Source organism: Candoia aspera, chromosome 1, assembly GCF_035149785.1.
Source record: "Candoia aspera isolate rCanAsp1 chromosome 1, rCanAsp1.hap2, whole genome shotgun sequence".
NCBI classification, from domain to species: domain Eukaryota; kingdom Metazoa; phylum Chordata; class Lepidosauria; order Squamata; family Boidae; genus Candoia; species Candoia aspera.
In genome coordinates, this window is record NC_086153.1 from 105,505,685 (window position 1) to 105,577,773 (window position 72,089).

Sequence of the window (72,089 nt, forward strand, 5' to 3'; positions counted from 1 at the left end):
TCTCAAAGATAGTTATGTTTGTTGTATTGATCAACTGCTCTTTCAATAATTTGTAATTTTTTCCCATTCTTTTGTAAGATGGATCCTTTCTTATACATCTCATTAACAAAGAGTTTGGCCATCATTGCCTTTGGTTTCAGCCTTATGCCAGTGGGACAGTGATGCGTTCACTGTATCAGTCCTCTCCATTTTTTTTTATTTGGTTTTGCTGTTTAGTCTCTTAATGTGTATTTTTCTAAAAAAGAAAACTTTTTTTAAAGCTCTTCTGTCTGACATATTAAACTGAAATGAAATGATGGCAAGATTTAGGCATGAAGTCCACCATTGGTTTAAAAAAACCTTAAATAGCAGGCCTGGCAAATCTGAGTTCAAAAGTATTTGCCAGAGTACACCCCTTAAAAATCCATTGCAAAGGCCACTTTTATTATATGTTACAACTGACATAAATGTTTGGATAGCCTAGTATTCAATGTTGCCTTTCATGTAAAAAGGGTTCACCAACAAACTACTTTTAAAAAAACACACATATACACAAATTGTTGAAGGCCACCTCATGACACATTACAACAGAACAATGTTTGGTTACCCAACTTTTCATAGTATGGAACAAACAAACCCTAGAGATTCTTTTGCTTCACCCTGCCATCTCTCCTTATTAAACTGCGGTTTTCCCAGCCTTGATCTAGGAACAACAGTGGAATGGGCAGCATCAAATTGCAACAGGGGGAACAGCTGTCAAGTTCAATCGGGCTCCAGTTTAACATGAAACAGTATCTTCTCCCAAACTTGCAAAATGATCTCCATTGATTGATTTTGTTGTTGGGTTAAATCTCTCCATGATTCCATTTCTTTAGCTGATGTTTGCTCTCCGTTAGTTAAAAAGGTCTTTAGAAATTAATCACCTGGATTCTTTTTGCTGCCCCAAGTCAGTTCTATATGTCACTGGATTTATACATATCTGAAAGCAGTCTTGTAATTGGCACATTCCCAATTGTTTTTTTGAAAAATACTTCTTCTATCGTTGAGGGGCTAATTGAACGTAAAGCTGGCAAGAGCAACAGTAGTTTCCCAAAACGACAGGGCTGTGTGGGATACCTAGAAATCAAACATGGAAGTTAATGCTACTAACAAGAAATAACATTGATAACCGCATTAAAGCTATTAGACCCTTTTTCTTGATAAAGGGAGGCAAACTGCCAACTCTCTAGCTTTTTTGTGCTTTTGAACAGAAAGGAGATAACGCCCCTTGAGTACTTATTTCCACATCCAGGGTCAGCATGTAGGCCTATATATCAGAGCAGCCTTTAACCAAAAAGATTAATTGTTCTGCGTTGGAGGAGAGGAGTATTGTGACGCTCCTGAGATTATATTGGGATGAAGGGTAGCATTTAATAAATGTATCAATTTCCCTCCTCCCCGGCAACATAAATATAAATTCTTATTTAGAGTCCTGTGGAAGCCATCCAAACACCAAAAGAATTAAAATATCAAACTAAAGCAAAATCTCTTTCACCCAGTCAAAGCCAGTCAGCTGAGGCAGCTCGCTTGGAAGTGCTAAGAAGCATCCTAATGGCAAAATTGATGCAACCTGCTTTCACGGGCCCCGTCTTCATTTCGATCCCCCTTTTCTTCCGCGCAGGCTCCTCAGCCTGTACAACCAGGATGCATTGATTTCTTACGGATGCAGCAAATTCACAGGCAAGAAAACAAACCCCTTGGACCAGGGTATCCTCACCTCGTATGAATGTAGCTGTTCAGGGTGAGCTGAGCTTCATCTTGAAGAGCTGCAATGGCGGCAGAATTTCTGAAACTTCTGAGTTCAGAACCGCTGTGTGTAGGTACTGCAAGCAGAGAGACCACTCAAAGAGGCAACCTACTCTTCATGTATTACCAGGACAATCAAGTCAATCTTGGCAACATCACTGCACTTCATTAGCTAGCAATTTCATAATAGCACTAAACTAATGGAGCCAGCTATCTAGGTCTGAGGACACTGGCAGGACAACTCACCTGGAAAACTCGGGGAAACAGCATTTAAGAAACAATGCCATTTATTTTCACTTAACTTTAGAAAAATGCTACCGCTGGTTTGCACAATTCCAGCCTTGAAACACCGGCCAAACAGACTATACTTGCTACTACAAGATGCTGAAGCTCTGACTTCAGTGGAGCTTGAGCGGTTTCTGATTTATCTGAGTGCTTCTGCTGCCCATGTATGCTGTGTGAAGAAAGGCAGCCTTGGTCAGCTACAGGGTTATCGCTGGGATGTAAAGAAATACGACTTTTCAATACATCGCAGATTGCAAGTCCGTTTCTAATTCCCTTTATTGCTCACTGTACCCCTTGACAGGATTACTTTTAATGCAAAGGTAATAAAAATTGACATAAGGTAAATATATAGAGGAGCTGATATTAATATGCTAAATTCACCAACAGCTGTAATTACTTCCTTAAAAGAGCAATCGGATTGAAACTAAACTGAACTGAACTAAACTAAACTAGTATCAAGGATGGGCACATTTGTCACATTGGAATCTCTTTGCTGCCTCAGTTGGGAAAAGTTCTATTTACCTTCACAGCATGATCATTCAAGATGTTCTACAATCTAATATTGGAGGTAGGAAACCAAGCTACTGGGCATAGTGGTGTGATACATGCTAGCACAGCCTATTGCAGCAAAATTCAACTTAAACACACAATGGTTTGAGTTAATTACACAATACTACTTACACAATATTATACAATAATACCATTCTGGCTTACTTGGGACTACCTGTAATCGTTCTATACATTCTTCTTACCTGCTTTGAAAGTGACAATGCATTTGAGGCAGGCAAATTCTGTGGCATCTAACCGAAGCTGTCTAAATCTAGCCACCACCTCCTGTAATGCCTGTATTTCTGAGATAATCTTATTCAGCTTTTGAGAATCTGTGTTGTCGCCATTCATGCCTGGAAAAACGAGTGCAATGAATACACTAATAAGTCATTTGAAGTACTTGATAGATTGATTTTTTTTAAAGTATCAATAGCTATGCCATTGTTACTTTCTCAGATCTGCGCCAACAGAAAACTGACGATACTGTCGGAAAGTTAGTATGAAATCTTTTCTTGGATGATAACAAACACAGTAATTTGCATTTAAATGACAATGCAAGCAGTCATGAATGCAACAAAACAACATTATTTGCATTTAAATATAGATTTATAAATGACAGGTATACTCTATTGTTTGGAATGGATTTGGTATTCTTTACATGTTGTCTTGTTTTCAATAATGTATTTTTATGGTAATTTCTATAACAAAGTCATTAAATTGTGCAATTCTTACCCGATACAGCCAGTAGAGTGTTAGCATCAACTGGAATGGCCCATTGTGCTATTCCCAGAACAAACAGTTCCCTCCAAGCATCTTCCAAAAGCATCAGCTGTCATACAATAGAGGTACGATATAACATGGTGTATAATTTATAGATTGGTAAACAATTTCAATATGTAAATTTCTGCTGTTTGAAAAATGGCTTTAAAGTGCCCATACTTACTCTTTCCCCATCCCACCCCTGCTTGGATTATCCTAGTTATCCTTTTATCATTTTGATGAAGAGTCTCTTAGCATCCAGAAATATTAGCAGATCCCCAGATTATGTAACTGTGTTGGTTGGGATGATGCTCTGAAGATAAGCTTCCTATGGAGGTACTGTGTTAAATAGCACACATAAGGACTTTACCCTTATAAAACTGGCACGTGGCTCCACTCTTTATCTAAAGTTGCAGTTACCCATCCATGCTCTTTCTTTCCCAGCCCTTAATAATACATTAGAGCCAAATGCAACAGAGCATGATTTGTATTCTTCAAACTGAGTTAACTTCAGTCAATTATCTCTGCTTTTGCAAACCAGCTTTCTTGTGAAATCAACCAAATTGGGTAAGCAAATTACTACTATACAAATATTGTTGGCATAAATAGGGAACCCCTTCTCTTTGGGCAGTAGCATCCTCACTCAGTACAGGACAGGTTGCTCCTGGGTGTTGGATTATAACAGCTTTCTCCAATCCAAATTGGAGAAAGCTAATGGTAATTATAAATCCAATTACATCCCCCACAATACCCAGCCTGCCCACTGGTTGTACTCACTGGAAATAATGGGAGTTGTAGCTCAACACATCCCAAAAACATAATTTATGGAAAGGTTGGAAAAGAGGGAGAAGTATTTGTGTGTGTGTGTATCTATCTATATATAAATAAATATCAGGGTCAATGTATCCCAATGCTGCTCCTCCCCACTGAATAATATGTTGCCTTGGAAACTACTATACATAATCATGTCATTTAGCCACCAGATCATTGAAAAGCTGGATAACATATTTTTTTAAAAAATAAACCATCTGATAGGATGCCACCCAAACTCCCTTTTGGGTTAGGAAGAGTAGAAAAACTGAACATTTCTAGCTATGTTCTCATGACACACCTATGAGTAACTGAACAATGTTTTCCTGAATTAACCCAATTTTCTGAGTTCGCACAACACACTACATTAACTACACGGGTTAGGTTTGTACGGCCTCTTAGACTAAAATGTGGTTGGCTTGTTTGCAGTTCAATATACCAGCCAGGTACAGCCTCTTAGTCTTTGATGGGCCGCTTTATCTAGATATGCTTTCCTTTCGCACTGCTTTTCACAGCAATTGCCTCCCATGAAGTCAACAGGACTAACAGTCCTCCTAATATTTGGGACACAAAACTTGTGGATGTTCTGAAGTCAACAGAATAGATCTTCTTCCCAGCTCCAGCCCCTCAGTCCTCTATCCCTCTCTCATGGAAGATCTCCTTGAACAGATTTACTTGAAAGGGCAAAAAAGACTGGAGTTGAAAAGAAGCAACCTTTCTGATGGTTTGCTGGTTATCCCTTAACTCCTGCAGTTGCTGTTCTCTGATTATAGTAATGGTGGGTGGGCCATTATCTACCCCAGGTCTCCTTTTTTAGGGCTTTCAGAACTCTCATTTAACTCCACCACTGAATTTTAGTCTCACATCTTTTTGGAGAAGCAAACATAAAAAAAAAAAACCCAAGCCACCAAATCCTGTCTTGGTTCATGTGTATAATGTGGTCTCACTCACTTTGCATCTTCACTTTCATTGCAGTTGTTGCTCTTCACAAAAAACATTAAAGTGTGGCCCTCAACACCTAAAAGATGGGACATAACTGTCTTGGGGGGCTCAGAGATGGATGGCTGCCATTGTGTTGTTATTTATTCGTTCAGTCGCTTCCGACTCTTCGTGACTTCATGGACCAGCTCACACCAGAGCTTCCTGTCGGTCATCGCCACCCCCAGCTCCCCCAGGGACGAGTCCGTCACCTCTAGAATATCATCTATCCAACTTGCTCTTGGTCGGCCCCTCTTCCTTTTGCCTTCCACTCTCCCTAGCATCAGCATCTTCTCCAGGGTGTCCTGGAGTACCTGGCTTTTAATTTGCTGCAATATTGCTACTCAAGAAGGGATTTGTCCCCCTCCAACTCATGCCAAGAAGCTGTAGTGATCACCCTGAAAATATTTCCCTTTCTACATATACTTCTAGCATTTATAAGGTCGTTGTCGTAAACACAGCTGTGCAGCTATAACTCCTGTTAAACTCAATGGACTTGCATTTGGGTGTAGGTTCATAAGCTTGGGCTTCAAATAGCCCAACAGTAACACCACAAGAGTAACTCCATCACTCTTTCTGTCTCCCTCATTATTGACTATAATTATTGAAACAAGAATCTTCATTTAAGAGAAGTGGGAGAAAAATAGAAGAAAAAAATGTTCCAACTGCAGTCTTTAATTCTCAAATTGGAGTAAGCTGAAACTTTGCATCTCACAGTCTGGTCTCAAAACCTAGAGGGGATAATGGTGCAGTTAATGAATCCTTGGGCTTTAAAAGGGTGGATTAATTTCACGTAACAACTCATGAAACCCGCCTTTAATTTTGAGTGCTAGATATGCAGCCAGTTCATTTAAAATGACAGGATAATCTGATTCCTGACATGGATAATAGGCCTATTTCAAAGAGATCTGTTCAGTGATAAGTTTAATCTGCAGTAAACCATTCCTAGGGTCCATGGGACTCTCGTTTCTCTGAAATTCCCCCCTTTCCCTAACATGCACACGCAAATATGTAGGTATTTCTCAGTTGAAAAATTACATTGGAAAAAAGTTCTGGTGCTTTCTAACTGTTTGGATTTCAACAACCATCTTTAAAGCTGGGAGATTTTGGAAAGTCTCATCTGGAGGGGACCAGATTGGAGAAAGGTTAATAATAGGGCTAGCATATTTGTGCTACAACAATCTGAACAGCCACCAGATGGCAGCAAAGTGATACATAAAACTCTTACCTCTGTGCTGCCATCTACTGATTGTTCTGATATTTGCAGCCCAGGTTTGATAGCCTAATAATAAGGAAGCAAATAAAATCATATGCACATGCTAGGCCTTTCAATAGTATGCTGGGAGCTTCACTACAAAGAATAAATGGGGCCAGGAAAAAAATTGAAATAGAATACAATTTATTAAAGTGCAGTTCATATGATTATTTCCATTAGCTTAGTAATTTCCCCCTTTTTTGCATTAAAGAATACACACTGAAGATATAGGGATGGTCTAGGGGCTGTGGACCTGAATCTTCAGTTTAGGCATCCCACATCAAACAGAAATCATCTATGTAAATGGCAGTGGGCTAGTTATAGAAGGAGGCCTACAGAAGGGTGGGGAAGCTAATTTAATAAGGTGCCTGTACTATACCCTTAAGAAAGCAGAAAGATACTAGCACTTGCTGATTAAAGCTCACAATGCTTATTATTCATAGTATATGTAAATGGATATCATTTAAACCAGGTTAATTTCAATGTGACAATTAAAAAAAGAGAGAGAAACACATTTCACATGTCTTGTAGAAACCAGGTTTAATTTAACCAAACCCATTAGACCTGATCCACAGAAAGCTGGTCTTGCCTACATTTTTGTTGCAATCAATGGGAGAAGGGAGAGAGAAAGAACCCTGGTCAATAAGACCTAAGTGCCACTTGACACTGGTTCAGGTGCACAGGTGTCCAAATACAATTCATTTTAGGAAGGTCCCCTACCAAACTCTTGACCCAATCAAAATGGCATAAGCTGGGATCATACAACATCTTAAGCTAAAAGTGGTTGGCTACTTTGTGAGTCATTGCACTGTAGGGGGGAAAACTAGGCTGGGAGGAAAAGAGGAACAGGATATGCAGACAGGCTGTTCTGCTCTCCAACTAAGAGAAATTGTGTTCTGGGGAAGGGAGGAAGTTCCCAAGAAAGCACTGCCAAGGATTGCTGCTCTTCTGCCCATTATCCACTGCCTGAGGCTGCTGCCCTGGTCTCAGTCTGTCTGAGGGTAGGACTGTCCCTGGGGTGGGCTTTTTCTGTAATGGCTCTTTAATAACTTCCCTTCCTTTCATCCTTCCTAAAAACCTGCTTGCCAGAATTCACCTCTAAAGCCTTTCAAAAAGATACACAATACATGTATTTATTGTTCTCTGTATCCTTAAAAATAAAAATAAAAGTTGACTGGTGGGAGCTGATTATTAGAAGTCTCACCTTGCAATGGGAAATCAAGCATAGAAATCTTGGCTTTAAAGGAGAGTATACAATTTAAAGATAAAACCAAATAAACCCGAACGATTTTCTGTTACAAGACAAGTCTATGGCAAGCAGCTCTACTCAACCACCCTCACGGTGCACTACCCAGAGAGCCGGCTCTCTGCAAAAGGAATCTCATTGCACCATGCCAAGTATTTCAAGCAGGTAATCCAGGCTCTCTACTATGGAAAAAAGTAACTGATCTCAAGCAAGTTTTTCCTGCTAGGTTCCACGGAGTAAAGGGAAACCCCACCCAAATGCATTCAGCTACCCACTTCTGACTCGATGCTGCTCTTCCCAGCTTGCTGGCTGTACATCGGCATCATTTGCAAGCGCTCCATGCAGAAAAGAACTGGTCACCTTTTCCCTGCCACATTCATATACACAAACCCCGATTCCCTGCTTGCCCCCACACTCCAACATACAAGTGCAGTGAGTTCCTCCCTCTCTCTTTGATTTAACACCCACCCCTTCAATGCTTATGAAGTCTGTAAAGACACACCATTTTTGCTAGGCTTTTAGCTGTCCCATGATTTTATCATTTCTTTTGTTGTTAATTTTTAAAAAATTGGTTGGCTGCCTTGAATATTTGCCAGAGGAGAAAGGTGAGGAATAAATTACATAAATCTCTTCTTCCTTTGGATAGTATAGCACCATTGATCACATGAAGTAAATGAATCCACCTTGAAAAATGAGTTTAAGAAAAGCAACCACCCCCACCCCTTCCTCACCCTGTGGAAGGTTTACCTGATCTTGTAAGGAGAGAGTAGCAAAGGCGGGGACACTCTTTGCCCACTTGATGCTCATGAAGAGAAGCCGGGCTGCAGACTCACAAACGGATTCCGTCGCCACTTCATAGAGGTACATGGGAGTACCGCTGACTTCGTGTGGATACTAGTAATAATTTTTTTTTAGAGTTTGATGGTTGGCAAAGAATTGCCCATTTAAACAAATACATTTCTTAGTTTATTTAAACTATTTCTCAGAGAGGTAAAATCTAAACAGGACAGAAGGAAAATGCAAAGGGGAGATTTGGTAACCAGCTACAAGCTTATATTTCTATCTTTTCTCCCAACGCATTCTCTGTCTACATAGGAACATACATTAGGTACTGGCTGAGGGGGCTGTACAGTTTGTACCTCGGACAGTAATTTTTTCCCTGGGAAAAAGACAGGCTAGAACTTGATGCTATCTTACATTTCTTGCAGAGATGCACATGCACATTCACCTACATATAGAGGTGCATATAGATACATGTACACAGACACAGATAGAAACCAGATATACATAAATATGTTTACTGTTATATGAACACTGTTCACTGTTAAAAATAACTTTTTCTCTTGTCTTTTTTCCCTGGTTTGCAAAAATGTTTCTGGAGTGCACTTGTTCTCTAATTGTTACATTTGAGTTTTTAATTTTTGATTCTGCTGACTGAATAGTACAACCTGAGAGAGAGAGAGAGAGAGAGAGAGAGAGATGGATTCATTCATTCATTCATTCATTCATTCATTCACTCATTCCCTGGAGAAATGTGAGGTCAAGCTGGACCTGACAGTCTTCAAGTCCTTAAGTCTTCAATCTCTTTGGGTCCATGGGCAGATGTGGCATTTTGAGAACATGACATGAGCACTCACAAAAACATGTACATACCCTAAATATGCCACAACAGGTGGGTTTACCTGGCCATCCTTAGAAAATCTGAAAAAACTAAGTAGGTTTAGACTTAGATGGGAGTTGACCATGAAATCCAAGAGCTGTAAGTTTGACTGGGAAGTTTAAAAAGTCGCAGAAGTAATAACAAACTATTTCCAGCCTATTGCCAAGAAAACAACACGAATGCATCTGTGTAGTCCCCAGAAGCCAAGCTTAGGTTGAGGGAGCTGACTTTATACAGAAATAGATAATCTTTAGAAGTGAAGCCATTTAGTGGCTTGCTAGAACCACTGAAATAGAGCAGAACTTAGAACACAGCTGAGAAGCTGGCACAGAAAAAGAATATTATCTTAAAATAGCTTTAATGAGCACGCCAGAGAAACACAGGCTATTGATCTTACACATTCAGCCCTCCCAAGCATAAAGAATCACACGCTTAGACATAGTAGGTTTAACAATAAGTAAAATAATTCCTACTGACTTTATTCTTTGGTCCAGTTACATCCATGTTTGGTGAAAAAGATGAAGTTTCTTGGTCTCTTCTGTTCTTTCTAAATATTTAGTTTGCCCTAAACCCCCAGCCCTATTTGCTGCCAAGGGCTGCGTGGAAGAAAGGGGCAGAATCCTTCATCAAGGCTCGAGTACATGGCCCTGATGAATGGAGAGCAGAGGAGCATGCTTGCTTCTCCCTGGGTGGAAGAAGGAGGAAGAGAGAGAGAGGAAGTGGGAGTGGCAACAAACAGTTTCCTCGGAGTTGCATTGTGGGACAACTCAATTTACATGCTAATGCACATGCTAATGAGGCATGCTGGATTTTCCAGGACTTCCAACAAGAAGCTGTGTTTTCTCATTTATTTTTTCATGTTTGAGAAGAGTTAAGGAGCAAAATGGGCAGGCCCGCAACTAGGGTCTGTGTCACCTGGGGCAAGCATGGATTCTGCGCCCATTTTGGCACCCCCCAGTGCTCATTTTGGTGCCCCCCCAGCACGGCGCCCAGGGGACATGCCCTGCTTGGCCCCCCCAGTTGTGGCCCTGAAAATGGGTAACGTAAGTCTCTAAGAGTTATATAGTAGTACCCATTTTCTACCTTAAAAGGCCACCCAAAAGCCCAAAATGTAAAAAAAAAGGGGAGCAAAACTTTTGGCCCTGCCCATTCTAGTGTTATGACTTCCCCAGCTATACCCCTTCATCTCGGAGGCCCAGTTTTTCTAACTTAGAAAAAGTTAAGCCACCAGAAAGTTGTCTACCCTTGCATTAAATGATAGATATATACCTATAAATAATAGATATGCATAGGATAATGGCAAGTTTATTAGGATTAGTTACAATTGTATTGGAGGTCCATAGTCCTGTTTCTGTTCCATTCTGCTACTGCTCCAGCTCTTGCTGGATGGAACCAAACATGTCATAAGAGGTGCAGAGGCAACTCATCTAAGCACCATCCTAAAGTGATCCCTAAGTCACCACTTGGGACCACTTGCACCAGCACAGTGCTAAGCACCTAAGAGGTCTGTTCTTCTTAGCAAACTGCCAACACGCAGAATAATTGGCTAGCCATTATTAACTTGTCCACATATAGCAAGCAGTATACATCACCAAGTTAATCATCACAGTCATGTCTAATATTTAGTACTCAAAATAAATTATTTACTAGCCATTCAAGCTGCAAGAGTAACCAACACAAGGCATGGTGGAATGAATGTCTGAGTGCTCTTCATGTGCTATGGACCCCAGGCTCTTACACAGTAACCTTTCTTTGACAGTTAGGGGACTTCTGATTGGTTGGTTGGTTGGTTGTTTTGGGTATATTGTTTTGGAACACTGTGAGCTGCCCAGAGTTGTTTGGAATTGGGCAACATCAAATTGAATAAATAAATAAACTTCTGTCATTTATTTATTCAGGTGAGTCTTGGCACTACAACCCAGACAAAAGAAACCACCACTGCACAGAGACAAAATATGCAGTTGGAGAAGACCTTCAGTCTTTGTCAAGTCTGTAGTGCCTAATTTCTTTGTCTGAAGCCTGTTGGGACAATGTTGCATTTCCTGTAATATATAAGAAGAAAGGAGCAAACCTTTGGAGTCGGTTGAGCTAAGCCAACTAGATTCTGCCTTTCCGAGGTTGTAGAAACTGTGGCTAGTTCTAGATTATGAGGTTCCAGCTGTGTGACTGCAGTGAAGAAAGCTGGAGCAGGTAGAGCTGCAGAGGAGAAGTGTGGTGTGGTTCCGTTATCTTGTTTGTGCCCTCTGAAATACAGAGCTACTTGCTTCCTGATGGTAGATGTTCTTGGTCCCCTTTCATGTTGAACAGCTGTAAATTAAAAAAAAAAGATTAGGAAAGGAACTCCCAAGGAGAGAACACCACCTCCACCAACACAAACTGGACAGTATATAAACAGAGAGCAAGGCCCACTCCCTTTTCTCACTGAAGATGTTGCCTAGTCTGGCAATGAAACATCTGCAAGAAAACAACAAGGCTCAGAGAGCACCAAGGACTCCACAGATTAGGAAAAGCCAGAACCATTTGATTGGATTAATTTGCTGTGGTATACATGTTTAATCATGTGTGTGAAAAACAAGTTTAAAACTGCCTATCATGAGATGTTCAGAAAAAATCTATTTCTCGGGACTGAAAGCATTAGCGACAGAATTTTAACCCATAATAAGGGGGACATTAATTTAGTTAGCGAGGGGACCTAAAGAAAAACAGGAAGGAATGTTTATTAATCTCAGGGGAAGAAAGGGACAGACAGAAGAGAGATTAAGAGATAGGGGTCTCTGCGTCACAAAGATCTTGCTTCAGACTGGGGGGCAATGAGCTGTATTTTACATATTGGTATTAACTAAGTAGCTAAATCTCCAACGATAACTGCCCATGATTATGTCTGGGGAATAACTCAAATATTCAGTGGGTAGAATACAGAATATTCAGACAACTCTGGCTGCTTATGGGCCTAAATAATTCACAAGTTAAGCAATCTCAGGGACTCTCAAGAGAAATGGAAAATAGACAATAATTAGAAAATAGTAAAAGAAACATTTGATTTATTATACACCTGATAGGAGCAGCAGGGAATCTCCTATTTGAATTAATTGGCCAGCACATTAAAAGGTAACATGATTAGAGATATATGATATAATGGGTTGTAGGAGATTCTCACAAATAAGGGAAAGTTTTGAAGTACCATGCTGATGGGAAAAAAAGTATTTTTAATATGCATTGCTGTGACAATAAAACTACCATATAGAACTTCAATCAATCAGTCAGTCAATCAGATACTGCTTTCAGTGATACTCTTCAGGTGTTAATGTTTGCGATTTCTATTCATTTTTATGTATTGGATTAGTTCCCTATTTGTAAATGGCACATAATAAGAATTAGGGGGTTAGGATTGAATTTTTCATGAACCTGGGGGCCTGCATATTGCAAGCTGGCCAAAACACAAGCCAGCTTTTAGCCACAATTGCCTGGAACAGCATTTCCTAAATTACCTTGGAGCATACCAGTGTCCCCAAATTAGTTGGAGGTGTTTTGCAACTATTTTCAAATAAATTGCTTCTTCCTTCAATGAATCTTTGAGAAAAGTGGATTTTTAGCACTCATCATAATCGGAACCAAATATTGAAACAGGCTGAATCTTAAGCCAGTTCTAAGTCTTTAACAAATCCCACTGATGAACTATGACATCATTTACATGTCATAAAATAAAATAAAATAAAATACATTATTACAACATTACTTATTTCAATATTCCTTTCCCAATTTTTAAAAAAGAGTCATTGGTATTCCTCATAAAAATCCATCCTTGGTGCTCAATGATCTTAAAATATTTAAGAAATTCTATCCTGGACAACCAGGAACCATGGAGATGATACATATAGGAATAAAGACATGAGTGCAAAAATATAGTGCACTGAAATATTTCCACTGCTAGGTGACCGCTGTCATATTTCCCCTGCTCTGCCTGCATTTCTAAGATTTTGCAACTTAATCTCCTTTCAGGAGGAATATGTTCTTAACTTGGGTGGGGAGACTTCAAGCTTGCAGAATCTACTCTGTTTTTGGAGCTTTTATTAAAACTTTGATATTCACCCAGCAAGGCTTGCTGCAAAATAATCTATTCGAAATTAAAGAATTCTAAGCCCAGCGATTCATTTTGGGAACAAAAATGCAATGATGCTCCTGGTAGCTCCACAAATGGTGAGTCAACCACCACACACACACACACACACACACACTTGTAATTACAACAGTACCATGCTGAGTGGAGGGAGGAAATTATGTTGTTGGTACAGTTGTTAAACAGTTAGACATGTTTAATAAACTGTCAAACACCTGGGAATCAGAAGTCCCTACCAAGTTACTGAAAATTCATTTTGCAATAGATCTTGCAGTAAACCCACAGCTATTTTCTGTTTATCCTTGCTCTACTTCGCCGGAATCTGTCCAAATGCAAACAGTCTGAGGCAAGAAATACAGGATTTGTGGGGACAGCATAAAAATGAATGAGAATTAGATTCTTTGAAGGTGGTGGGATAGAACTGAAGTTCCTGAAGCTGTGACAGAGGATAGGATAGGAAAAAGACCTAAAGAGAAGGCACAGAGGGCACAGGAGGAGAGCACTCATTCCTTATATGGGAACTAGTAAAATTGTGTGTGGCACTAACAGCAATGATGGGGCTGCTGCTCTATTTATATGCTCAATCTGTGCTTCAAGAGCCTTGGAGAGTCATACAGAAATCAAACTCTTATAAACAAGGATAAATAAACCATATTTGTTTCCTACTGATTACTTAGAATTCTGGGTAACTGTTGTGGGAGACCCTCAATAGGTTTTTTGGGGGTGGGATGGGATGAGGTGGGGAGGGGAGGTGCAAGACTGATATCTGTCTGATAGCATTCAGACAATGGCAATGGGCAAGTCAGGAAATTCCTTTTTTCCCCATCTCTTCATATATGAACTTGCTAAATTAGCTTGATGATCCTCACATTGAGTTCTTGTGGAATCCTATGATTGAAAATATATCCCACTGAGTTCAGTGTGTGCATATTAGGATTTCAGTCTAAATAGGCAATCTAATATGTAAGCACTGGGTTTGAATGGAGACCACTGTGGAAAGCTACTATTAAGTCAAATGCCTCAAAATTAGGAAACGAAATCCTGTTGCTTGGAAAAAGACACAGAGACAAAGATGTAGGAATGCTAAGAGCAGAGCCATTATCTGGGCAATAATTTGGGGTGCAAGAGAGAATTTGAAAGGATGCAAAAGTACCATCTTTATTCATGTTGACTTCCAAGCATTTCTTCAGCCGACAGGCCCTGCATTGGTTCCTATGCGTCTTGTCCACGGGGCAGCCTCCCTAAAACAAAGATATTTAAGTGAAAGGGAGGGACAAAAGTGAATCTCAACAATTAACTTATAGAATAGAAAGATGTTTGATAATATGTCTAGATACACACAAATATATGTATTATCCAGAATAGATCTTTGTTATTTCAAGTAAACCTCATTTTAGATTTCTCCAGAAAAAGGAAAGCAGTGCTTTCCACAAATGGAAATAAACTAAGATAAAAGGGAACCACACACACTTTATTCCCCAATCCAGATTTGAGACTACAATTCCCATTATCAACAAACAGCTCGACCAATTTCTGTTGATAGATACAGCTAGTATATCAGGAGGTAAGTGGTTGGGGAAGCTCTATGGATCAGCTTTTCCCAACCTGTTGCACCTCAGAAACATCAGAATGTAACTTCTGTCTTTCGTAGCGATGCTTTTTTTTTTTTTTTAGTTGTATGGCATAGCAGTTTGGTGTTCATGGTGCTTTTTCTTGCTGGGAAATCCTTGTGAGGTCCAGCAGCCAGATATGTGGACTATTTAGCTGTGACAAGTCATGTTGCCTGGGGTGCACCATTAGGAGGCTAGTCTACATTGCACCAAGTTGGACTGAGAGAGTGACTGGCCCAAGGTCACCCAGTTAGCTTTCATGGCTAAGGCAGGACTAGAACTCACAGATTCCTGGTTTCTAGCCAAGCACCTTGACCACTGTTGACAGGGCACCAGGACAATGAGCTGCCTTCAGCACCCAAGACAGCTCCCTTCCAACTCACCTACCTGTCCCACAGCTGAAAATCTCCCTTTCATCAAAGGGCAGGCTGTGGTGCTCTGCTCTCCATACTCAACCCATCAGACTGATATTGGACATCTTCATATTACAACCTACTCAAAAGTTCTCATCTCATCTCTGTCTTCCTCCCAGCCTCTTATGTCTCCACAAGGCTTATTCCTTGTTTTTTTTAAGGGTGCATCAGGCTGCTGGCACAGACTTGTTTTTGGTTTGTGTGGAGGCCTGCTCATTCTTCCTGGGCTCAGTGGGTGCCTCACTACTGCTCCATCCAGTCAATATCCCATCAGTTACTAGCAAGGAGTCTACACTCTGTCAGGTGGAAATGTACCCAAGCAGAATCCAATTTGGTGAAGCAATCACCTACTGAATTTATTGAGCTAGGAGTCCATAGATCTTCACTGGCTGGCAGAGAGGGACTCTGAGGAGAAATACAGGACAGATCTAACTCTATAGTGGACAGTGGGACACTGATCATAGGCCTCATGCATTCTGTGATGGAACCAGGAAGAGGAAAAGCTGAGATTATGTTGAGAGGGTTGTATTAAAATTCAAATTTAAGGTAACAGAAACCAATCCCATGATATATAGTAGTGTGCAAAAGTCTTAGGCCACCACCAGCTTTGTAGTTTTAGCAAAGTTTTAATGACCATCCATAATTATTTTTCGGTCTCTCTATTAAGATACAAACAGAAAATACAGGAAATATGTACACAAAATTTAAACAAACACAATTTTCAGAACAAAATGGCTTCTTCAGGCAAAAGTCCATATTTAGTGTGACCGCCCTTGGCTCTAAGCACACCTTGAACTCTTTTGGAGAGATTGTCCTGAAGTTTTCTGAAGTAATCTTCTGGTATATTATACCAGGCTTCTTTCACACTTCCCAGAGTTCTTCTTCAGATGTAGGTTGTTTTTTATTTTTTTATCTGTCCAGGTGATCCCATACTGCCTCTATAACATTCAGGTCTGGACTCTGTGGAGGCCAGTTCATGACTGTCAGTGTCTTATCAGCTGTTTTTCTCACTAAATATGATCCTGCTGAAAAATGAAACCATTCCCAACCAGGTGCTTTCCAGAAGGAATGGCATGATGAATTAAAACCTGTCTGTACTTTTCAGCATTCATGATCCCATCAATACAGACAATATCGCCAACACCACTGGCAGAAATGCAGCCCCAAACCAGGACAGACCCTCCACCATGTTTCACTGAAGGCCGCAAGCACTCATTCGTCCATCTCTCTCCAACTCTTCTTCTCACATGTTGTCAATGATTGGACCCAAAACGTTCAAACATGGATTCATCACTCCATAATACTCTTTTCCACTGATCTTAATTCCAATCTTTGTGAGCTTTAGCATTTCTTAGGCTTTTCACCCTGTTCCCCTTCCACAAAAGTGGTTTCTTGGCTGCTACTCTTCCATGAACACCATTCCTGATCAAGCTTCTTCAGACTGTAGAAGGGTCAACGTGGCATCCTGATGCAGCTGCCAGATGCTGAGCCAGGTCCCTGCCGGACTTCCTCCAGTCTCTCAAAGAAGAAACTATGAGGAACTTCTCATCAGACTTTGAAAGTTTTCTTGGCCTTCCAGTCCTTTCTTTGTCCTTGACGTCTCCTGATTCTTCAAATTTCTTTATAACAGCTTGAATACCACATCTTGAGTATCCAGTTTGTTGATTGATTTCCCTTTGAGAGTGGCCTTGCTGATGCAAGAGTATGATTTTATGTCTGTCCAATTCTGGGACTTTGGCATTTTGACTGTAACGATGTGATTGAAAGTTGGTCTTCTTAGCAAGCTTCCAATGAATTACACTCATACAACATGTGTACCTACTGTACGTAATGCTCAAGCGTGTCTTGCACAAACCTGGTATACAAGACCTTTTCCACAGCAGTCATTTTGGCATGAAATAGTAGGACACATATAAGTGTTAGCAATGATAGTAAGTAGGGTTCCTTTCCATTTAGGTTTACAGGAGCCAGGTGCCTGCTGTTGCTCTAGTGTAAGGCAAGGTCACATTTAATACTTGCCACTTTAGCCCAAGGAAGCTGTTTTCTCTGATTTTTTTTGTTTTTGAATACTGCATACAAATTCCCTGTATTTTCTGGTTGTATTCTAATAAAGAGACTGAGAAATAATTACATATTGTCATTATACCATTGCTAAAACAACAAATCTAATGGCCTAAGACTTTTGCACAGTACTGGTGTACATGCATGTAGCCGCCCAGAGTCCCTCTTTTGGGGGAGATGGGCTGCGACGAAATTTGAGTAATAAACAAATAAATATGCGTATAGTTTTGTGTCTTTTTCCCTTCTAGTCTATTCAATCGTAATTCGAGGACAACTTTTGGAAACTTCCTGGGAAGCGTGTCAAAGCCGCTTCGTCGCCGAGAGCAGCTCCGAGGCTCCCTGACCTGGACGGAAACTCCGTTGCGCCGCGCGGGCCTGGCTTCGACCTAGTTTGGCTGGTGACACAGAGACTTGCGCCTGGAGAGTTGAATCGTGAGGCGGCCGAGAAATCCTCCCTCCGCTGCCCTCGAAATAAGCCTCCATGAGATCAACTGGACGCGAGTCCGAGCAGAGCTGGAGCGGTGGGCCTCGCTCCCATTGAACGGCGATGGAGCGCGGAGACTCTCGGGCTCTGGTGCTCGGCAATCCCTTCCGGCAGCCACTAGCAGCGGGGCAACAGGAGCATAAGGGCGAAAGGGGAGCCCGCAGGAGCTGGCTGCAAAACCCTCCCTCCTTTCCCGGAAGAGAGAACGGGAATGGAGACGGCCCTGTCCCTCGGGCTAAGCCCGAAACACTGTTGTCCTGGATTCCGTTTTGCTTGCTGGATGAACCCGGTCGTTAGGGTCTCCCAGCAGGTTTATGGCTTAGCCAAATCGTGCTTCAAGAAATCAGAGCTTGGAACAAGGTGAATCCTGTCCGACAGGAGAGCCAATTTCGGGCAATTCCTCCTTCAACAAGGCAGCCCCGGCTGCTTCCCTTCCTGCCCCCCTCCTACGGCGGTAAGATAACCGAGCAATTGTAAGACACGTCTATTTTGGGGTGAGTCCTACTGCTTCAAGAGTTGCTCTCTTTCAAACGGCGGGCCCAGGAGCCTGCATTCCGAAGAAAGCCCGTTAAAGTCGGGAGTTGCGAAGGGAATTCCGCCGAGTTGCACGTCCTGCTAACTGAGCGGGGCGGGACAAAAGGCTGCCGCCTTCCTGCGCCTGCAAGGATGCTCACTTTGCCCTCGACGGCCGGGCGGCAAGGTCTCGCTCGCCGCGCTCTGAAGAACAAGCGAGGCGGACCTGGCGTCCTGCGCCTGCGCACCATCCCCCGCGACTTAGACGCTCGCGGTCCTGGGCTCGAAGAGAAGGGCGAGGTCACCTGGCAACTTGCCTGTTGTAGCACGCGCTTGAGGGCGTGGCTAGCACCGGCTGCCGCCGCCTGCAACCTGGGGCACTCTAGTGATGGGGGACAGATCCCATAATCTTCGCTGGTGGCAGATGGGAACTGTCGTCCACCAACATGTAGGAGGAGCACCCGATTAGAGAAGGTTGGTCTTTAGCAGGAATGGGGAAATTGGCCTCCCCTGACTCCAGACAGCGCTGGTTGGGGCTGATGAGAACTGGACTTCAGCAACAGCTGGGAGGGGAGACAAATTTGTACTTTTGGTCTAGAGCAGTATTTCTTAAAGTATGGTCCTAGGACCCCTGGGGATCCCCCAAGACCCTCTCAGGGATCCACAAAATTAAAATTATTTGCCAACCTATGTTGAAAAATAATACAATATTAAAATCCCGTCAAACAATCATAAGAAGCTGTAGCAGCAGTGAATGCATCAATTTTAATTTTTAATATGGTAAATATTGATAAATATAACCCATACAAATAAAGCTCTTTTGGGGTTCTCCATAATTTTTAAAAGTGGGAAGGGGTCCTGAGGAAAAAAATGTCAAGAAACACTGGTCTAGAGGATGGTAGCCTTAGGGACCTAGCATTCTTAGAGACCTATCTGACTACAGAAGCAATTCACTCTTACCAAGGTTTCTTTTTATATAAGCACCAAACACATTGAAGTATTAATGAACTAGAAAAGAATATATGACTCTAAGTCAATTTATCAGGTAATAATTGGAGCAAAAGAGGGATGAACCAGCAGAAACGGAAATTATCCTTGGCCCCACATGGAGGCAGCAGTAATGGAACACTCAATATTTTATAAGTACCTTGATTTGGTAAAACTCAAATATATAGATGGTTCTGGATATTTACCACTCCCAACCCTCAACTCCCATTTTTCTGTGATTCCCTAAAAAACTTTCTGCTTTATTCAGACTATTTAACTTCCCTCAAGGAAAGAGTGGAAAGCTCCAAATTAGGTTTAGGTTTTATTTTATTTTTATTTTTTTAGTTACTACATTCTCAAACATTCTGGTTCCAAGTGAGGTGGCCACACACACACACGCACACACACAACCTGCCAAAGTTTCATGATAGTGAACTAAGCAGCAATATGACTGGGAGGCAGAGGGAGGAGAAAGAGAAATGCAATCTGAAAGGAGAAAAAGTGGTTTCAGAGCAAGTCTCTAGGTGCAACAGAATTTGATGGTGGAGATTCTTCAGTCCACAGTAGGTCAGGTCCTACTTTAGAATGCAGGTAGAGATATTTGCCCACTTTAGGAAAAGGTAAGTATAGATACCGAAGGTAACAATTGTGTTGTATTATATTTCTATTGCAGGGATTTGTCTTTTTTAATTTGAGGAAAATTTAAAAATATAATACTGCATCTGCCATTTAAAGTGTAACCAAGTACATTGCTATGTACTTAAAAGATTCTAAGTATTGGTTTATAAGTCACCTCAGGAAAGAATTAGGTATATCACATTTTGCAAACAAGTTCAAAACTGAGGCATGCTAATCTACATGCATTTAGAAATAATAACTAGAATGTCTTTAAATTTCACAGAAGGTAAGCCAATTTCAATTCAAATAATCTCAATAAATTCTTCACTTAATTTTCACCTCACTCCCCAGATCATCTTAAATCAGTAGTTCATTTTCAGTTAATTTACTGCCGCTTAATTCTCTTTGAATCAATTTAACTTTCATTTAATTACCCTCATTTGTCATAACCCAATCAGCTCTGGATTTCAGCAAGAGACATGTGTTTTGTTGGATGACAGAAAAATTAGAAAGTTCTCTAACTTTTTGGAAAGAATGTGTATATGAGAGAAAGACAAAGAAAGATTATTTGGAGGAGGAGGAGGAGGAGGAGAATAGCCCTACTATTTTTTCTCTTTTATGGGTCCATTGGTAAACCACAGGATATAGAACAGTATTTTCTAAAAATAGGCGGGAAAAAATCCCTACTTCTTTGATCTTTGCAGCTATCTAGATGCTGCTTGTCTGGCCTAGTTATTTATTTCAAATGCTTATTAAAAATCTGGATTTTCCACCATTGAAGAAAATGTCTCTTCGTGAATCAGTTTCCAATACGCCAAGTCTCAATGTGTCTTTCCAATATTATTCCAAATAAAATAACCTCCTACCCATGGCTCAAAATGTGAAAAAAAAAGGCAAGCCTGTGTTTTACATGCTTTTGCATGTGATTTGTAAGTTGGCCCCACAGAAATGGTGCTCGAATGCAAAAAGGTTCCATTGGACTATAGCTACACAAAATAACCTGTGCAGGTAAGAAAATTTGGAAAGTGGGCTCAAGTGAAGGATGTGGCATTGGAGGCATTAACATGGATGAGGAGGACTACTCAGCTATAAGATGTTCTTGCAGTTTTAATAGCCATGTTCAGAAAAGAATTGTGGCAGAAACTATTCAACATGGAGGGAGATGCGAAAAGTTGGAAGTTGCAGCATTCCATTTTCACACCACTATGAAAAGTGTGAAGTATAACATGTAACTTTATTTGCATAGGAGATTGGGAGAGGAAGGAAGGAAGGAAGGAAGAGTGTGTGTGTGCATGTGCGTGTGTTGTATGTGTTAATAAAATGAAAAGGGAAAGGAGAAATAGGATAGTATGAGTAAGGAGGATACCGGGTGAGGGAAAAAAAGTCATGAGAAGAGGATTATTAAGGCAAGCTTTCCCAGAACTCATGCTAAGAAAATCATGATGACAATTGCTCTTCCCAACTGTTGGACTCCATACAACTGATTCAGAAGTTCACTGCTTTTAAAATGGAGATTCAGTTATTTTGGGACAGGAAAATAAGGAGAGAAAACACATACAGGGGAACTAGGATGCAGGTTTTGCAGCATAACTGACTAGGAGAATGTGAAGAAAAACTAGCATTTGGTGTTACAAAAAGGGAAGTCCAAGAAAGGAAGGAAGATACACAGAAAAAGTTGACTGGGATACACAGGGACAAAGAAGGTACTATGTTATTTCCAGCCACCTAGTGCTGCACTGTGCTCCCTCACATCACCGTAACAGCTGCTACCCTCCACACCGACTAGTCATCTTTACTCTGGTCCTTGTTAGAAGAGAATGACATCCTCCAGCCTCTTTGAGTACCTCTGCAAGACCGCTGAGGTGCTCCACCCAGGGTTCCATGGCCCAGAACAAAGAGCAGCCTTCCCTTAATTGTTCACCTGCCTAGCAATGGTACATTGTAGGAACTTGTGGAGGTGGGATGAGACTGAAATGCAGTGCATACCAGAAAAGGGAGAGAAAGAGAGAAGCAGATAATGCATTGGTCTGAAGGTGATGTACCATTGATATCTGTTAATATTCCCTTTGTACCTTGTCTACCATCTGCCAAGAGAAAAGGCTGAGATGTTACCATGTGTGTCTGGGCTTTGGGTATTTTGTTTATTGCACACCTTATTCCTGGCCCCTGGGAGAATATCGCCCACCCCTGAGATATTTAAACACCTAGAGCAATTTCATAGTTCCCATGCCCATGAGCTGAATACTACTTTCTAAAACTTTTCATTCAATGGTAAACACTTTTTTCATTAATGAAGTGCCCAAGTAGATTCTATCTACAGTAGGCCACATAAGCCAGTTTGTGCTAAAAGTCATACTTGCCTTCCTGGTTTGGTATACTGGGCTAGGATGAAAAGCTGCAGTGTATTAAGTTAGATTAGAGTGAATATGTTTATTCCTTATGCATGTAATAAATGTCCCCTGTCTGTAATCAAGTACAGTGAACTTGGGGTGGGGTACCCTGAGAGCTGAACACAGTGGTTGGAAGACTCAGCTTCTGCACTTTAGCTCTGAATCACTGAGGGGTATTTTATTCTTGGCAACAGCCCAATGTTGGCCACAATTTCTGAGTTTCCTCAATGTCACCGTGAAAGTAACTCACGTTTCATGTTTATTCAGGAGGTGACTATTTCTACTGAAATTATTGTGATTTCCATCTCCCTGACAACTGCCTATAAACAAATATCTCACAGGTCATTAATAATTCCTCTGCAACTGTCATGTTCCTAATATTTTGATGCACTCTTAAAGAATTGGTAGACTGGGTTCAAGGAAAGGGGATAATTTTTTAAGAGAGAATGAGTCAATCAGTGGGGGATATTTACTCAGGACCACTTAGGTAGGTCAGTGAAGTCATATGCCCTGGTGCCCTTAATTACTTTGGAAGTATGTCTGAATCCTACATAGCCATCTTCACCAACCTGGCTGCACTGTGGCTCCTCAAAATTCCAACAAAGGCTTTGTAGGCTGGGAATTTCAGCCTTGTCTATACATCTGAAGGGTGCTTGGCTGGGGAAGACTGTGCTACAACTTTACCTTGGAGTAAGCAACAACAAATTAAGCCAAATCTGCTTCTCAATCAAAATGCATGGCATTGATTGAGAAGTCAATGCCAACTACATCAGAGTTTCCTTGCTGCTCATTGTGCACAGAACTGCAGCCTTAAAATGGCCTAATTTTTATCGGATCTTAAGCTAAAGCTTCAGGAGGATTCTATCCCACTCCTACCAACTCCACAGTTTATTTTAGAAGGACAGGAGAGGTGTTGATCATTTTGTTTTTCTATCTGCTTTGAAATCTTCAGACCGTGAAACCAGGCAGCTTATTTTAGTATAAATACCTTAAATATGTTGAGGTGAAATACGGATTCAAACATATTATTGGATGTACCACAAACCCTGGTGTGTTAATAGAAATTCAATTTTCACCTAGGTACGCATACTTTCAAAAAATTAAGAGAACAAGCTCCCCAAGTGACAGGAATTTCCACTACAATATACAACTACTTTGCCCAAACAACAGGGACTGATTGCAGGGAGGGGTGACAAGAGGTTGTGCTGTAACCAATACCTGGTTTCCAGATTTGCAGACGTAAGTCCTATTCCTTCTGATGCTTCGTTTGAAAAACCCTGAGCATCCGTCGCAGGCATAAACTCCGTAGTGCTTGCCAGAGCTTCGGTCACCACACACTTTACATGGGATGTCTAAAATCCGGCCTGAAAATGGTGGGAGAGACAGAGAGAAAAAGGTGAGTCACTCAGTCTCTCAGAAGCAACGGGCACCAGAGCTGGAGTCATGATAGCAACAGAATTTTAGAGTGGAATAGATCATTTGGCTAATGCTTCAACCTTTTGCTAATCGAACAAATCCATTGCTCATACTTCCTGTAATCCCTTCTAGTGGCTGTTGATTTCTACCATAATAGCTACAGCTCAAGGGTGTCCATATATTTGGGGGGGCTACAGCAGAGATTTCAGCTAAAGGAAAGAAATAACAGTTACTATTACATTGCTGTCCTGAGCATTGATGCAGATTGATCTCATGTGTGTTTGCTCTGAAATACATAATATTTCTTTAGGGCTGGCTTCTATTTCAATTTGCTGTTAAAAAGTGAACAGGAAATTGCCCCACTTAATGCAAAGAACTTATTGCTGAGTTAAAGCAATAGGCTTAAGGCAGATTTCCTTAATCTTCTGCCTCCAGCTGTGTCAGGCTTCCTACCTGTCATTCATATACAAGGAGTGGATGATCAATATTATAATCAACAGGCTGGGAGAGCATCAGATTGGGGAGATGGTTAACACTGATAAAAATGTGAAGACTCTTTCAAGGTGAGTTTGACTGGAGGTGTCTTCATGGTCATGTACTTTTCTTGGTGGCAATGCAGAAGAGGTTTGCCATTGCCACCATTTGGTGATTCCCCCCCCCCGCCCCGAGCTTCCCAGTCTGAATACTAGACCTGAGATTCCCCAGTGGTCTTCCATCCAAATACTAACCAGGCCCAATCCTCCTTAACTTTCATAGCTAAACAAAATCAGCCAGGTGCTAACATCTGCTGAGACACTACATTGATACCCTGAGTTAATTTCCAATCAATTAAGGAGGTGTACATATTTTCCCTTCCCCCTTTCTTTTTCATCTTCTCAACATCATTAGATAGGCTAGGGACATAAAGACAGCGATTTGTCCAAGATCATCAGAAAGCTTCTTGGTGAGTGGAGATTTGAAGGTGCATTTCTCCAAAACTATTTCCACACCCCAACAACTGCATCTAAACTTGTCTGTGCAGCCCAATTTAACTAATCAATCACCAATGATTTGAGTGGGATTTATTTTTAAGTAGAGTTCCTGAGGAATATGGCCTTCAGCTGTAATTGGAAAACATTTCTACCAACCTAAAAAGGATTTATTTTTAATGAAAACGAAAATATTAAATATACACTACAAAGCAATCCCTTGTACAGTATTCCTAAACACATGATGTGATGTCTGGTTAAACATCATGGTGCTTTATTTCTGTTAGGAAAAGCTGAGATAATACCTGTGCTTTGTTTCTGAGCAAATATGAACAGCCCTTTCAGCAGTGTCAAGAGTCTACACATCATCTATTCTTTTCTTCTTGACCAGAGCAAGGCTGGCAGTGCAGAAGTAACTGCTGCATCCATGACAGATTGCAGTGGGGTTCTGCTTAAAGACACCTGGCAGAGTGGCAAGGGCTCCCTTGAACAAGGCTGGTCCTACCCTTAGCCAGCAGATGTTTCTTCCCCTGAAAGGACTGCAATTATTCATTACACTTGCACCTTGCCTGCCAGAGAAGCGGAGAGCTAAGGTGTGAGATTTCCTACCTCAAGTGCCAAACTAATTTGCCATTAATACATCCTCTGTTGGTGTGTGCAATGCATGGTTTGTTTGTACAACTTGCTTACCCATAGTAAACCCTGAACTAACTGCATGAGATGGCTTTTCACCACACCTTAGACGAAAATGTGTTTCGCTAGGTTGAGTTCAGTGTATTCTGTCAGTGCAGCACTATTTTTTCTACTTTGCAGCACATGGCATAATCCACACTGACCCTTCAGGTGCCTGGTAGCATTTATACAAATTCTGCCTCCATGCCATTACCACCCTGTCCTCTTGGGAGTCGTTTTTTGTTCTCATACCACACTTCCCCCCAAATTCAGAGTTCTGTCCTCCCTCTTTCTTACCCAGGACATCCTGCCAGAAAGTTTGATTAAGTACAGAGGGCCTTTATCACTTCGTGAGTCACTACTCAAAAGAAATGTGTGGAAACAGGCCAGAGTGGCCTCTCCAGGGGCCTGCCTCCAGCCTGCCTCCTTTATGCCAGATTTGTTGGTACTGATCCTGGGTATTGTGTCAGCCTGCAGTTGCCAGCAAGGTGCTTCAGAAAGTTTTCAGGGAAGAAAAGCATGTGATATTGATAAATCCAGCTGCCTTGTCGGTGCCCAGCATTTCTCACTTACCCTGTTTGATGCAGAGGTAAGTCAGCTGAAAACCAAATGGCTGAGATCCGACAAGCTGTTGTTTCCTTAAGAGTAGCTGCTTGAATTCCTTCCTCCCCTCCCTTCCATCTCCTGAGTTTTTCCCAACCTCAGTGTTAAATCCGATAATCATTTTTCTGTTGTCTCTTACCTCCCAAGCTAATTTAGATAATCGGCTTTCCTTACTTTCCTCTAAAGAGACAGGTCCTAACTAATCCACTAGAGCCTGCCTTCCCCAACTGGAGGCCCTCAGAATAGGTTGGGCTACATTTCTCATCCACCAGGGCCATGCTATTTGGAGGCAAATGGGATGGGAATTCTCATCCATTGGTGGCCCCTGGGTTGTAGAAGCTGCTCAAGGATGGACCAATCCTGCCTTTCTGCCCTGCTTGCTTGCTGCTCCCATGTGGTTTACTGCTAGCTGATAGTAGTTGCCTACAAACCCTGGTCACTACCCAGGATTGCCTTGGTCATACTCTTCCTTAAGTAAGCAGTGTGCAGGTCATCACCTTCCCCATAGAACTGCGGGAAAGCCAAGTCCTTGGATTTCAACGCGAATAAAATACCTCCAATCCCAGTCTTCTTGATACTGCTTCTGTTGAGCCCCTTGCAACTTAGAAGCGAAATGCAAGTGATGGATGATGGACATGCTGTGCTTACTCACAAGTTGGCTGAAATGCCTGCCGTGAGACCTGCAGACAGGTGAGGATCCAGCAGCACATTGTTCAAAACATTGGCTGCTCTGAGACTGATGCTTATAGATGCTTATAGTAAGTGTGAGGGGAGCACACTTACTTCGGTGTAAGTGTGTGCCGGCCAGCGATGTCAATCAGATCCTGGCCAGAAATACTGAGAGCTCAGGCCTATTGCACAAAAAGGAAGTTGACTTGCATGGAAAGTACTATGACTGCAATTGATTGAAAGAAACCTTGATGTATTTAGGATAAGTGCCTGATAAGTAAATTTGCTTTGTGAAACCAATCCACTGTCTTGGAAGTAAGATGTCATGCACCTTATATTAATATGATTGCCAAAGAAGCCACAACTGATTGGGCCCGGAGATCGCCCTGAGCTGTAAACTTCAGTCTGTAAACCACTACTTAAGGAATTTCCACAACACTGGATGCCAAAACCAAACTAACCACATTGTGGCTTAATGCCAAGTGGGAACCCAGGCATGGAAAGCACCAGAGATGAGGGCTTGAGGATGACTTGGGAGAAAACCTCTCCTCACCCTTCCATATTTTGACGGGGTCTGGGGAGAAAAGAATCTGGACCTCTCTGGAGCCGATTCAGGTGCCATGCACTTCTTGGGCAGAGGGGTCTCTGTGCCAGCTGCCTGGGTGAATGGGAGGGCAATGACAGAAATCCAGGGGGAAATCCTGCTCTCTGGAGACTCTGGAGAAGCAGAGCTAGGCTCTGAAGCGAGGCCTCCCTAGCAGACAATGGGGACATTAGATGAAGTGTTAACTTAATGATCCCCCCCCACCAAAGGAAACTCATCTGACTGCCTCCAATCAACGCAAGCCACCGGCTTCTCCCCCAAATGTAACTCGACAGCTGCTCTTTGCAGCAGCCTGGACTGGAGGAATGGGATTAGGTGGGGCGCCTGGGGGGAGAGTCAGAAAAGAGGGGGTGGTGGTTGCTGGCCAGCCAAGTGAGGGGAGTCCTCGGGGGACCCCCCCCCCATGAAGTTGTGTCCTGTGGTAAGAGGGAGGGGTGGCTGGAAGTAGGCGTTGTCCAGGAAAGTCGGGCCAAGCCAAGCTTGGCTTCTGAAGCGCTCTAATTACACACCCTCCTTGCCACCTGCCTATTGGGTCATCAGTGACCCGTCAAAAAGGGTAGCATGGGAATTCGGATTGCACACAAAGGCTCCGGGGGAGAGCACTCGACTCCCCCCTCCTCGCCCCGCCCTCCGTCCCTCGGCAGACTTTCCACACTCGGCGGTGGGGGAGGAGAGAGCAAATTGGACAAGCAACGATGCCAGCCCCTGGTGTTGGGTGTCACCTCCGACAAACCGGGCCATTTCCTTATGCAAATCTCAGGCTCGCATTCTCGGCTCGGACTGCTTCGGATCCGCCCCGGCCCAGCCCGCCTCCACTTTCCAGCGCTACCGAGGACAAAACAATCCTGTCCGACTCCGCGCTCTAAAGCGATTTCAAAGGTTCACCTTGCTGTGAACGCTACTTAAATCGAAGTGATTTTGGTTTGAAGTATGGGGGAGACTGTCCCCCCACCAATCTCAGCTTCAATTAGCTCTACTTGAAATGGTCCGAATGGGACTTTTAGATCCGAATAAAATATCTTTAGCTAACCAGGATTTCGAAGTCCCGCCCCCCCACCCAGTCGATCTAATTCAAATGCTAGAAGACTGTTTAACATTGCGATCCAAGCTGAGAAATATTTAGAGAAATAAACGGTGCGTGTTTAACGGTTTATTTCTCTAAGCAAAGGTAGGATCGAGCTTTAAGTACATACAGTGGGAAGTACAGGAATTGGGAATCAAATTAAATTACAAGCTTATTTTCAAATATTTGTGGAGGGCCCTTCTCCCACTTTAAAAACTATCGTATGACCACACGAATTAATGTATTATTTTTATTTTTTACAGAAACATGCAACAAGAACCGTTGTGGGTGATAATTCCAAAATAACTATTTCTTTTGCCTGTGTAACATAATATCTAGAGACTCCAATTTGGTATCTGGAAGAATTAAATACAAAGATAGCCAAATAGATATATTTTGGAGTTGTTTAATTTTGGCTTGCAAACCACTTCCGGAGGATCAGGGCCAGATTCTTGCAAAACCTTATAGAATGGTCACATCGGGTCCCCTCTGAAGTAAATTCCGCTGTTTGCAGAGGCGCTTACTCCAAGGCAAGCTTGTTCGAGGAGGAAGGCTCACAATCCCGGGGCAACTTGCGGCTGCCCCTACTCAGACTGCCTCTGAAGGAAGTCTCAACAAGTCTAAGGCGGCAGGGGCTGGCTGCCCAGCGCTCCCGCAGAACGAGACTGAAGAGCGAAGCCTCGGCACAGAGAGGCAGGTGCCTTGGATCCTCTGCTTTTGAAGACCCAAGAGACCCGCCAAGGAGGCCGGAGAGGAGGTGACTGGCTGCAAAGGGCAGCAATAAAGCACATAACCATAGAAAACACTTATTGGAACAGACCGAACCGTCCACATGGATGCTGTTTTCGATTGACAAATCAGTGGCAGTTTTGCCTTTAATTTCAGGGAGGCTCTGCGTAACCTACCATAATATATTTTAATTAACAGATATTAATTTTGTTTGTATTAAACAGGCATCGTTGCCCTGATTGCATTGGTGCCCGCTGGGATTCTTCCAAACTCCTCCGGCGCTGCTTCTGTCTATCGCTCCCTGTTATCCACTCCTACTAATTGGGTGCTGTTCTGCCTCACCCCCGAGCGCCCAGAGGTTATCGCGGCAGGCGGTGGGGTTTCAAATGCCCGCAGTCTCTCTTGAATGAGCCTGTTGATTTAACTGGCGCAGGGCGGGCAAATACAAGCACACCCAGCTCGGATTCACCGACGTTCGAGGTGGGCTTTCCGAATACCCTTTTCCGCCTGCTCTCTGAACGTCACCCTTAGACGTCGCGATAAATCCGAGATCCTTGCTGGGGGCGTCCAGCCGGCCTTGGGCACCCTTCCAAACTCCCCGAGGGCCCTTCGCCGGGAGGACAGCACATGGATTCTGCCGTAAAACAAGGCACCTTCCCGCGCCCCTTCTCCAAATCTTGGCCCATTCCTCTCCGTCTTCGCTGCCTGCCTTCTCCAGCGACTCTTCCGGGCTTTGGGGATGGGGAGGTCGGTTCCTCGTCTCAGCAACGGGGGCTCTGAGGCTGAGGAAAGACAAAACGTCGGGGTGGGGGTGGGCGAAGGAGGTTGGGTTCCCTTGAAGCAGGGTCAGCCTAATACCGCTAAGCTCCGGGGAAAGGCTGGCTCGGCGCTGGGAACAGGCTCGGCGCATTCCTGGACGGGGCGTCCGGGCGGGGGGGGGGCGCTCTTTTCTGTGCTGGAGCATGGCGTAAAGCGCTCTGGCAGCTTCGATTACTGTAATTACCATCACAGGCTGCTGAAAGAAGTTGGGCGGCTCGGCGAGGACTCCGCGGCAGGGTCCCATTACCACCCAAGCAGCCAGAGCGCCGCCGACCGCCCTCCAGACTGGCGGAAGGGAAAGCGCAGCCACCCGCAGGCCCCACCCTGGGCGGCCTTGCAGAAGAGTGGCTTCCTCCTCTCCCGGGCCTCGCCTCTCCGCGGGGCATCGATCTTTCTGGGACCCAAAGCAGACTGACACCCCGCTTCCTCCTGGGATAAGTGGCTGGCCAGCCTTCAGCTCCAGAAGGGCCGCCGAATAAAGAACGCGGGGTCCAAAGCCTTGTCTTTCGCCGTGGCCATGGGATGCAGCCGCCTCCCTTTTTACGGCATTAAGACTGGGCAGCATCCACGGCTATCTCCAACCGGGCTCAGCGCTTCCGAGTAAGGCCGAGAGCCGGCAACCGACGGAGGAGGAAAGTTCCCGCGGGGCCTGGAGGTTAGCAAGTCTAGGATCCACCTTCGCGCGTGCCCTTTCATTGAGATCACCTCCTCGGAGGCGCCCCTTGCTTTCGACAGTGCCTAGTGCCAAAAAGACGGTAAACGGGAACCGCTAAGCCCGCGGCTTTAACGATAGAAGCACATTCAAGCTACTTCACTAACATAAACGGGAGCATTGGTCTTTTGAGCTTATGGGCGTCCACCGCATTGCACAGATCGCTTTCCTAAACCTTCTCGAAAGTTTCCAAGGACGGTGTGTGTGTGTTTACGAAAGATTGAATGTGGAATTGTATTTATTGCGAGCTTCCAGTTGATGAACCGGAGCGGTGTCTGTCCAGCTCATCCCACGCTCCGGCCTGCGTTGGATTTCTCCCGCGGACTCGCGCCTACCGAGGTGGACCGCGTTTCCCACTCGCTTGGGCGGGCCTGACCTTCGTGTAAGTCTCGCTGCGATTGCGGTTCCCGCCCGATCCGAGAGAAAGGAGAGTTGCTAAAACTCAGGCCCTTCGCGCCGGGCTGTCCTGACACCCCCCTCGCTGTGGGCCCACCCATTCACTCTCCTTCAGACAAGTCGGAGCGCGTCCCGAGGGCTTAGAAACGCGGCTTGGCTCCTTCCAGGTTACTTTCCAGCAAGTTTTCAAAACTTTCCCGACGGCTGCCAGTAGCAGGACCGGACGGAAATGCATCCTGGGGAGGCTGGAGGCTTCTTCTCTTTTCCAGGCCGCGCAGCACAGGAACGAGCCCCGCTGCAGTCGGTGGAACCGTCCTTACGCTCAGCCGGCGAAATGCAAGTGGGCCACGAAAGCGGCCAAGCGGAAAAGGGCGAGGGCTTCCCCGCCCTTGTCCGATGATTTTCCCCAGGAGGCTGGCCCCGCGGCCCGCACCCCGTTTCCCCCAGCGATTGATGGAGCGTGGCCTCGATCCCCTCCTCAGTAACAGAATGGAACCGCTCGCCTTCCTTTCTCGAAAAAGGCTTCGCAGACAAATGATCCGTTAACCGCTTCCTGCTTTTTCGTTTGGCCGAGATATTGTTTAAGATGCTTCTTTGCGCGATTTCTACCTCGGTCAAAAAGAGCGATTTCAGTTTGTTTGTGGCCTGAGACAAACTTCTAAGGGTCACCTCACTGGAGGCCAGAAATGCAGAATTCGAAAGAAAGTTTAGCTAAACTACATCTATACACGCGTCCTGAAAAGGCGGCACAGGGATAAAGGAATCCGGAGTTTTAAAAGCAGAACTGCACCTACGTGTTTCTCTGTTTTCCACCCTTTCCCTATCAGTAAAAAATAAAATTATGGCCACAGGAGCTCCTTCTAAACTGGCTTCGCCCATCACCTGTCACAGCCCAAATTGGATTGTGCCTGATGCTGGCTCCCTCCCGCATCACAGTCGACTTCCAAAGTCTCTTCTTGAATTTCTAGCGACTGAAGCCAACTTCTATCCACAACAGTCAATCAGACTTAAAAAAAAAAAAAGGGGGGGGGGAGGACTTTCAGTTATGAGGTGTACCCGGACTGAGGATTAAGTGAAATGTGACTTTTAAATTGTTTCTGCTTCCTTTTTCGCAGGATTATTCGGTAAGGCTGGAAATGGTGTGCAAAGTATTCCCGGTAAATCCTCTTTCAGCAGAGCCCACCCCTTCTTGAAAGGTTGTAGCATTCAACTATGGGACGTTTAGACTTCTTATTAAATGTATTAATTGCAGAGAGGGGAAAATTCCTTCTTTCTCCCTTTCTTTCCATTTCACCAACCCGTCCAATTTCAAGGGGGAAAAAGACAATCTACAACCCCACCCCATTCTTTTTCACACGGCACTTTTTTGACACCCCACCCCCACCCAGTGCGTCTGAAGTTCATTTCGGGCCCGAGCGGCCACAGCCACTACCTCCTTACAAGCCAGCCAGCCCCCAGCCCCCTGACCCTCCGCGCGTTTACTTGGAGGAAGGGGCTTACGAGAGCAACAGGATCCCAGGCTCAGTGCCCGAAACTGTCCGGCCCTGGCCCAACACGCCCGCTTTCACTGGCGGGAGACCCCGCCAAGCATTACCCACTTGTTGATCCCACCGGCTTGCTCATTCTGGGGTCCCCCGGGACGAGCGCCGCGGCGTCGCTGCCTTAAGGAGGCTCGCTCTGCAGACGGCTGCCTGCGCTGGCTTGCGGCGCCTCCGCTCGCTCCCAGCGGTGCTCCGGACGGCGCGACAGGTGCTTCAGAGCCCCCTCCGCGAGGCCGAACCGCGCATCTTTTCTTCTTCTTCCTCTTCTTCCTTCTCCTCCTCCTCTTCCTCCTCGCAATCTTCCCGAATCGCCGGGAGCGGGCGAGTGGAAACTTGGACCGATTTGCTGGTCCGGCGCTTCTCCTGGCGAGGAAAGAGCCGGAGAAAGGACTTGCACGTCTTTTTCGGGTGTGAAGAAGTGGCTCTCCACCCGGCAGGGCTTCGAAGCTCGGTAGCGGGCTGGGAGGCGGGGTGGGGGGGGAACGCGACGCCTGCAGAGGAGAAGGCAGGATTTGGGAAGCAGAAGCCGAGCTGAGCAGCGCAGTGCGCCCGAACACCGATCGGAGGCTGAAAAAAGTAAGAAAAAGCGCCGGGGGGGGGGGGCGTCAGAGGAGGAGGAGAGGGAGGAGGTGGAGGAGGAGGAGGCAGGGTCTGGTTCCCAGAAAGTGAATGGCAGCAAAATCAAGAAGGACAGGAAAAGTGAAAGGGCGCCAGAAGTTCCTCGCCCTGGGTTGACTTGGCGCTTTGAGCCTTCAGCCTGAAGCGCCTGTAATATCCCCCGGGAATTCTGACAAGCAGACAGCCGGGGGGAGGGATGGGGGAGGGGAGGGGACGTTCCCCTTGGCTTCTCTTGTCCCCCGCCCCCCCGGCCTCGCAATCCAATTCTTGGAGAGGGCTGTGACGTCAGCTCAGGCTCTGTATGAGCGAGAGAGCGAAATGTTCAGCAAATGAATGAACTTACCTGCCGCTTCTGAGCGGCAGCTTCGGGAGCTGATTCGGGGCCTTGCCCTCTGGACAGCCGGGAAAGGAAAAAATGAGCGAGAGGAAGGGAAGTTTGGGGACGGTTCCCGGAGAACGTCTTAGCGATTTCCCTTCCCTCCTGGCGGGGCGGTTGACTTGATAATCGCCATTTGCATCAGGAAGCCTCCTTCCCTCGGGACTTAAAGCGACCCCCACCCGCAAAGGCAACGGGTCGCTTCGGGCCGTGAGGGGGCGGGTTTAAAAGCCGAGGCCGTCCGAGGTAAAGGGACAGCGACCTGCGGCGAGGCTCGATGAACCCTGGCCCGGGGAGGGAGACTGAGGCAAGGTGGTTTCCCCATATTGCTCCCAGTCCCCGGGGTGGGAGGGGCTACCAGGTCCCAGCTCCAAAAATTCGCGCGGTCATTCGGTAACAGCCGCAAACAGAATCGTAAACCTCTCTTTGGTCGTCTGGGTTTTTGCAGCGCAGACTTGCTGGCCCTACCTTGCGGAAGAGCTGGAGAACGATGCCCCGCTGTCTCCAAGTCTCCCGTGATGGAGGAATACTTTTGCTCTACTTCCCAGCGAGAACTGCCTGAAAAGTGTACGCGAAGGCGCTGAGCAGCTCTTCCGTCCAGCCTGCTCCCTGCGCCCCGGCGAAGGTTTCAGACCAGCAGGTCCCTACCGTGCACTTGATGTGAGTCAGATGCCCTCTCTCAAGGCAGCCCTTCTTCTTTTGGCCGCTGCTATGCCAAGTAAGGTAGTATGTTGGCGACCAGAATCAGTCTGGCCTGGCTGTAGGGCTGATTGTGAGGGTGGCTAAGGTAGTGGGAAGGTCCCCAAAGCTCCCTAAGGTCATTTCCTCACTGGCGGTTTTACAGCCTCGTACAGCATCACCAGCCCACAGCAGGTGGCAGCACCTAATCGCTCATGGCTGATCTTGAAAAAGCTAAGTAGGGTTGGACTTGGTTAGTACTTGGATGGAAGACCAGCAGGAAATGCCACCACTATGGGCTACACTAGGAAGTCAAAAGAAACCACTTCCTTACTGTTGCTATCATGGTTACCCACCTAGTCGCCAAATGTCCAGCTCTCTTTGGGAGACTTTCCTCACAACGTTGCCAATCCAGCTATGCTTAGGGCCCCATAAAGGCCTTCGGTACTGATTGCTGGGTCATGGATAAATCCTAGAAGGAAATGTTTTATGTTAGGATTTCCATGAGATCCTCAAACAGACTGGTCACCAAGCTTCCATCAACCATTTTACCTAGAACTTCTCACTAGATGAGGAGTCAGTGAAAGCCCACCCTGCTGCAGGGGTGTGTTCATCAGTTGTATGTGTAACGTACACACGTAGACAGTTGGGTGCCCAAAGTGATAACATAAGCACGAACAATTATATGAGTAACTCTCTTTCCCAAGACTTCAACACTGTGTTTTTAGAGAATAAGTGAGACCTGATAATGTATCCAAACAGCATATGCTTAGTTCTTCCTCATCTAGTGTCCTGGAGATAGTTGAAGCTATAAATTCCATCTCTCTGGCCAGCATTAGCCATGATGATAGAATGTTAGGGAAACTGCAGTCCAGCATAAGGTCATACTGTGATTTCACACACAAGCAAAATGCTTAAGTGATGGGCCCAAGAAACAGGGAGCTGAACCATTAGGAACGGTTCATATTGTTTGGAGCTGGGGAGTATAATCTACAGAGCTCCTGGAGGCCCTAGATAAGGTTTCCAGAACTTCTGAAATTCTGTCTCCCGAAGGGTAATTTTTAAGGTGACCAAAGACAATTTAGAGGAAAGACCTCAGTGTCAGAGAAACAGAATCTCTCCTCTCGACTCAAATTTCCTGATCATGCTTTCTCAATTATAGTTTAACTCGAGTTGCAGCATTCAGGATGAACACCCAGCGGACAACTGATCTCCGGACTTCAGAGGAGTACAGCTGACTCTGAAAAGAAAGACACGTGTGTGGCTCTGTGTTTGTTGGCGTGCAAGCGCGTCCCACCTCGTTTTGTATTCAAGTTTTGTGCCACAGACAGATCGAACAACTGAAACCCTGGCTCCTTTAGTGTCGAGGGCCATTTCACATTTCTCTCCCGAAAATCGAAGCCCGCGGCCGTCATTCAGAAAATGCACGGAAGAAACCCCAGCGCTCCAAAGGAAGTCACTAGTTCGGGATCTCGATTCGGAGTCCGTGGGGAGGGGAGGCAACTCACGACAACCTGCCGGGGGAGATGAATAGAGGCCGCTGTGTGTGGAAGGAGAGAGACCTTCTGAAATCTGCCACGCAGCTCGCATCCTCCCCACCGTCCGCGCCCATCCCCTGGGCTGGCTGGAAGTTGCTCCCCTTCCCGCAACCCCGCCCTCCGCCCCCGGGATCTGGAGAGCCTGGCTAAAGAGAGCAAATTGCGCAGCCCCTGATCTTGAAGAGATTACTGAAGTCGAACTTTAAACCCAATCAGAAGCTCTGTCAGTCAAACAAGGGCTTATTAACCTCTCCCAGTGAAGGGGGCTTGTTTGGGGGTACTTTACATCATTTGGCGCGGAGAAAGGTCCACGGAGGGAAAGGGGACCCATCAGTTGGGGAAGAGCTGTAAATCGAGCCGCCGCCGGTCTTGTCGCACATGGCGGGTGAAGGGATGGTGCTCCATTGTGCCGCGGATCAGCTCCTTGAATTCCTTCAGCTCCAGTTTCTCGGGAAGAGGGGAGATCCTAGGGGTATTTATTGGTCTCTGATCCCGGGGTATTTATTGCTCCGGAGACTTGCGCTCAGTGTAATAAGGAAAAGATTGAGTCAGGGAGAGGAGGGGAGGGGAAAGGAGAGGAGAGATGTCCTTGTTTGGACCCCAGGTTTCCCAACGGGAAGACTCTTAGTTCAGCTCCTACAATGTCCAGAGAAGGAAAGGTGTGGGGCTTTGGCAGGCTGTGATCTGCTGCATTAAAAGGTCTCGATGGGGTAGGCTCTAGAGATCTAAAATTATTAGCAGCCCACAAGGCAACATGGAAGTAGAGTAACAATGCCGACTGAATGAACCAGGGAACGTGCTGACTGAGGTTAAAGATAATATAGATTGTCAGCTAACTTAGAAAGCCCTCTCCTTTTTGGAGCTGATATCAGCTGAGGTTACCATTACACCCAGTCTCTGTTTATTTCAGTCATGTCTAAGCCATAATGTTTGGGTTCAGACCTCACACTAAGGCATACACCATGGCTTGCAGTGTAATGGCTTGGCTCACTTATTACCTTGAGCTGAACCCAAATAACTCTACAGTGTGGTGGCCTAACCTAGTTTGTCATACAGCATTGTGACTCCATCTTACTGAACTTCATGGGTTTTACAACCCTCAGATTTGATGTACAACTTCCACAGTCCTCATCTATTAGCCACTGGTTGGGGATGCTGAAAACTGCAGTCCTATAGCTCTGGAGCCATCAGATGGGGGAAAAGGCTGTCATAAATTGTGGGCTGTCACCAGATTAAATACCAGTACATTCCACAGAAAGACTCTGTTCAACAGTGCATAGCCAAGCAAAAGTAATTAGTACTGAGGCAGTATAGTATAATACCTTTCAGATCAATAAAATTAAACTGATCTTTTCCTCAAGCAAGTGTATATAATACTGCAGCCTTAAGTGATATATTTTGTGAATTTGAATCAACTGATCAAGTGATCATTGCAATCCGTATAAATTACATCTATCTTTTTGAAATTCTCTCCCAAGAATTCTACAGCTGGCCCTATCTATTGTTTCAGGGAAGACTTTACAAATACAGTTATTTTTCTTTGGTTTCATTTGAGGTTTCAAATCATTTCATCTGATAATTTAATCAGTTAAAACAGTACAGTCCTAAGTAAACTGATTTGGGCTGCAGATGCATTTTGTCTAGATTTGATGACTGACAGTTGAATGTCTAAATTGACTTCATTGAAAAGTATTGTACTTGAGATGATTAGAATGTCGGTCTACAGTGCTTTATCGGTGATACCCACCCACATATGCAAATTATGCATTGACCAGCTAATAAATATGCATGTGTGAATCACTACAAGCTAAATATTTGACATAACTCCATGGAAAGTTGGTTCTGTTTGAAGTCAGATTATCTGAAATGTTGGTCTGTGGTGCTGCACATATTCTTATTGTGCAGTCTTGTGGCCACATGATGAATACGCACGCAAGAAATAGGCATCCTATCCTTCTGCAACTTCAAAAATGAATCTGAATATACAAATTAAAAGTATAGATCTCTTCTCGAACACAAGGGTATTTGGAGAAGTTGAATAGATCACATATTAGTTGCTGGCTAAACAGACAAGAACATTCTGGCCTCCTTTTAATTCAGTGTATCACACTGCTTTTAAAGAAAGAGATGGCTGGCTGAAAAGCTGGCAAACATACCAGCTATCAGATGCTGGTTTTGCAGATACCTAAGTAGTGAAGCTTCCTTCATCCAGAGATGATTTCATATAATGAAAGAAAAATAGAAATTTTTGGGAATTTGCCCTTGGAATACAAACAGCTATTTCTAAATGTTGGAAAAGTTGGGCTTAGCCAGTATTCACATGGGAAACTAGCCAGGAACTCAAGTCTCCTCAAAGCAAGAACACACAGCAATTGCAATACAGAAATTATTTGGAATGTTATTTTATGTTTAAATTTTAGCTGATTAAACAATCGAGTAGAATGCTGTTGTACTCTCAGTGTTGTTGAATTTCTATCAACTCCAGTCAAAATGACTAGTGGCAAGTCATGCTGGGAGCAGCAATGGAGTCCCTGTTTCTACTTGCAATTTACCACAGCGCAATCATGCCCATCACAATCCCATTCTTCTCCCTTGGTCACATGATGATATCCTTATCTTGTCTTCACCTGAAATAGACCAAAATCATTACTCCACATCCCGACAAGTGACAGAAGAAGACAACAGATCCCCAAAATTTTACTTGGGAAATAAGAGACATCTCATTAGCACAATTCTTTATCAAGTGGTACTTTCTGTAGCTGCAACAGCCCAGCTTCTCCCCTTTGCTGGGGATATTCAACTGGGCTTCTGTTGAGTGTTTGTCAGTTTCTGAGTATTGGTTAGTTTCTCTCATGTCTCTCTGGAAGGAAGAGATGCTATTGCTTGCTCAGCTGATAGTTTCTGTTGTGCTACTCTGCAGGAACTAGCTAGACCAGGGTTCCGTGGCACCCTAGGGTTCCGTGAGAGGTCACTGGGGTTCCCTGGGAGATCATGATTTATTTAGAAAATTATTTCAAATTTGGGCAACTTCACATTAAAGAGGTAAATTTTATTATTTTTAGTTTAAGAACATTGTTAGATACAGGCTTACCCATGAAATGAATATAATAATGTTGTGACTTCTGGCCTATATCTGAATGCGCAGGGGTTCCCCAAGGCCTGAAAAATATTTCAAGGGTTCCTCCATGGTCAAAAAGCTGAGAAAGGCTGAGCTACATGCATAATCTGACTGAAGGACTGATAAAGATCTCTTCGCCATGTAGATTTTATTATATTTATATTTTTATTGTATTTTGTAATCATAATGGTTTTATATTTTAATCTTGTTTTATTGTAAGCCACCCAGAATCCCCCCGTAGGGGAGAGATGGGCAGTGAATAAATTTATAAAATAAATTTGTAAAATATATAATCATGTCAAATTCTGCTTCCTTCTTTTCTGAGGTTATTTCTGTCCTGGTGTTCTCTCATATATTTTATTTCACATTATGTTAACTTGGGGGATTATTAAGTGGGGGTGGGAAGAGAGGCAGAAAAAACAGCCCAGGCAGTGTTGAATTCAGGTTCTCCCTAGGCTCTCCCTAGTCATGCTACAGTCATGCTACAGTACCCCAATTGGAAGAGGTTTTCCCTGCTGGCTGAGGGTATTCTGAAAGGGGTTGGCAGCCAAGCCAGAGGAGAAAACCATGCCAACCTTATTTTGTGATGACTCTGTGTGATGATGGTTGGAAAGCACTAACTCAACCGTGAAGAACCCATAGTTCATAATATTCTGGAAGGGTGCAGATTCACTATCTTACCTCTGGTAAGGCAGCAACCAGCAGTTCCCATGTTAGAGAGAACCATTATATCAACCCAGATCAGGTACATTTTAAGGCTATCAGGAGAATGGCAAAGTGACTCAGAAAGCCAGGAGGAAAAAGCCTAGAATTTAAATCTGGAAGCATTGTCCTCTATAAGGGCTTTGATTCCTATATCCTATAGTGCACAAATCTTCTTTGTATATATGTCAGCTACACCAGGTAGACCAGACCAAGAATTAACTCCACAGGAAGGCTAAGACTACTTTTATTGAGAGTGGCTATAATAACAGAATCTTGCAAGTCTGATTGTCCTTTCTTATATCCATGTGAGTTTGCGAGATGTCTATCTGAGCCACGTCCACATACTTTCTGCTTGTTTTAGATTTAAACTAGTTTTTTCTCCTTGTCACTTTGGTAATGGATCTGGTCTATCTTTGACAAGGTCATTTTCCTTGCTCTTTACAATTCATAACATTATTCCTGTCTGCAGTAAAAAGACTAATCTTGCCAGGTGGTTTCTGTGAACCTTCTACTGAGTAAGCCAGTTCCTGAAAGAGGGGTTAAGAGTCTGAAGAGTTGAGATTTATGGCCATGCCTTTGAAGCCTGGCACCATCCCATTCAATGGATCCAGTCAGTGGATCCAGATCTATAGGAAGGGCACTTCTACATTAGTGGTTTATAACATCTCATATAATCATCTAGCTACTGTATTGTTATGGCAATATATCATCAATGAAGACAAATCACTAGTGTGAAAATGGCTTTAACTTTCACTGGTGTAGAAATTGCTATAATCTTGCCCTTTATATGCTGTCGAAAATTAAGGCCAAATAAGATACTACCCTAAAATATGCTAACGTGGCTTGTACATGGCTGTTTCTTCATCAGTAACATCTACTGAACTTGTGATTTCATGGAATTTCACCTTATCATCATGTGAAATAGTAGTAGTCCTTACCATCTGTATTTAACAAAGAGCTTACAAGATTCAAGCTACAGTACAAGATTTGATTTTAGTTGTATCTTATGTTTTCAGACCTTCCTATAGTTATATATTTTATTGCACCTTTGATGGAGATTCAAGAAAAATATACCTCAGATATTTCCCTTTGTCTTTGGTCTGTATGAAGCTACACTCGTCCTTCTGGATTTTGTTCTTGAAAAGCAGAAGCAAGCACTAAGAGCTTTTTAATAAAGGATGTGGCACAATAACTTGTGGTTTTGATGATTAGGAAAAAAATGATAGTAGAAAAAAGTGAAAGGATTGAAATTTACATTATGTTCTAGCCTTAAAGAGAATTTATAGAAAATGATGCATTATTGGTATTTGTCATCAGAGAAATCGTCTAGAATGTATAAAGGTATTTCAAATCTTTGTTGGCAATTTGAACAACATGAAGGGACATTTTATCATATTTGGTGGACATGTAAAAAAGCCAAAACATTTTGGATACAAATGTATACATTAATTCAGAAGATTTTAAAGGTTAAAGTACAACTGAAACCAGAGACCTTTCTTTGGAGACTAATGAATAGGCAACTAGAAAAAGTCATGGACTTTGTTTTTATATATAACTGCAGCAAGACTATTATATGCTCAAAAGTGGAAAGGTTCGGCACTACCCACAATGGAGGAATGGCTGGTGAAGATGATGGAACTTGCAGAGATGGCTAAATTAACATCATTAATTAGAGAAAATAGCTATATTTATGGCTGACTGGAAACCCCTTATTTGACTTTTTGCATGAAATGGGAAAAATGCACTTGAAAGAATTCTAGTACATTACGATAAGGCAACCATTTATGTTTACTTATGATTTCTCGTCTATAAAATGCTTCTTGCACTGAAAGCCACAAAGGTGTTTTCGGGCAAAACCTAAATTTATATTTATTTCATTCTCTAAGGATGGCCTTCCTGACATAATGCTTTTTGAAGTCTTCATTAACCTTAGTTTTGTTACACCATAGATATCCATGCCATCCAAATCTCAATTCATGTCCTTCTAATGCCAATAGCCTTCTATTTCTTAATGACACCTACTCTTTCATCCAAACTAAACCACAGGCAGCAAAGTATCATTTCAAATCTGGTAGACCCAATTCTCCTCTTTCCTTTGCATCTTGTAGTACCTTATATTTAACTTGTGGTCTTTTCCTTTGCCAGACAAATTTAGATATATCCTTCTGCCATTGTTTAAATGGTACATCAGTCATCAAAACAGGTATTGTCAGAAACAAAAATAACATTCTAGGTAAAACATTCATCTTAATCACAGAGATTCCACCCAACAGTGACAATTGTAGTTTATCTCATCTTAACATATCTTTTTAAACTTCATTCTGTCTTAACATAGTTATTTTGCAATAACATACAATTCATATTTGTCATAGTGATACCCAAGTACTATACCTTCTTCTCAATTTTAAAACCCATTTTATTCATCAATTCTGTTTGATCTTGTATCTTCATGTTTTTTGTTAACATCTTTGTCTTCTGTTTATTAATCTTGAAACTTGCCAAGGCCCCAAATTCTTTTAATTTACTCATTAAAAATTCAATTCCCTTTAAGGGGTCTGCCAAAACCAAAATCGAGTCATCTGCAGAGGCTCTTAACTTATATGACTCTTTTTTAATCTTTATGCCCACGATCCTCTCATCTTGTCTTATATCTTGATTCAATATTTCAAGAACTAAAATAAACAAAAGAGGAGACAGTGGGCAACCTTGTCTTGTTCCTTTTTGTATCTCACATGGTTTAGTTAAATCTCCATTAAAAAATATTTGTGCCATCTGTGAAGTATACATTGATTTCACCCACTCTGTAAAATTCTTTTCAAAATTCGTATCTTCCAAAATCTTAAACAAGAAAGTCCAGTTCAAATTGTCAAAAGCCTTCTCTGCACCTAAAGATGTAAAACAAATCTTTTGGAATTAAAGCAGAGTTCATAGTACATAGGTCTAAGCTCATAGTATTGATGAATTTTTGAGCAATGCCATCTTGCATTTTACATGTTAAGGTAGGTTTTTTTAAATATTTGAATTATTTGCACTTTATGCTGGATCTGAAAATGTATTTTCAGGGCAGTCCACTACTGTTGTGTTGTATCATGAATTGCATGGTATTTCTATTACTGTGTTAAGTCATTGTTTCAAAATTTAACAGAATATGCATGGTATTTCTTCAGGCTTATTAAGTCCTCCCTCTTTTATCAATTCAGTGCACCACAAAACCCTCCCAAAATACAAACAAACAAAAAAAGTACAAATTTTGGCTCTATCTATTTGGGCAGATAGTACTTTTTGTACCTTTTGGTTACCTGATGCCCAAACTTAGTCCCTAAGTGGATCATGGATTCGAAAGATAAAACTACATAGGATCAGAATCACAAGAGCTTAAAGGCAAACAGGAATGAGTCAGATAAGGCTGGTCAGAAACTGGGAAAAGAAGCTACCTGGACAAAACAAAGAGGAAGGGGACCAAGAAGAAAACTAAATAAAGAATGGCTTCCAATTGATCAACTTGCCATACATTTACATAGCTGGGGCTTCTTGGGAGGAGACCAAAAAAAAAAATCAGCCTGTAAAAATTTGAGCCCCAAATGAGCTTAACCACAAGCTGGCAGGGCAAACTTCTTAATACTTTTCTGCATCTTCACTGAGAATCATAGGGAGCGGTAAGTCCAGAGCCTGGACTTGTGCCTACACTAATAAAAGCTATCAGTTCTTCTACCACCTTAATTCAAAGGTGAAGCCATACCAACAATTCAGCTGAGGTTTACTTGTGGCAATGAAACACCCCATTAATCACATCTGCCTTTAGAAAAGAAAATGCCATGCGTGCAACTGACTCTCTCACCACATGCCTTGCTCCAGTAACTTGAAAAGCAATTCCATAATGCAGTTATTAGCAAGGGATAAAGCTTATTTTCATACCATGAAAAGTATAAATTACTGATAATTGAAGATCAAACCACTATTACCATCACAGCATCATGGTTATGCCAGCAGACCTGGGGACCCCAGGGGACTAGTGAATTAGTGAGGTGGCTCTGTTATTGTTAACATCCCTTCACTTACTATTTCTTTGTCTTAGCTTTGCTTTTTATAGTTTTTAATTTTTTTTAATAATAATGAAAATCGTTTTAGATATTTATTGTTTTATCTTTGTTGTACACTGCCCAGAGTCACTTGTGAGATGGGTGGCTATATAAATTGGATAAACAAACAAACAAACAAACAAATCCTCCTCCTCCTGGGTAATTGGCAATCTTACTTATTGGACATACTTTAGGATAATTATTCTTACTGTATACCTATTTATATTCCACAGTGAAAGAAAGGTTTGTGGGTAGAGGGATTCTGAAGGCATTCCAGTCTTAAACTGAGACTCTAACCACTACATCACATTGGCTGTCAAATAGCTGAGCTGAGAATACAATCAAGCGGAAGAGTTTCAGTTGTACATACAGTTAGAATAACTGGATAGCTGGTTGAGCTGTGCAGGTTTTGGGATTCACTTCCAAAAAGATGCTTGGAAAGCACAAAGGCACAGCCTAGCTCCTGCCTTAACTCTTTAAAGTAGCCACATCGTTTCCTGGGTTGATGTGGCTGCCCTCTGCAGCTGCCACACACATGTTTACTTGCAATAGAAGAGATACGTGTAGCTCAGGGTTGAACTGTGGAATTCTTAGTGCTCTCTGAACTTGGTTGTTTGCTTGCAGACGTTTCATTACCCAACTAGGTAGCATCTTGTAGGTAACCAAGCTCAGACGGCACCAAGAACTCCACATGTTTACTTTGCCTTTGGAAGTCCCAGTGAATAATACAGCATAAAACAAATTATTGTTTCAATTACCTACATTATATTTTATCACTGGTGGGGTCTATAGGAGTGAATGACGTCCAAGGGTGTGTGTGATTTCTTTCCAGGGATACTATGATATCAACAAAACTTTCTGTGGCTGATTCACACATCATGCTTTACCAGATCACTTAACGGTCCAGTGTCTTATGGGAGTCCAGCTAGCGTGTTTCTGCTCATAAAGAAGATAAGCTGTATACTGGATTCTGAAAAAAGATGTAATAGGAATAATCTCTAGGGGGCATGTCTTGGGTGCTACCTCAGAGCCCCTCTAAAAGTTGCCACTGAGTGTTAATTTTTAATGTGATCGAAGGGGGAAGTTATTAAATAGATAAGCAGTAATCATATTCCTTGGGGTCTGTTTATTTTATTAACTTTCAATTAACTCAAAGCAAATTTTGTTTCTGTTTTGTCCTCACCTATTTTTTATCTTGGTCCCACCTTCTTTTTGAAGGATGCCTCCTGTCCACTACTCAAAGGCTGGATGTGCTCTCCTGGTTGAAATGAAGTGCTTGTGTTAATTTCTTCAGGGCTTCAGAAAACGCTCACCTGTGTTTTGGTCATTGACCAGAGCATTATTTGGCTTATGGAAGAAAGCCTTCTTGTGGATCATTCCTTTCTGAACCCCAGTGCAGACTAAACTTATAATGTCTGCTAGTACTTTTCAAGGAAACAGAGCAACGAGTGAACCCTTTGCTTCACTTCTAAGTACAACCCTTTGTGAAGGATTACTATGATGCAATGAAACCAATTTTGAAAACTAAAGCTATGACTGCAAAGGCATCTCACAGATTAGCATGCATTTTCCTGGCACTGGTATTTAACCACTTTCCTACTCCAACAGTGGGTTAAATATTGTTGATACTTTGCATATAACACCATTGACAGTAAGTGGTTGAACTAGGGAGTACTTGTCAAAGACCTCCTGGGGTTCTGCTCTGTATGAGACTTAAGTATCCAATCACCTCATGGCTAAACACCAGGTCCTTGCCTTTTGGTTTGCTCTTCTCTGTATGCATGTGTGAAAATGATGCAGAAATACAGTATGTTCAGTCACCCGAAAGCAGGATGCATGCTTCTTTGCTACACCACTAGTGGGACAACATGTGGTGCACCAAGGATTCCAGTAGGCACAAGTATCCAGCATCACTGCAGATTTTATTGGCGTATGTTTATCATCATATATATAGACATTGTCAAGTTCTCCACACCCCTGTTTTGAAACTAAAATGGTGACAGGCTTTTCTGTATTATAATAAAATACATTTAAATTTTAGAACTCTTGTTCCTTACATGTGGTGGAAAATCCATACGTTATAATCTGTGTTCGGGCCTGGGGCCCGAGTGTGTGAAGGGTCTCATCTCTTGGTTGTGTTAGCAGCTGTTGACTTGGTTGCTGTGTATTTTAATTGTTGTATTTATGATAGGAATTGTTTTTAATTTATTTTAATTTTTTTTGCCGCCCAGAGTCACTTGTTGAGGTGGGTGGCTGTACAAATTGAATAGACAAACAAACAGAGTACCCGAGTCTCAATTTCTATTTGTAATTTGCTTCTATTTGTAATTTCAAGATTACCCAGGCTAGATGTTTACACTTCAGGCATTCTATGTTTGTGTAATGGTTGCCTATTCTAAAACACCATCAGACTCATGAGTAGGAATTCAAAGATATCTGATTTATTAAAGAATAGTATGCAGGATCACAGAGAAAGCTGAGAATGATGAAAGCGCACCAAATTCAAACTAAAAACCCTCGGTGCAAATGAAATCCCTCCCCCCGTAGAGTCTTCTCAAGTTCACAATCCCAGGTGCTCCTAACGGCTTCTGATGGTCTGTGGGAAAAGGCCTTGAACAGATAACATAACCCAAACACATTCCATTGTACTGATTTCACATACAGAGCTTGGTACAAGGTCTCACAGCAGCTCCCTCCCAAACAGAAACGCGCGTCAGCGCCATGGCATGTGAAACGTTACGATGTATAACCTACATTGAATCAGTGAACATGACATACTGCCCCCCCCCAAATGAAGAATACATTAAGCGGCAGGCTTCAAAGGATAAGCAAGGTGGAAATGGTTAAGTAAATCAGGAGCGTTAACATGGTGGGCAGACACCCATTCAGGATGAGGAAAGTGTTTCCATCGGACCAGATACTGCAGGGTGCCTCGAAGCTTGCGAGAATCAACGACGTCCTTGACTTCAAAGTGTCGTTGGCCGTCAATCATAATTGAAGCAGAAGGAGGAGGTTGAGGGTGCCAATGCGGTGAGTGATGCACAGGCTTAAGCAAGCTGCAATGGAAAACAGGGTGCAAGCATTTCAAATTCTGAGGCAGTTCCAATTTAACAGCAACTGGATTGACAAGATGAACAACAGGAAAAGGACCAATGAATTTGGGAGCAAGTTTTTTAGAGGGTTGAGGTGATTTGATAAATTTAGTAGATAGATACACCTGATCCCCAACTTTGAAGTCGTGTTGTAAAGAATGATGCTTATCAGCTTGAGACTTGTAAGCAGCCTGGGCATCAGCCAAAGCTTGTTGAATTACTGGCCAGGAATCAGACAGTTTAACAGCCCAGTCAGACACAGAGCATGTTTGGGAAGGGGGCTGTGGTAGTTCAGGGATGGGAACAAAGTCATGACCAGAAACCACATGAAAAGGGGTTTGTCCAGTACTTTGATGCACAGCATTGTTGTAAGCAACTTCAGCAAAAGGTAACAACTCCACCCAATCGTCCTGATGGTAGTTAATGTACGCTCTAAGAAACTGTTCAATAGTGGCATTTAAAATCTCAGTAGAACCATCAGTCTGTGGATGGGACGATGTGGACAGTGTTTGTTTAGTGCCAATCAATTCTAAAAATGATTTCCAAAATTGGGAAGTAAACTGTGTGCCGTGGTCAGAAATTAAATGGGAGGGGCTACTGTGGAGGCAGTAAATGTGGTGGAGAAGTAGGCGCGCTAATTGTGGGGCTGACGGGATGGATGCACATGGAATGAAATGAGCTTGTTTAGAGAAAAAATCCTTTACAACCCAAATGACAGTTTTCTTCTGACTGGGAGGTAGGTCTACAATGAAATCCATAGAAATCTTGTCCCAGGGGCAGGATGGGCTGGCCACTGGCTGTAGAAGCCCCTGTGGTTTCCCCCCTTTTCGTTTTGACATGGCACAAACAGGACAGGGAGCAACATAGTCTTTTACATCACGTCTTAAGGTTGGCCACCAAAATTGACAGCGAACCAAATGCAAGGTTTTGACAAAACCAAAGTGTCCAGCAAGTTTATCATCATGGGAATGCTGCAAAACATTAGCTCTTAAAGTTTCAGGCATATAAAGGCGGTGTTCCACCCACGCCAGACTGTTTTCAAAAGAAACATTGTCTCTATTAGCTAGCAACCAAGTGTCAGATTTCAGTGCCTGGAGAAAGTCCTTCTGTAACTGACAAGGAACTTGCACTTTCCACTTCCCAGACTGGGCTAGGGGCGGGGTTGCCTGCGGACGGGTCTGGCTCTGAGTGACAGCAACCAAGCCCAGTTGTGGTTCAGTGAGAACAGTCCCAACCACATCTGCCACGTGGTCAAGGTCCTGAGGTAAACGTGACAAAGCATTGGCCAGAAAGTTTTTCTTTCCCGGAATAAATTTTAACTGGAAGTTAAAGCGACTGAAAAACTGAGCCCAGTGAATCTGTTTAGGACTGAGACGTCATGGGGTGCGGAGGGCTTCCAAATTCCTGTGATCGGTCCAAACCTCAAAAGGGCATTTAGCGCTTTCAAGGAGATGGCACCAGATTTCTAAAGCTGCTTTTACAGCAAACGCCTCCTTTTCCCAAACATGCCAATGGCATTCTGTTTCAGAAAATTTCCTGGATAGATAAGCGCAGGGTTTTAAGCAATTTTCTGAATCCCTTTGTAACAAAATAGCCCCAATAGAGGAGTCAGAAGCATCAACTTGGACCACAAAGGGGCGCTCAGGATCAGGGTGCTGTAGAATAGGCTCAGCAGTGAAAAGGGTTTTTAATTTCTCAAATGCTGCCTGGCATTCAGGCGTCCAATTCAGCACTGCCCCAGGGTGTTTTACTTTGCGTGTCTCTCCCAAGCCCTTGATATGGAGTAAATCAGTGAGGGGCAGAGCAATCTCAGCGAACCCCTGGATAAATTGCCAATAGAAATTACTGAACCCTAGGAAACTTTGTGATTGCCTCTGGGTGCGAGGATGGTCCCAACTTAGAATCGCCTGAATTTTTGCAGGGTCCATTTCTATACCCCAGTCAGACACTCAATAGCCCAGATAGTCAAGTTGGGTTTTGTGAAACTCACATTTGGAAAGTTTGGCATAGAGTCTGGCATCTCTAAGTTTGTGTAACACCTGTCTGAGGAGGTGTTTGTGTTCCTCCTTGGTTTCAGTATAAATGAGAACATCATCTAAATAAACTAGGACCCCTTTAAACAAATGATCATGTAATACTTCATTAATCAATTGCATGAAGACTCCGGGTGCCCCTGCCAACCCAAAAGGGAGGACTTTGTATTGAAACAATCCTAGTGGGCAATTAAAAGCAGTTTTCCACTCATCCCCAGCTTTTATGCAAATGCGGAAGTAGGCTTCGTGAAGATCAAGCTTGGAGAAAATCTTGCCCTTTGACAAATGAGCTAACATGTCCTTCATGAGGGGCAGAGGGTACTTGTTGACAATAGAGATGGAATTTAACCCTCAATAGTCCGTACAGAGTCAAAGCGTGCCATCTTTCTTTTCCCGGAATAACACAGGAGCCCCAACTGGGGAATTAGCAGGTTCAATAAACCCACTTGACAGATTTTTGTCAATGAAGTCCTGTAATGCCTTGAGCTCCTTCTCAGTCACCGGATAAATTTTTGGCTTGGGCAATTGAGCGTTGGGACCAACTCTATTGCGCAGTCAGTTTTCTGGTGGTGGGGTAACTGATCTGCTTCCATCTCCCCAAATACGTCTGCAAATTCTTGGTATTGAGCAGGCAAGCCTTCTAAATGTGGCAAGTCAGGGTGCGGCATGGCGATCGCTGCCCTTCCAACCCCCGCACATGCAACTATCTCCACTGTAGGAGCTTGGTAAAATCCATCTTTAAAAGTCACAGTTCTGTGCTCCCAGTTTATATAGCGGCTTCGATAGGTCAACCATGGGATCCCCAGGATTACCAACAGGTGCTACAACAAATTTCAAAGTCTCATGGTGGCTGCCCATTTGCATTGCCACAGTTCCAGTGAAATGGGTTGCCCCCGCCCCCCCGCCGTTGAACCATCCAACTGTGTGAAGATCAAAGGATGCTGGAGGGGGAAACTAGGCAGTTCCAAAGCAGCAACCAGATCAGGGTGAATTAAACACCTGGAACACCCAAAGTCAACTAAAGCCCATACATCCATAGTTTTTGTGCAGGAACCCAATTTCACTTTTACTGCTAAAGTGGACAGTCAGCACTGACCATAGCATCTTCACGCCCATCCTCTTCCACCTGCCCGCTGGCGCCCTTCATGGCAGGTGGCTGGTGTTTCCCACTGGCTCCTTGGAGTCGTCTTCAGCCTCTCCCAAGAAGTAGATTACTTCTTCAGTGTCAGCTGTCCCTTTGGCTGCTGTCATTCGCTGCAAGGGGGGGGGGGCAATTTGGCCGGCGGCTTCCCTGCTCGATCTCCAGCCTTGGCTTTTGGGCAATCAGCTGCTCGATGGCCCTCCTTTCCGCATTGGAGACACTGACCCCTCGTGTAGCACTTATCTCTCTCCTCATCCCAGGCTCTATAGCTTGGCCGGGCAGCAGTCACAGCACTTCGGGGTCCTCTCATGGTGGTGGGTGGTTTTTCAGATTTTCTAGTTTGCATGAAGGTATGCTGAGCATGCTCAGCCTTTCCTGCCAGACAGATCCAGTCATACAATGACTCGGGGTCGTCTCTACACAATGCCCAACACAGGATGTCCCGGTTGAGTCCCTCTTTAAAATGCTCTATTAGAGTTGACTCAGACCAGTCAGTGATTTTCCTAGCCAGAGCTTTAAACTCTAGGGCGTAATCAGCTACGGACATTTGGCCCTGCGTAAGATCCTTCAGTGCCTTCTTAGCTCTTGCCTTGGCCAGAGGATCTTCAAAATGCAGCTTTAATGCCCACATGAAATCATTGAAATAATCAAGCGCAGGGGAGTCAGCCTCACTTAATTGAACATACCAGTCAGCCACTCGACCCTTCAACTTGGTGGCAATGGCAGTTATTTTAGCCTCTTCAGAAGGGAAGTATGGTCCAAACTGCCTCATGTAACTTTTAGCATTAGTTAAAAAGAAAGATAACTTTGTTAGATCCCCATCAAATTTGACAGAAAAGTCTCTCACTCCGCCTCCAGTTGGAGTGGAACCAGCAGGCACTTGAGTGGTTTGTCCCCAGGTTACAGTAGCTTTCCCTTTACAGGGTGGGGATACTGATGGCTGGGCTCTGCGGGGTGGAGATTCATCCTGGAGCCATCTCCAGCCCCGCTCCTCCGGCGGTCTGGATGGGAGGATGGGGGATGGTTGCGGGAAGCTGGGATCTCCTCCACATCTCCCCTGCCCCTCCGGTGACAAAGACAGGTTTTTCAACTCCATCAATTCTATTTTGGCTTCCATTAGTCTCTCAGGGGTTCGAGAGTCCCCTCTCCTTCACGTGCCCAGTTTCCTCTCAGTTGACACCATAGTAGATTTTTTTTCTGGGGTTAGCAGGAACCGATACTTCCAGGATGTCCCTAACGTCCCTGGTTTGGATTCCCCCACTTCATCCAAGGTGATCAACTCTGCAAGCAATTCGCTGGGTGCCGGTTGCTTTGGCTCTTCCCCGTTGTCAGATTCCTCTGAATCAGGATTGGAATTCGTTTCATCCCTTGACAAGTCTCGGGATTCTGAAGGTTCTGTGGTGAGATTCAGTTCTCTGCTCTTGACGACTCGGGCATCAAGCTAGCTGTCTCCTCGAGTCCCCTGGTCATGGATTTTGACTTAGCCATCGTTAACTATTTTCCCTCACAAGAGACTGATCTTGGTAGGAGCTAATGGTACAACTTTGGTTGATTTCTCAGCTTTATGTAATGGTTGCCTATTCTAAAACACCATCAGACTCATGAGTAGGAATTCAAAGATATCTGATTTATTAAAGAATAGTATGCAGGATCACAGAGAAAGCTGAGAATGATGAAAGCGCACCAAATTCAAACTAAAAACCCTCGGTGCAAATGAAATCCTTCCCCCAAGTTCACAATCCCAGGTGCTCCTAACGGTTTCTGATGGTCTGCGGGAAAAGTCCTTGAGCAGAGAAGATAACTCAAACACATTCCATTGTACTGATTTCACATACAGAGCTTGGTACAAGGTCTCACAGCAGCTCCCTCCTAAACAGAAACGTGCGTCAGCGCCATGACATGTGAAACATTACGATGTATAACCTACATTGAATCAGTGAACATGACGGTTTGCAGTTTTAAGATAAATAACATGAATTGGACATGTACCTTTATGTGCATGGCCAACTGATAAACTCTTAGAACATTAGCAAGCCACCTTCCCCCCCCTCCCATTGCTAGTGTGCTGCAGGGGTTAAGGTGATTGGACTAGGACTGGGGAGATCCAGTTCAAGTCCACCCTCATCCACACTCACTGGGTGACTTTGAGCCAATTGCACTCTCTTTCAGCCTAACATTTGACAGGGCTGTTGTGGTGGGGTAAAAAGAAAGGAAACCCCATGTAAACTTTCCTGAGTTCTTCTGAGTAAAGGCATGATATAAATCTAACAAATAAAGAAATAAATATTTTGGTATATCCCCCATTCAGTTCCCAAACAATCAGGAATCTACTAAGTACCTCCTTGTTTTATGTTGAGTATATTTTCCAGACATAATCCCTGTGCAATCATGGGTTAGGTGTCTACATAAACGCCATTTAGAGAAGTAACATTCTCCTCCCTCCCAACAATTCTTGTGAAGTAGAGTCTCCGTACAAACATTGCACAAGGGATCATTTGTGTGTCATTTCCCACCCTCCCAATCTGCCAAGCCTATTGTAATGCAGTGTAGTAATCATGACAATTACATGTAAAAGACTGTCAATCTCCCTCCCCTCCCCTGCCTGCAGGTTTCAGAAGTCAAAATAGCTTTCCAGAGCAGCTTGCCTGCCACACCTGCCTGGAGATGGAGAGCAGGCTCCACCACCCTGCAGACCTTCTGTTTTCCTTGGCATCTGACAAGATTTTAGGTACTGCACCCATCCAGGCTAGGCATACAAAGAGAGAGGAAGATAGAAACTTCTTTAAAATAATAATAATAATAATAATAATAATAATAATAATAATAATAATAATAATAATAATGCTGCTGCACTAAAAATACAAAACAAAGCAAAAGTTGCTGCTGACTAATCTATCTATTTGGGGCAAATTGTCAGTGAGAAACTTCCGCTCGAACTCTTTGGGACAAAACCGGCTCTTTGAAAGGACAAATCCCATCGCATGAAGGCCTGAACAATGGCCAAATGTGTTGCTGTTGCCTCTGCTGCGGCTGCGGTTGCGGCTGGGGCTGGGCCTCTGACAAAGGGCGGATTAATTGGTGCCGTGGCTGACTGGTTCGAGATAGCTCCACTCAGAGGGCACCGCAGGGAGCCCCATTGACTGGGCCCCGAGTCCCACTTTTCACAAACTCCAAACAAAAGTCAATTTCTTTCTTATAAGGCTGGGGAGAAAGAGAGGGGGGAAATCGCTTGGTGTTTGAGCTAGGGAAGGTGACTTGTTGGATTAGAGGACGTCATGCTCTCCCTGGCTGTCGCTCTCATGCTTTAAAGTTATGTCTCAAAGGACACAAAAGTTAAGAGAGAAAGAGAGAAAGAGAGTGAGGAAAGTAAAAGCAAGTGACTGCTGATTTAGTGTGTATGCAGCAATCCTTGAGTTACATAAGTTAAACCTGGGATCCTACCTGGATATTGCAAAGGGGAAGAAAACAGCTGGAAGGGTGTGAGATGGACAGGCACAGTGTCAGTCCATTTATAATCAGAAATAAATCCCACTGAATTTAACAGCTTACAGCTTAAAAAGGGTGGTGAGAACTCTTTATTGTAGGAGTTTTTCATTTCTAGGAGTCTTCTACAATGCTCTGATGGGCACTAAATGCTTCTTTTATTTTAACAAGACTCTCAGAGAGGACCTTGCTGTTTAATGATCCAGATAGGATTACTGTAGACGCCTGATATTTTAAAGGATGCTCCTTAGACTTGTCATTCAGAACATCATGGCTACATAAGGCATAACCGAAACCTTCTGTCTCAGAATGCGCCAGCCACACCTCTGTGGAAGAGATACAGCCTTCCTGCTTACAGTGACCTTTACTTAGTTTGGATATCTGTTTAAGTTTTACCTTATATTGATACTTCCATGTGACACTGAGCACAAAAAGTGAATTTGGGAATAGCTATAGATGTGGGCTTCTACCACTATTACTACTATTATTATATATGCAACAATGTGAAATCAGAGCTGCCAGTTCTTCAGCTGGTATTGGCCTTCATTCACATTGAGTTCTTCCCAAGATCCTCCATTATTATTATTATTATTAGTAGTAGTAGTAGTAGTACTACTACTACTAGTAGTAGTATTCCTTCATTCTTCAGCCAAAAGAACTTCTAGACTAGTTCTCAGATCAGAGAAAATGAATGATTTAAGCAGGAGTAATTAAAAGGGAAGAAAGAAGAAATCAAATTTGGCTAGTTTCCTGTAGAGTTTGGTTTCCTGCAGTTTTTCAAGAGGCAGAGTTTAGAACAGGTTTTTTTGTGTCTACCACTTAATTATTTCCATCCTTACTATGATTGTATAATAACTGATTTTTTATTTTATCATGAGAGTCAGACTTGAAAAAAAAACTTTGATTCTTACACATCACATAAAAAGAAAGGACAAAAATGTATTATGTGCCTGCAGAACCCTGCATTTCATTGGAGGATGATAATAGATGAATTCTACTTCCTTAGCATATGAAAGAATCAAACATTGCTGGAATTACTAAAGCTTGGTAGTATTTTTACAAGAATAGACATGATTTCCTTTCTATCCTTAACCTCCTGTCTATAGTTGATAATTTAACACAGTTTTCTTTACTTTCCTCATGTATATGAATGAATTTTTGTGAGATAAATAATAAAACATATCAATCTGATTTGACTTCATGTATGACACCTTTAGATATTGCTTAATATATATTTGGAATCAAAACTTCTCTTTTTAGAGAAAAGCTACTGGATTAATTACAGTATAAATGAGAAGTATCCCTCCAGCAAACTTGGTCTAATGGTGGACAGGGATAACAGCATGTGCAAAGGGGTCTAAAAGTATAACCTTAAAAGAAAACTTGAAAAACACCCCTGTATTGATTGAGCATGTTCAGAAGCTCCAGGAACTGGCATGTCAGTAGAGGGAGGATTCAGAGAACTAAAAGGGATGGGATAGGATTAATAAACAAAGATGTCATTGCTGATCAAGAGAAGTTATTATTCCATTCTATTCCACATTGATCAGACTGCACCTAGAATATCACATCCAGTTCTAGGCATCACATTTTAAGAACACTAGCTCATGTCCAGAGGACAGCGACCAAGATGATAAGGAGCTGGAAAGAAAAACTTGTGAGGAACTGCTGGAGATGTTGCATGTGCTTAGAGTGAAGAAAAGGACTGGAAGTCTTCAAGTATCTGAAAAATTGTCAGGTAATAGAAAGAGCAGAATTATTCAGAGTTTTTCCAGAAAACCGGACAAGAAACAAAGGTTTTAAAGTACAAGGAAGTAGATTTCAGTTGGATATCAGGGGAAATGTATTAAGAGTTGTACAACAATGGGACAGGTTGCCTTCTTTTCTGGAGCTGTTCTAACAAACGCTAAATGGCCATCTGTTGGGGTTGTTGTAGTAATGGATTGCTGTACTGGGCAGGGGGTTGGACTGGATGATTTCCAAAGTTTCTTCCAGTCTATGGATTCATGATATTATTTCAGGCATCATTTTCCTTGTGTACCCTAAAATTTCTAACTAGATTCCTTTTATCCTATCCATGTCTACTACATATACATACTCCATAACTTCAAAAGAACTTAAACCAATATGTGAGGTTAGGATTACAGACTCACTGGTCCTATAATATAATGCATATTAAGAAGTGACCAAGAGCCAGTCTGGTGAAATGGCTGAGGCACCAGGCTAGAAACTGGGAGACCGTGTGTTCTACTCCTGCCTTAGACACCAAGACAGCCGGGTGACCTTGGGCCAGTCCCTCTCTCTCAGCCCTAGGATGGAGACAATGGCAATCCACTTCTGAAAAAACCTTGCCAAGAAAACTGCAGGGACTTGTCCAGGCAGTCTCTGAGAATTGGACACGATTGAATGGATAAAAAAAAAAAAGAAGTGACCAGAAGCTGCACAGTTCTGCCCCACTGGCATGTATATGACAAATTCTCCAACTCATTGATATTTGGTCTGTCCAACCTGCCTTGGTTTCAGGTCCTAGATCCCTTCCAAAAGTTGTAATAATTTTGTAACTTTAATGTGACAGAAGGTGGAAATTATTAACTAAATGAAGAGTTATCCTATTAATTTTAATTGATATTTTTATGAAACAATAATTCAATCAAACTTCTTTGTCCTGATACCATTGATTCTTGGAGTGAATTTTTTGGTGTGTACCTTCAAAAGCCAAATGTAGCTCTCAGTCCAAAATAGTTTGCACATCTTACATACAAGGAGAAGATCTTTGCTGTTGACACAAAAAAGCCCCTTCTTGCAGAAATCTGGTGTACTGGGAAGTTGCTTCCAACTGGCCTTTTAAATCACAGGCCAGTCTTAGATGCCCAGAGGGAGTCACCTGACCTCTGAGAGCCAATAAAGGGAAAGAAGGGGGGTTCTATCAGGTCTTGAACAAGACTTTGCTTGTGGGAAGCTGGCAGGGAAGGTCACAAATTGTGATCATGTGACAGCAGGATGCTGCAACCATCATAATTGTAAGCTGGTTGCCAAGTGTCTCAGTCATGATCACATGACTGCAGGGACACTCAAAAAGCCACAACTTTGCAGACTGGTAGTAAGTCCCCCTTGTTCAGCGCCGTCATAACTTTGAATGGTTGCTGAAAGAGTGGTCATAACCTGAGGACTACCTGTATTTGTATTGTTTTATTGGTCATTGCAATTCTTTTTTCTGTTGTTTGCAGCTTTAAACTCCATTGATATAATATAGATTAGATTAGTTATATTTTAATAATAATAATAATTTTAATTTAATTTAATGTTAATAATATTAATGCTTTAATTGTAAAATGTTTTTTAATATTGTCATTTTATGTTTTTTTATTGTATGCTGCCCCAAGTCATGTTTTGTGAAACGGGAGGCCATATAAATATGATAAATAAAATAAATAAATAAATAAATAAACAAACAAACAAACAAGGTTGAAACACTTAAAAGGCAGACATAGTGGCAAAAATTAAATGTGGGAGAAACTGGGTACTTGAACTTTAGTTTTCAGTAGCACTTCCTCATCTTGTAATGATTGGAGCTTTAGAGGACAGACTATAATACTTTTATAATATTACTGACTTTGCTTCAGTGCTGTTATGATTGTCATTATCATGCTTCAACTACCATAAGTTGTAGGTGACTCTCCCCCAGCAGTTTTTTAAGGATAGCTTGAAGGAGCCAAAGTTTGCTCATAGAATGAGATTTATCATTTGTTTCACAGGTGGAGAAAAGATCAAGGAGAAAGGGGCTGGAAAAGCAGCTGTTTGATCTGCCTGAAAAAGGTCATTAGTGATTTTAGTAAGAGCACATTCACTGGAGTGAAGTATCTGAAACCCAACAGGAGAATATCAGAGAGACATAGAAATGAGTTCAAGAGACCAGGAATAAATTCATCATGAAGAGACAAGAGCAGCTAATAGGAGATAATGGCTCTGAGAGAGATACAGTAGGAAAGGTTGAGAGAGTAAAGCAAAATGGCCCAGGTGCAAGAAATATGTGAAGTGCACTGGAGTAAAACGTGTTGAAAAATGTTTGCTGCAAAACATTTTCCAATTCCTAGAAGGCAATATCATACTTCAGATGACTCTCCATGAATCATATAAATATTAATATCCACATGCACCAGCTTTAACATTTAGCATTTTTTCCACTCACAAAAAATAATAGTATGGTTTTAATAATAATAATAATAATAATAATAATTTAATACATTTATTTTTCTCTATTATTTATAATACTGTTCTCTACTTTAGTCTGGAAAAACCTTTGCGCATCAACCTAAAGAACTGGATCATGGAAACTATATGGAGCTCTTCCAGTGGCTCTGTGAATAGAATGGAACCACTGAGATTTAATTCTCTTTTTGGATAGCTGTATTTTAAAACTGTAAGATTTTTATTTATAGAAGAGACTGAACATGGTAATTATTTTATCCCTCTCTTACACAGTGAGGCTCATCTTTACACTGTGGAAAGACTACTTCTAAGGTCAATATTATATGCATATGGGGAAAATTGGATAAGAAACATTTGTAATTATGAACATTTTTTCAACAAAATAAAGACTGGAACACTTATGATACTAATCTTACCCACTATAAAAACATGATATGGAGACAGATGTCAATTTGCTCCAACCACTGTTTGACTATTTTCACTGTTGTGCAGGTGAGGACAGTGGTTTTTATCATTAGGGCCAGGACAGGTATAATGTACCTCGAAAGTACTAACTTGTTGTCATGACTGGAATGTAGACCAAGAGTCTGAAGCAAACCAGGAGCCTGGAACCTCTTCTTAAATAAAAACAGGATCAGATAGAAAATTAAGAATCAGGGGTGGAAGATGAACAAAATCACTCTCAGGCAATAAACGAGGCAGGCCTGAAAAAGAACTGAGGGCTGAATATCAAACAAAACATTACAATACAATTATTCAAGTGTACCTTGCTGCTCCAAATTCTTTTACAATCTTTTCTAAGAAAGACTAGTTTGGATAGAAACAGTCTAGAAGGTTTATTGCTGAGAAACTAGATTAATACAACGTGTAGGTCTGTGGTTGGTAGGAACAGGATTGCCCTAAATATTGTACTACAATCAATTGTAGAATGTGTATACTTCCTCAGATGTGGAATCTGCAGATGATAACAGAAGAAGTGTGTGACCTTTAGCTGTTCTAAGTGTGTGTCATTACTGTCCATGTAACTTATAGTTGGAGGGATGTGGACAGCTGTATTTTAGTTTGCAAGGTGATCTCTTGGTGAGAGATCCTATGTTGCATAGATTAGTGTGAGAAGGCTTGGGGTAAAACTGGACTTTCGTTGCCCTTGTGGCATATGGGTCAAAACATGTCAAATTTGCTAATACTGTGTGTGCTTACCCTTAGCAGGAATGGAGCATGTGGTATGGGTATGACTAAGACTGGTGACCTAGCCTACTGTTTCTTTATCTTACTAAAAAGTATTAGGGGATAGACTAAAATCATGTTGGGTAGTAGATGTCAACTACTACTATTCTAGTTTTATCTGTTGAAACTAGATCTAATCAGATTTCCTTTCCTTTTTGAAGTCCTATCTTTAATATTTTATATTAATCTTTAATATTTTTGCTTGCAACATCTTAGTCCTTTTCTGTGCTTTGCATAGTGTAGTATTTCTGAAGGGAAATAGGTTGATGGTTATGTATGCATGTGTTGTGCTCATTCCTTAGGTTAGAAGTATACACACACTTCCTTTCCTTTCTACTCACACTACACTTTGCAGGTCAACCCAGTATCTTGGAACACCCCTCTCAGACATTGCACATTAGCAGCTTGAACTGATTAGTTGGCCCCACCCTCCAGAGAAACCTCTACCAAGCCTGGGCCCAGGGTATCACAGCAGACCTTTTGGCAGATTGGTTCCAGGACATCCTAGGCATCTCATTCAGTCATGTGTTTCATTCTCCCAGGCACAGCCATGCCGTAACATTCGAGCTACACTCCTTTATATTATCTGAGTAAGCTTTATGCATGAGGCTTAAGAATCTTTCTCTCTCTCTCTCTCTCTCTCTCTCTCTCTCTCTCTCTCTCTCTCACTCTCTTTCTCTCCGTTACTTAAAACTTAATGCATGAGTATAAAATACCAAATATTGATTCTTCCACTTGAAGCTCAGCAAATCATTACAAAATTGATTATAAATACAATCAATTATCAACTGATCAATCAATCAATTATAATCAAAATATATAAAATTGATCATAAATATAAACACCCTATTTGAAGGGAAGGGGGAATGGAAAAGTGAGAGGAGTGGATATAGGGTAGGGGGAAAATGCCTCTTAAAATCTTCTTCGTATACTACAGTTGGTCTCACCATTCATAGCAGAATTCTTCAGTCCTTTGTCAATCTTTCAGAGACAGGGTCATGTGGAAGAGGGGTGTTGAGGAAAGGAGAAACCAATGGAATAGTTTGACTGGGGAAGGGATGCAGAATCTTTTTTCTCCTGTTCTATAGGTTTCTCTACTTTTTAAAAACCAAGGATGTGGTACTACCTATTCTTGTATCTCCACACATTCCTCCCCTTAATTCCTTTAGCACAATTCTCCATATATGATATGACCTTTTCCTCTTTTCCCAACTTCTCTGTCTGTGGGAGCACCTTGTATCAACTTACTGTTTGTGATTAGCTACTGGCTGTCTTATTTCAATCTGCAAACTCTGAAAGAAGATATGAGAAGAAAGGGCAGGGTGGATTAAAAGGGCCCCACCTAAAACTAACCCTAACAGAAGGCACTTTTGAGAACAAAATTTTATCTAAATAAAATAAGAACCAATGCTCCTGATGTGGCTTCTTTCCCTGAATACAGTATATGATATGTATGAAACAATTCTAACAAAATGATTTGCTTTTTGGTTAATAGGTTTTGGAGCAAATTAATGCAAGTAGCAAGAAACTATTTTTGTTTGTTTGAAGTGATATTTGGCAAAAGGTGATTTACAAGTTTTAGTAGGGCTAAAACTTTCCATTTTTGTCTATTTTCACCACTCTTTCATGTATATTGTCTTCATTTGCCTTGATTGTCCTGATTTCCCCAGAAATATAATCACATAGCCAAACCTAATTACCTATATAGCTTTGTGATGTCACAGTTATTGATTAGGTAGGATTACCTGCATATTAATATAAGGAATATCCAAGCATTTGGAGAAAGGAAGGAACAGTTTAAAAATGGGACCAAGGAGGCAACATATTCTAAATAAAGTGACAGCAGATAGGGGGGAAATGAGGATAAATATTTAAATGAAGTAGTTTGGATGTGACTATATTATAGGGATGCCATGATAATTCAAATAGGCGGCTTGCAAAGGGCACCACAAATATTTGAATTCTGGTGAGCAGGATCCATTTTGCTCAAACATCTCCTTTACTGTTTTTCCCTTTAGCCTTTGAAGGGCATAAGCATTTATTTAAGGACAGGCAGAAATGATAAAAACCACAGTTCCAGTAGGCACTTGCAGTGCAACCTCAGCTGGACCAGTTCTGTGATTTGTAGTCCTATTTACAGGGAAGGATTTTCCATATTAGAATCTGGAAGAGTTGATGGTTTTGCTCCCTCCTTGCCAGTGCACACTTTTACATACATTTTATGGTCCTGGTTTACGTCTGGAAGAGGAAGCAAATAATTGGATAGTGATAGTTATACAAACCTTTTCCAAGTGTTCACTTGGAACTCTCAGAATGATCAGGATGGCAATCATCCCAATAGTGTTTTTGGGGGGGGGCAGGGGGGTATTTGCCTTTCTGAAATTATTAATTTCTACCTATATATTGAAAGTAGAAGATACATTTATACAGTCTAACTCCTATCTGCTCATTTGGTGTTTTAACGTCTGATGTTAGTTGGATGCCACAAAGTCTGTAGTTCTGTGAACAGAATCTCAAATCAAGGTAAAGCAATAGCTTGAGCTTTATGTTTTCTGGATTCCTTTTAATTTCTAGAAATCCAATCAGTTTACAGCAGCTTTTTCCAACCACATCCCCTCCAGTTGGAGATTGTGTTGTGTTGGACTATAAATTCCATCACATTTAGTCATCACTAAAGTTGTGATTTTGAGAATTAATCTGCAGTGGTCGGTCAGCAGATCCACTGATAACAAGAGACTTATCTAGAATAGTGACGTTGTCAATTAGAATGGTGATTTAATAGATAATTTCAAAAAGCAGGACAAGAATCTCTGCATTTCTATTATAGAAAAGTATAAAATCTTACACTTTTTCAAGCCAGTGTTGAAATAAAGTTGATAAATCACTTTGGTATAATTTTACTTTTATATATTAATTCGATCACAGTGACAGTAATAAATAGTTGAATTGTAATCTTTATGTTTTAAAAATTATTTTAAAAACTCAAAGTGAATTTTATGAAAGGATGTTCTCTGAGGGTGGGATTGTTAGCTGTTCAGAAATATACTTCTAGTTAGTTGTATCTTTGAGTCAATCATCAAAAATATGGTTACTTGTTTCTTTTAATATTTGGCCAAGACCTGCAGCCTCTAAATATCATGTGAGCAGTCTGTAATGATGTGATATGTAGAAAAGATGTTTTTCTTTTCATTTCTTCACCTATATGCAAGTTGAGAGGACCTAGGCCACAGTCTTCAGTTCTTCATACTGTATATGGCACTGTGTTTCCTCAGAGTCCCCAGCTAACTGGACCACAAGACTGCTGAGCAAGTGGGCCCTGGAATGACAGTGATACAATATGGGCCTCAGTGCTGGACTGTATCTGAGCCTCTTCTGCTAGCCCCACGATGGGTACAAGACTGAAGACTGAGCTTCTACCTGCTTGTTTCTTTTTTTCCTCAAATCTGAATGTTACCACAGACAATTGTCTTGGGCTCAAATATGACTATAGAAAGCCAGGTATTCCTTGGAAGCACTCTCGTCCAAGGACTAACCAGGCTTGACCCTACTTAGCTTCAGAGCCCAGACTAGTTGGCCAGGTGCTGCCACCTGCTGACTCTGTCTGGGCAGTGCATAGGTTAAAAACAAAAATGCAAAACTTTATTTATTTATTTATTATTCAAATTTTGCTACCGCCCATCTCCCCCAAAACATCATCACAGAAAAGCAAGATGAAAGAATAAATCCAGAGCATGATAAAATGGTAAAAATATTTGTTTTGCTCTTTTTACAAGGAGACTGGTTGGCAAAAATCTCTATCTATAACCTTCACAACAAGCCTGTGAGACAGATTAAAGAATCAAGAATCTGAAAGAATCTAGCCAAGTCCATTCTGAAGCTGAGTGGGAATTTGAATTAGAGATTCCCTCATCCTGCACTAAGAATCAAATCATTATGCTGTACTGATTGCCTCATCCATTAATCAACAGTAGTTAAGTGCAGTACAGTTGTTTGACACTATAAATCCCACACTATATGCTGCCTTAACTGGTTCATCAATTCTTTACATAAAAGTTTTAATGGCATTATAGATTTTATAGGGATCTAACATTTACATCATCATCATCATCATTACTGATAATGATGCAGTCTATAGATATGCAAATGTGAACAAAATTCATTGAATATATTTCCTGTGGAGAGATGTATCATGCAGCTTAATATGTTTTTAATTTTTAAAATCATATTTAAGGGGAAAATATGTTATTTCCGTTTTTATATCCATTTTTATATCCTATCTATCTATCTATCTATCTATCTATCTATCTATCTATCTATCTATCTATCTAGATTCCACCAGAGGCAAGAGGCCACATTCAGCCTTTTGGTACAATTGTACTGTGATTTTCCAAGCAATGAATTATATTTGTACTACGTGTATTGGATATGAATGTTTCATTATAATGATTATGCAGTAGTTACCTAGTAGCTGAGGGAACAACATTGTTTTCTAAGCTGAACTCTTTCATTGAGCAACCAAAGTTCACATCTACCAAAGAAATTGAAACACACACGTGCACACAGACATATACTATAGATTTACATGGATTTTGCCAGTTCATTTTATTATGTATGGGAATATTGATATAAGAAAGTATTTCAATTATTTTCTAAGTAAGGGATCTTTGTATTCTCTGTACTTACAAAGCCTTTAAATGGAATGATTTTTCTCTGCCTGTAATCGTCCCCTTTCCATGCACAAACTTCTAAGTACCCAGGCAGAAAAAAGTAAGTTTACTGCTTCCAACACAATGGGCCTCTTCACTTTTAGGTTTGGGGAGACCTGGGTGACCTACGAAAGTTAATTAGAAGGCTAACAAAGACTAAGGCAGAGTAGAATACATTGCCTCTCCGCCAGCCTAAAATGTCATCTATTAATTAGGGAAATCGTTAAGGTGGCCTTTATTGAATCCATTGAAAATTGGCAGTTGGCGGTCGACAGTTTTGATCAGATTTTCTTCTCCCCAATAAAGCTGCCTTTAATGATACGAAAAGCAGAAGGTCTGAGGATGGTGCACTAGAAAAGAGAAGGGAAATGAGGAACGCAAGGGGGAACAGGGTAGGATCTAGAAATATGTGTTTCAGTGACATTACAGTGAAACAGCCACCAATTGTGATGCCTTTGATTCTCAGGCTACGTGGCATAGCTTCTTCATGATGTAATCTTTATTGAACCTGGAATCTGAAGGAAAACTACATCTCTTCTTGGATGTAGGGAGCCCTGATTGTTGGTAATACAGTCCATGTCACTCATTTTTCCTGTTCTGAGCTCCTTTAATTCAATTCTGGAATATTGTTTTCAAGACAGTCCTTTAAAAGCATCAACACACTGGTTCTATTGTTTCTTATTTCCTTTTTTTATTGTGTTGCTGTTGTTTTATTGTTTTTCTCTTGCTCAATGAACATTTTCAGAGCATTTTGTGATTATTCATTGAGAATATCACTTGATAATTTATAGACTCACTCCATCATTTTCAAATATGAATTTTAGTTTTATTTACAGTATTTATTTATGGATAAGGTAAGAGTTTCAAATGGGACAATTGGGGCTTGTACAATGCTTCTGTTTACATATTTGTTTTAATTAATGATGTTCCACCAACTTTGTTTTTATCTGTATCTCTTACAGCCATTAATGCACTCAAAAGTCTGATGCATCTTCCTGAAATGTAGTATACCAAAGCCCACTACATCACTGCCTGTCAAGCCACACAGACCTCTTGTATCTAAGCAACTTTTCATCTGGGAAGAAGGGAAAAAAATGGAGGGTGTCACTTTGCAGGGAACATAATACAGGAAAAAAAAAGATTCTTCAGAGTTGCATGTTTACCTTGTAAGAATTGTGGCTCTAATCCTGTGAAAGCTTTAAGTACTCAAAGAATGACAGATCAGGCAGTATTTGAGTGTTTAGACAAGTATACAACTTCATTTTTGAAAGCTATGCCAAAATGCACTGGCAAATTCATTTTATTTTTCTGACTATGAAAATAAGAATGATCAATGGCATGCCAAGGCTGCAATGCTACTTACTTACTAGGAAGTATATTCCAGCCCCACTCAATTCAGTATTTCTTACTTTTGAGTAGATTTTTTAGATTGCACTGTAGTTTCTTATATAAATGGAAGTTTAAATTTTGCACAGCAAGGTAATTAAGTAAATCCATTCATTTTGTAACAGATTTGTGCAAATCATATTTGTTCATCTACCTTCTTCACAATGAGCTTAATATTTATTTATTATTAATTTATATCCCGCTGTTATTTGGAACTCAAGGCAGCATATATAGGGATCACTTCTTATTTCATCCCCACAACAATTCTGTCCACAAAGTTGCTCTGAAAGTGTGTATGTGACCCACAGTCTCTGTAAATTCTGTGATGAAGTAGGACTTGAATCTGTCCAAGTCCAATGACTTCACAAAACTGAAATTTTGAACAGCAAGGAACAGAAGCTCTGCTGTATGCTGTGATGCATTACTTGATATTTTATCTTTGCAACCATTTCACAACTCATCCCCTGCTCCAAAATCAATGCAAAGTCAAAAGGAAAGAGAACTAAACCTTATCTTGATTTAATATTGAGTGAAATGCTTTCCATTTGCATTATTCAAATTAGTATTTTACCTATTTAGGAATGCTTATATCAAATAATCCTTGAACTGAATCAATTTCACAAACCTTGTCATCTTTCATTCTAAAAATAATGAATGGTCCATATCATCAAGGACAATTGTTATACCCCCACCCAGTTTAATTGTGCATCCAAGCCCCTGAGAGAGATTATTTAGTGAATCATTGCAGAGGCATGATGCAAATCACAGCTGGAGCTTCTCTGGAGAAGAATCTGTTATCTGTGGATAAAATCCTTATACATACATGTGCATATGTGCATATATGTTTAATGTATTTTTTGTTTCTAGTTAACACGTCCTTGAAAATTATGGTGTAGCCATTACGAAATTTGACTTGCAAAGCCAATGTTTAGAACTTGCAATTTTAAGAAATAAGTTATCTGATTTTTAGTGTTTAATTTCAAGTGTTTTAAACAATAAATCCTACTTGTATTAATTGTCTTGTTATGAAAGTATTCTTCTGAGCCTGTCTTGCAAAATTAACCACTATTCTTATGTTATTAAAGATATCTATCTGCTGTTTTCTCACACGTTTGCAGGTCTAAAAATTATTTTAACAAGTTTTAAAAAACAGTTACATCCTGCAACAAATTAACATAAATAAATGGTACTACATAAAAATGGGACAGAAGCCATGTCTGGAAGGCTAAATACCGTGCACAATATTCAGATATGTTTTAGGAAGTGAAAAGAAATTAGATGGAGCCAAATGATCTCCAGGCAGAGAATCCTATAGCTACAGCAAAGTTCTTATTCTACATAGTTTTGGCAAATCTGAGTCTCCTATCTCCTGTCTAATCACTAGTGATTTAAAAAGAAGTTGGAAAGTCCTGTCTGACATAGTGAAATAATCTTTTTTTATATTTACCAGAGAAATGACTGAGAGTTCAAGGTTAGTGGTTGGTTAAAAAAAATCCTATGTGAATTCCAGTTTCCAGCAGTTACGTTCTTATGATAGATGTCTATATCTGTATCTACCATATATCTGTATCCATATCTATATCTATACACACACACACATCTATTTTTTTTTTCAGGAGGCAGTAATTGCACATCATGTCACAGATTCCCTTTATAAAATGTATGTCATATATACCCTTCATAAAATGCAACAAAGTACAACAATAGGTAAATACAGTCATTAAGATAATACCATAGCCATCCACCATGCTTGTCATTTATTGACTGTAGGAATTGTGCATTTTTTTTTTGCTTTCCCTTATTTGCCTTTGCTCATTTAATTTGGTATTCAAAGGCTTCATATAATGCAACATTTTATTTTTCACCTTTCTTTTTTGCTTTGTTTTGCTGGTTTGTTCTGCACAATAGCATGCTCCTCTGTGAGATTTTTGTAATAGTTTTGTTCAGTGTTCCATGAGAAATTAACAGGATGAATAGTGAAGGTGTAAGTAAGCAGCACTTTAAAAATGTGGAAGATGCTTTTTCCTCCAGCAAAGGTTTTAGCAAGCATTGGGATAGTGGGTAATTTTAGACTTTTGGGTTAATTATTTTATAGGGAGCTCCATCTTTGGCTGTTAGTATGCATTTGCTTCATTAATTTCAAAGGTAGTAGGCCAGCAGTACTGCCTTTTGGCTCTCTTCTGATTATTCTGCTGAGTGGGCTGTGGACATCTGCCTCAAAGTCTTGCCCTAACAATGCTACTGTTAGCAAGCATGAGCTCATTGTTGCATTATCTCTGTCCTATCTCTGATGTAATAATAATTCTACAACAATTTAACAGTGACAAAGTTGTGAAGATGTAATGTAATGAGGTCATGTCAGGAGAAAGCTTATGGTCTATGGTCCAACATTATTGGAGTACTGGAGAAAAAATTCCTAATAGTTCCCTAAGAGATACAAACTATTCTACACTGCACTCAAGATAGGATAATCTAATGACAAAAGTTATTAATCCCACAGAGTAGCTCGGAACCAGTCACTTGGTCCATCAGCATAGCCTACTGTACTTTGATAGTCTGAGATAATAAAAAGGCATCAGGAAGAGAACAGTGTACACTGCTTGGAGCTTCTTGTATATAAAGCAGAATACGAATGCGGTGAAAGCCAAAAAAGTTCATTTCATTATTGGATATATATCCAGTTATTCAATGGAAAAAATATCAGGATGGTCTATAAATCCAGTAATAACAACATAAAATACAAATAAAATCAAACATCATAAAAACAGACATTGATTACTCAAGAATTGCATTACTGGAATTCTATTCTTTGTCATAATATATAAACCACTTATATGCTGTCCTAGATCCTGCAGAAGATGTATTTGGTTACTTATTGACTCCTACATAATTGTTGGCCCAGATAAACCTTAACAAATTTACAAATTGAGCTGGGGCTCTCCAGACTATAGGAAGAGAATTCCAGCTTTGAAAGGAGTAAACAGCTGGTACAAGGATCTCAGATATGTCTGAGCAGGAAATTAATGTATTGACAATATGCTCTGATGGATTTTTTTTTAATTGCAGGAAGGATAGAAGGAGTATCAGTTTGTTACTCTTACTTGCTTTTAGCACTTGCAATGCCACTTGAAAGGGCCATTGACCATGATACCATCTAGGCTGGAGTTTGGGGAATATTTAGCTTCTGTCTACAGAGCAGGTTCCAAGGAACAGTATTGGCAGGCTGTAAATCAGCCTCTTGGCAATCTTGCTGGAGAAGACTCAAGATATAATCCTCTTTCCAGGGCTATTTAATATCAATAAGATGTCACTGGTTGTGGATTGGAGGGAGGAGCATCATTATGCTAATAATACCCAGCTCTGTTTTTCTGTAACAACTGAAGCTGAAGCTGCTATGCATATCATAAACATTTGCTTACATGTTGAAATCTAATACAATGGAAACATTGGATAACTGATTCCACATCTGGGAACTTGGTTAATTGCCTGCTTCAAATGGACCTGCATTCTCCCTGAAGGTACAATTGAAGAATGTTCCTGGATTCATCATTCTTACTGGAAGCTCAAATGACTTCTGTAGCTAGGAGTGCTTCTACCAGCCTAGGCTGTTGCTTCAGCTGTACCTATTTCAGAACAGGGATTGCTTGGTCACTGTGATTCATGCATTAGTAGCCTCAAGCTTGGGCTATTATAATGCACTCTATATGGGGCTGTTGTTGGCACAATCCAGAAGGTACAACCCATACAAAATGCAGTGGCTAAACAACTGACTGAAACACGTACATTTTACATCTGTACAGAAAGATTTGCACTAGCTGTTGTTTTGCTATCAAGTCAGGTTCAAGATGCTAGTATTTGTCTACCAGTTCCTGAACAGCTTGGGACCATGTTATCTGAAACAATATATTTATGTATTTCTTTCTGCCTACACTACACCTTGCAGAATGCTCAGTCATGGCGCAGAAATAAGTCTTCTCTACAACGTCACCCATCTAGTGAAATAATCTCTCTTATGCAATATGTTATGTTCCAATAATGACATGTTTGAGAAGTCTTTTAAAGACCATATTTGAGCTTTTTTTGTTTATGGCCTAAGCAAGCGATAAAATCTGGATCAAACTAATAGCATGAGAAGCCCAGAGATCAAGAAGCCAAGACAGAAAGATGCAAGTCCAAGACTTCAAGCCAAAAGAAGTGCACAACAGATATTAAAAAGTGTCAAAAGGCTCAATAAGTAAAAAGATCCAAGGATCTAAATAGCTGACTTCCCAGTAAAGCAGGGACTATGCAACAGAACCAAAAATTCAGTTGTTTCCAGCACTGACATTCTGCAGAAGTGGCATACATACTTCGCAATTGTGTGGAATCACTAGGTCCTGCAAAGACTTGGTCTTAAGCAGTCTGAAGTCGAAGATTTATGGCTTCCATTCTCAAGCACCTTTTATCTTTGAGAAATGGAGATAATCCACAAGTTCACCTTCATTAACTGCTACAATTGCCCACCCGTTCCTTGGCCTGGCTTCTGGAAGTTGTGAGTTTGCTTCCCAATTCTTCCGAGGTTTAATCTTTTTCTTTGGCTTAGGCATTCTGTTTAATATTCATTAATTTCCCAGACATTACCTTCCATTTCTGTTGATCTTTCAACTGATTGTTTTTACTCTAACTTTTTCTTTGTTTTTAGTCCATTTTATTTTGAAATGGATTTGGATTTAGGAGTTTGTTAACCGTTTGTGGGTTCTTTGTAACAAGAAATTATAGAAAAACATGAAATCTCTCTTCTCTCTCTCTAGGATCTCACAAATGGGGAAAAGTGACTAAAGATCCATTCTTCCTCCTAAATGAATAAATATGAATTCAGCCTCCTAAAAAAATGAAAGAGATTAGTGACAAAGGGCATAATACCTTACAGAAGAATGTGACTGAATAAGATATCCACCTACTTTTTATTGCCCAGTAGAGAATTTCCATAAACTTTGCTGTCCCCTGTCCTCCTACTCCTCCATGATATTATTATAATTCATACAATCTCAACAATCTCAACCCAACAAATAAAAATTTAAGAACTTAAGAACTTAAAAACCAGGCCCAGGCCGAGCCAACATGTTAACTTCTTATAATGCCCATGAATTGCCTTTCTGATCTATAGATTAATTTTTCTTTCTTAGTCAGACATTGCTGTTATTGGAGGTCCAAGGGAGTCCTCTTTTTTAAAGCTTAGGATTGGTTTATACAGTTGTACTTGTTCTCAGCGTAGTTCTCCATGCATCGAAACTGCACTTTCTCCAACTGCTAATTTTGACATGTTGTATGTCTGTTCAAAATCTTTAGTCACTTTTCCCTGTAAAAATGAGCTCTTGCCCACAAATGTCCCAAAGTTTATAATTTTGTATCTCATTGCTTTGCATGAGTACAACCAGAGATATGTCAGTATACCATCGGAAGATGAGACTCCCAGGTTGGAAGATGGTCAAAATGCTACTGGGGAGGAACAGAGGATGAGCTCAACTAGCCCCAGACGTGATGACGCAGCTAGCTCAAAGCCAAAAGGACGGCTAGTGGCCAACGGTGCTGGTGGTGAACGGCAAATCCGATGTTCTAAGGATCAACACACCATTGGAACCTGGAATGTAAGATCTATGAGCCAGGGCAAATTGGATGTGGTTATTGGTGAGATGTCAAGATTAAAGATAGACATTTTGGGCGTCAGTGAACTGAAATGGACTGGAATGGGCCACTTCAGATCAAATGACCACCAGATCTACTGCTGTGGACAAGAGGACCACAGAAGAAATGGGTAGCCTTCATAATTAATAGTAAAGTGGCTAAAGCAGTGCTCGGATACAATCCAAAAAACAATAGAATGATCTCAATTCAAATTCAGGGCAAGCCATCTAACATCACAGTGATCCAAATATACGCCCCAACCACAGATGCTGAAGAAGCTGAAGTAGAGCAGTTCTATGAGGATCTGCAGCACCTACTGGACAGCACGCCTAAAAGAGATGTTATTTTCATCATGGGAGACTGGAATGCTAAGGTGGCCATTCAAATGACACCTGGAATTACAGGTAAGTGTGGCCTGGGAGATCAAAACGAAGCAGGACATAGGCTGATAGAATTTTGCCAGGACAACTCACTCTGCATAACAAACACTCTCTTCCAACAACCTAAGAGATGGCTTTATACATGGACTTCGCCAGATGGACAACACCGAAATCAGATTGACTACATCCTTTGCAGCCAAAGGTGGCGGACATCTATACAGTCAGTAACAACAAGACCTGGAGCTGACTGTAGTTCAGATCACGAACTTCTTATTGCACAATTTAGGATCAGACTAAAGAGATTAGGGAAGACCCACAGATCAGCTAGATATGAGCTCACTAATATTCTTAAGGAATATGCAGTGGAGGTGAAGAATCGATTTAAGGGACTGGACTTAGTAGATAGGGTCCCGGAAGAACTATGGACAGAAGTTCGCAACATTGTTCAGGAGGCGGCAACAAAATACATCCCAAAGAAAGAGAAAACCAAGAAGGCAAAATGGCTGTCTGCTGAGACACTAGAAGTAGCCCAAGAAAGAAGGAAAGCAAAAGGCAACAGTGATAGGGGGAGATATGCCCAATTAAATGCAAAATTCCAGAGGTTAGCAGAAGAGATAAGGAATTATTTTTAAACAAGCAATGCATGAAAGTGGAAGAAGACAATAGAATAGGAAGGACAAGAGACCTCTTCCAGAAAATTAGAAACATCGGAGGTAAATTCCAGGCAAAAATGGGTATGATCAAAAACAAAGATGGCAAGGACCTAACAGGAGAAGAAGAGATCAAGAAAAGGTGGCAAGAATATATGGAAGACCTGTATAGGAAGGATAACAATATTGGGGATAGCTTTGACGGTGTGGTCAGTGAGCTGGAGCCAGACATCCTGAAGAGTGAGGTTGAATGGGCCTTAAGAAGCATTGCTAATAACAAGGCAGCAGGAGATGACGGCATCCCAGCTGAACTGT

The 72,089-nt window shown here is 41.9% G+C and overlaps 1 protein-coding gene across 1 annotated transcript; it reads right to left on the bottom strand.

The window, feature by feature from the left end:
* Nucleotides 1-932: 932 nt before the first annotated feature.
* On the bottom strand, nucleotides 933-32,773 carry NR2E1 (nuclear receptor subfamily 2 group E member 1). The gene is made up of 9 exons (XM_063290952.1): nucleotides 32,749-32,773; nucleotides 23,718-23,863; nucleotides 14,577-14,664; nucleotides 11,378-11,613; nucleotides 8,394-8,540; nucleotides 3,331-3,427; nucleotides 2,802-2,951; nucleotides 1,736-1,841; nucleotides 933-1,095 (listed from the first exon to the last, which is right to left on the bottom strand). Exons 1-9 carry the CDS (start codon nucleotides 32,771-32,773, stop codon nucleotides 933-935), a joined length of 1,158 nt encoding a protein of 385 aa, XP_063147022.1.
* Nucleotides 32,774-72,089: the final 39,316 nt, after the last annotated feature.

What these genes read in the sequence shown, in the direction of transcription:
- NR2E1 (XM_063290952.1), bottom strand. Translation starts at nt 32,773, where the DNA reads ATGAGCAAGCCGGTGGGATCAACAA. An exon ending in CAAGCCGGTGGGATCAACAA is followed by an intron (nt 23,864 to 32,748) that starts GTGGGTAATGCT and finishes CACCATTTTCAG; the next exon opens with GCCGGATTTTAGACATCCCA. An exon ending in AACAGCTACATTCATACGAG is followed by an intron (nt 1,096 to 1,735) that starts GTGAGGATACCC and finishes TTTGATTTCTAG; the next exon opens with GTATCCCACACAGCCCTGTC.